Genomic DNA, 72,089 nt, shown 5'->3' with positions numbered 1-72,089 from the left:
ACGAGGACAGAAGGTCTGTGAGCTGGAAAAAAGAGCTGAGACCTGGGATATTATATTTCTAGGGCAAGCTGACTAATTTAGCTAATGACTTCTTTGGGGCAAAGTGCGTTGCCATAATGAAACTCCTCCTAATGATTTCCTGACCTCTAGCTAGGTGTCCCTGCAGAAGTCTCACATGCTAGTTATGGCATAGATGGTTAATTTTTTTTAAATATGAAGACTTCTGGATGAATGTTCCAGTTGTTTCCCCTTAAGTTCCTCTTGAACTAGTCTCATGGTGTACACTGCCTCTTAGACAGTTAACAGAAAAGTTCCATGCAGTCCCTGTCAGGTTCAGATAAGATGAGTAAGTCAGAGAGGCCACACAGGTCAGACATGCAAAGTATTTTGCAGCCTAGTGACAGCATGTCACATAGTAGTGTGATCCGTGTCAGCATGATTGCGCTTGAAAAGTCATCAGTCCAGAAATGTGACAGTAAAACATAGGTAAGTGTGGAGTGAACTGAAATCCTGTGATGGCACAAAAATAAGGACTGCTATCAATTTCTGAATGGGGCCCAATTAAAATGACCGTACATTTGCCTTCCCTTGCATAAGGTAAAATGCCTTTCCTCCATAACATTTTATAAAGTATTTGTTGCATGTCATTTTGGGGGGCTCACTTTTGAGCTTATTATTTTAATTGTTTGCTCGATCCCTCTTGTGTTGTTGTTATTCACACAGAAGAGGAATCTGGATTTGGTCCCCGTGAACTACTGGAGACTGTGTGCATCCTAGTTTGCCTGTGGGCTTCTGGTGGATCTGATTTTCACACAGATGTGCCTTACACCCTCAACAGATCAAGATGATGGTATCATCAACTGGAGATGTTTGCCACTCTTTGAAATATCATTTGCAATTCGCTTGAGAGTGGCTCAGCTGCCTGGCTTTCAGATTGTCAGTATGTTAGTGTGGAAAGAACATCTGCTGGACAGTGACCACCTGTGACAACAATATGTCCTAGGTTTTGGTCTATGAAAGCTAAAGCACTTCTATGTGGTTCAAACATGCCGGTGTTTCCCTTCTGTGAGTTGGGTTCCTTTCTGGTTCCCAGGCCATCTATAGCATTAAAGTACTTCTTCTAAAGCCATGTATGAGTGAGGCTTCAACGTGGCCATAGTTCTTTCTCGGCTTTCACCAATGACTTACACAGCTCATCCCAAACCATAGAGGTCACCCGCTCTATAAGTGATTCTCTGTGTGGCCGTGGATTGGAGCTGAGGGACACAAATAAGGGAAGGGTGTATGTGCCATTGTTTCACACATTTTTAATGAACTGCTGCTGGACCCATGCTCTATCAAGACTTGGTGTGTTTGGAAGGACCAAGCTCATGATGATTATTTCTGAGGGCCTGGTGTTCCATGTAGTGGTATTTGCTCCGCCCATGACCCTGGGCTATATGGCCCAAAAGGAGGTGGTGTTTCCTGCCATTGCAGTGACCTCTGATAAGGACCCAGACCCCTTCTCCCAGCTCTTGGCTGCAAGGTGTATTCGCTCCTGGCCAGATCAGAGGACAACTTCTACTCCGCTCTGTAATTGTGAGTGTATTTCCTCAGTTTATATCTTAATAAATTCTGTTAATAGATTCACATGGATTGATCATAATCATAGTCCTATGGTTAAATATTCCTTTTCTCCAGAACACCAAGATTAGTGCAACAGCTGCCTTTTTTTAAAAAATACTTTTTTGTTTATTCTTTGTGGTTTTCATGTCATGCATCTCGACCCCATTCATCTCCCTGTCCAATGGTACCTGCCCTCTGCCCTTGCAACCTCCCTTCCAAAATAAAATATAACTTAAGAGAAAAGAAAAAAAAAAGGAGACAAAATAAAAAGAAAAATATTGTCATGGAAGTTGTAGTGTGAGTCACACAGTTCATCCTTTAGTCCATGTATCTTTACTTGCAAGTGTTCATTGCAAAGAATCATTGGTCTGGTTGGAGACTTCTGGTTTCTGCTACACTATCTACACAGGGCTCTCACTAGGACTCCTTTTAGAGATTCTGTTGTTGCCCTGTGTCATAAAGATCCTGCAGTTTTGGACTGGCCCTTTTTCATGCTCCAGCAGATCATAGATGGGGTGGATGTTGGGATGGGCCAACTCATAGCCCTGGTTATCAGCCTGGGTGGTTGCAGGGTTGGTCAGTATGCCAGGGCTTCCCCGTCTTCATCACCAGGATGAGCTCTCCAGCATTGCCCTGGCTAGTCCTCTCTATGCAGCAAGAAGCAAAGGACAGGACCAATTCTCTTGCCCTCATGACTGCTGGGTGACTCACCCACACCTACACCTTCTGGGTCAGCTCTACTGTGTTGCTCAGGTGAGACACAGGGGCCACTCTCCCAAGTGCAGCTGGTGAGGGGCAGAACAGCTCTTCTGATCTTGACCTCAGGGCCAGCTCTCTTACCTGCCATAAGCGTGATGGGTGGAGGAGGGCATCTCTCCCTTGCCCATGCCATGGTGTGGCAGATGGGGCGGGGGCAGATCTCCCATGCTCACTTTTTCAGGTCAGCTCACCCACACACTCGTCAACAGGGTCAGCTGTACTGTCCTGTCCAGGTGAGGTGTACGGCCCACTTTCCTGAGCGCTGAGTTGGTAAGGGGGAGGGTCAACTTCCTTGCTTGCTGCAGATGGCCAGGGGTTAGGAGGGGAGGGCATCTTTCCCTGCCCTCACCACCACATGGCAGATGAGGGGGGCTGTGCCAGCTCTCCCACCCTCACACCCTCAGTGCCAGCTCACCCACGCCCTGCCAACAGGGTCAGCTCCACTGTGCTGCCCAGGCAAGGTGCAGGGCCTGCACTCCCGAATGCTGCAGCCAGTGAGGGGCAGGGCCAGCTCTTCCATTCTCATGACCAAGGGTCAGCTTTCTAGCCTGCTGCAGATGGCCAGGAATGGGGGACATCTCTCCTTTGCCCACAGCAGTAGCTGCTTTTTAAAATGAATATGGCATGACCCTGCTCCAGAACCCCACGCCCTCTATTGTCATCCTTTTTTGAGCTTACTACACCACATGGCATTTTTTTTTCCCTCGGTACCAGTATTTCTAATACTTAGAGTCTTCTTGTTCATAGGTCCCAAGGGTCAAGACTGCTTTCCTGCTGTGGTCGGGATGCTGAAGAGCTCGCGTTTGCTGGGCCCCATTTGAGTTTAGCAGCCTTTGTGGTGCTTGGGATAGGAGCTAGAGCAGCGTTTCCAGGTGTGAACTATGCTGTGTGCAGAAGCTGAACCCAAGTGTCTGACCACAGGCTCTGACATGGTCCCTCCTGGTCCCAGTGGTTTGGCTTTGTCCTATTAGAAGGTAATGAAGCCCAAGGGGTGGAGCTTGGGAGGAGAGCTTATGTCATTTGGCGCTCCATTGCTTTTCTATTGCTGCAGGAAAACACTGACTGAAAATAACTTGGGGAGGAAAGGGTTTATTTTGCCTCACAGGCCCATTATGAAGGGAAGTCAGGGTAGGCATTCAAGGCAGAAACTTAGAAGCAGGAACTAAAGCAGGAGTCCTGGAGGAGTTCTGCCCATTAGCTTGCTTTCTTATACAGCCTAGGACTATTGCCCAGGGGTAGCACTGCCCACAGTGGGTGGGCGCCCTCATGGCAACCATCAAGGAAGAAAATGCCTGAAGACTTGCGCTCGGGCCAATCTGATGGAGACATTTTCTCAGCCGAGGTTCCCTCTTCCTAGATGACTCTTGTTACATCAAGTCCACAAAACAAAACAACAACAACAAAAAGTAACAGGCCCGCTGGGGATTATGGGATGCTTGTCTCCTCCTGTCTCTTATTTCGTGGATGTCATGATGATCTGCCTTACCATAGGTCCAAAAGGAATGGAGCTAACTGTCATGGATTGAAACTTCTAAATTTATGAGCCCAAACAAATATTTTCTCTCTATAAATTATCTTAGGTGTTCATTACATCAATAAAAAGTTCACTGATACAAGGATAGAAGAAGAGAAGATGGCAGACTTTGTTTTATTCTTTGGAGAACATTTATTGGATTGCTCCTCACCTCCAGAGCCCCAAATTTCTGATATGGCCTTTAAAAGCTTTGTAAGGCTTAGCAGGGTCTCCAGCATGCAATGTTTTTCACTCATTCAGCCCAAGCAATGCAGTGTTACAGGATTAATGAATCAACGTGTCCTGTCCAACTTACGTGGCTGTGGGGTGAATTCTGCCACCAGACCAATGTAAATGCACACTGCTGTCTATTTCATGAGAATGCAAACAGTTTATGATCCTCTCTTCTGACTGGAATAAAAAAGATGATACTTGACAAATCTGTGGCTGTGTTCCACATGCCCGAGGCTGTGTGAATCTGTAGAGAAAAATGCCACATCTGGTATCACAGCTGAAATTGGGATTTCTATGGGGATGGTTCAATATTCTATTCTAGACTCGATTTGGTTTCTGCAGAGGCAAGCCTGGAGAATTAATAAAGACATGACAGAGACCATTACCCTTGAATCTTTTCCATTCTCAGAGTGCCATTGTTTCTGGCCACCCTTTGCTCAGGTATCAATACATTTGATGCTATTTTCTTCCTCTGGTTGGGACACAGCTCCAGAAGCTTCAGTTTGACTTGCTCCACCGTGATGGCACATCACGCAAGCCAAGGACCCAAAGCTGGTATTATATGTGCCAACACTGAAACTGACCTATAATACCAATTTCAATAAGGACTAGACCCATTTGGTGTGTTCAAAGACCCAATTGATTCTGTCTGATACTCTTCCCTTCTATTCCTCCAAGGTCAGACAGATACTTCCTATGTCTGAGAGACATGTCAGCTCTGATCTTGTGCCTGTGTGGAACAGAAAATATTTCACACAGAATTAAGCAAAACAAAACAGAAGAGAAAAATGAGTTTGTTGCCTGTAAGTATGTGTCACAAATACAGAGCATTATCACAGGAACGGTACTGGTGGCGTGGATACAGGGACCTGAAGGGAAGTGTTGGGATTCAAGTCTGTATTTGTTTCTTTTTTTTCATGACTGTGATACATTTGCTGATAGAGGCAGTTTAAACAAGGGAAGTCACTTTGGCTCATACTCTGAGGGGACAGCCTGTCTGTCAGGGCAAGGAGACCTTGAGGCGGCCGGTCCCATGGACTCCTCAGCCAGGAAGCAGGGAGGTAAGGCTGCTGCTCAGCTCCCTTCGCTTTTTTAGTCTCCCTTTGTTCAGCCTATGTGGAATCCCCCATATATACGGTGGGTCTTTCTGCCTCAGTTAACCTGATCTAGAAAATTCCTCACAGACATGCCCAGAGGTTCATTTCTTTAGTGATCCTGAGTCTTACTGGCAGCCAAGATTAACCACCACAAAGACTATTATTCTGAAATTTGTACAAACAGCACATTCCTGGATTCTTTGGGGGTTTAAATGAAAAAAAGAGATCCGGTGATAATCAATAGGAGTACACTGCCATTTTTATTTCAGAAACAAATAGCCTATCACCTCAAGAATTCTAGACATTTTTATTTAAAACAAAATGTCATAGCAAATTACTAGTTCTGAATTGACAGGCACATATCCCAGGGAAATATGGATATGAACAAATCACAAGAAGGAGTAAACTGTTGATTAATTTCATTTTTAAGTGCATAGTGCCCTTGACGGTTATAGTAAATATTTCCATCTAATATGAAGCTTTTTGCTGTCTGTCTCTTAAATTGATTTCCCCCAAATAGAATGCATACCAATGCTTAGTTCTCTAGTGTTTTCAACAAACTCGTATTACTATTAAGCAGTATGTTATTTTCTGTTCAATAGCTATAAATGCTGACATGTTTCTCAAAACAATCATTCATCATGTGTTGTTTTCTGAAAGCCTGAACAGTATATACTGTTGGAAAATAATATTTTAAAATCCTCATGTTCATAATCCTTGACTAATGCTTGCATGCGTATGTAATGTATATACACGTGTATTTATTTGTGCATACACATATTCAAAATTCTATATTCAGAATGAAACTGTCATGCATATTTTCGAAATTTTCAAGACTCCCAGCTCTGTGTCCTGCCGAAGCAAGAAGCAGGTAGCCAGCGGGTCTAGTCCTGGCTCGCTCACCCTTGCCTGTCTTTCACAGTAACTGGGGCCCTCTGCATTGAAAGGTTTGAGGTGTCTCTTAGAAACAGAACACTAGCAGAGCAAGCCCAAGAAAGCTCAGTTCAGGTCACAGCACCAAAGAAGGAGGGAGATGATCAGGAGGAGGCAAAGGAGGAGGAAAGAAGGGGATGCTAAAGATGGTCAGAGAATTGAAAATCTGAGATCAGGCTTATTAGATTCATACTGGGAAACTTAAAAAAAAAAAAAAAACAAAAAGCAACAAAAACCAAACAAAAAACAAATGCATACCTCTCAGGCCTTTGCTTAGTGTAGTAACTCAGAGTATCTGGAAGAAGGACTTATAAACAGCCAGATTTGGAATCACAGATTTGGTTCAACAACCTTCATAATTTCATGGCTTCAGTTATGATTGCCAGTCCTTTGTGGAGGTGCCTTCATGGACACACTAAATCCATGTTTTTAGTCTGGTGGGTATTATGTGGTACTATGTCCTGCTGTTCTCAATGTCCCTGCTCAGAAACCCTCGACATATCCTGCTTAGAGCAGGAGCAGAAGATGTTTTGGGTCAATGAATCAATAAATTTGGGTTTCAGACTTTGTTTTCAGACAAAGAGAGAAAACAGCATGTTATTCTGAAAATAAGGACCAAATCCTGTTTTTCTTCTTTTATCTAACACTGGCCACAGCCAGTGGTTGACCTAGATCATGTAGGGTATAATTGTACCAAGTGTACCCTATGATGTTCACACAATGACAAAATTGCCTAATGAAGCATTGCTCAGGACAGGTCCTCATCAGTGATACATGGCTGGATTATTAGTCCACTCTACAGATGAGGAAACTGAAAAAAAAAAAAAAACAGATTAAATGGCACCTAGATTCTACTCAGAAGGATTAAGTACAAGCCTTTCTGAAGGATTTGGAAGGCAAGGGGCCACAGAGCTAGGTGTCTGCCAACAAGGAGCAAGGGAGAAAAAGAGGGTGTCAACAAGGGGAAAGATGCTTATTCGCCACTTTGTTTTCTTCTTCTGCCTTTCCTTTTCTCCCTCCTCCTCATCTTCTCTCCCTTCAATCTTAAGGATCATTCTGTTAGAGGTGGAGAGAAAGACAACGGGGGCAGATGAACTGCAAATGTTGGCTGTGACTGGGAAGAAGGGGGTGGAGAAGAGGAGAGAAAATCACACCTCCTGAGTCAGGCATAGAAGGCAGCAAACAACTGTTTTCAGAAAAACAGCAAGGAAGCCCAGGGGGGCAGGGAAAGCCTTAGAGGAAAAGGAAAAGTCATGCTTTTTTTTTCCCAACTTGGCAAATATGTATTTAAAATATCCAACATATTATATGTTCACAAATATGAAATAGCACAAATTAATAACACCTATATTAAAATTTTTAATTAAATGCAATATACTTTCTTTTTTTCTTTCAAAGAGTACTTTATTTTTTATTTATTTTTTTGACAGAATCTCTAACTTTGAACTCCTTGTGTAGCCAAGGATGACCTTGAACTGGCCCTCAGGCTCTACCACCTGAGTTCTGAGATTATAGGCAAATGGCATGATCTATGGGCAGGCTTCTGGAAAGTCATGCTTTTTGAGTAAGACTTCAAAAGAGTTGGCGGCTTAGCTGTGGAGAGCAGCGAGCCACTGCCTCCCCACGTGTTTTGATCCATTCAGGTTCCCACTGTTACATGAGGGATGTAACGTGGGCCTCTGTCCTCAGAAGACTGTGTGCTCTGATCTATTCTACCCTGATTTGCTTTTAATTGAACAAGAAATTAGCAGGGTCACTAAAGAAACACCCATCTTACTCTGTTTTAAGAAGGATGGATCTTTTTGTAACTCCTACTCTATATGAGACTCTAGGACACAAAGCGAGTGAACGTGAGCTCAGACCTTGCAGTTTGCTGCAGGAATCTGGGGAGTGTTGTCTGCTCTCTTTGGGTTGGAGGCAGAAGGCACAGAGGCAGCTCTTCTTTCCTACCCCATAGCCGTAGAAAGACTGTCTTTAACTTGAGCCCTTGGCATGTGCATGTCTTTTCCGTACTTGATAGCCTTGCTCTGGGCCTGCACCAAACATTCCTACATGGGGCAGGTGTAGACATCTGTTGCTCCCATGCGAATCCTGTTCCCATGACACATACTTTGTCTTTCCATTCTCCTAGATCTTGTTTTGTTTTGTTATGTCACTGTTTTTTAGGTCTACCATTTTCTTGGCATCTGACCAAGTCTTTTCTATAACCTGACCTTAATGTGTATGTTACAGAATAAGAAGCCAAACAAAACAAAACAAAAACAAAAGGAAAGGCAAAAACCATTTGGAGAAGAAGGTTGGGACAAAAGAGGCTGAGGATAGAGACGAACAGAGAAAAGTTTTGGGGTTTGCTGTTAAGACCCAGATCAAGTGTCCTCTCGTTTTTTAATGCTGCCCCTCACAGCTCCACAGCCTTCGTTTCCACCTGAGCTGGGAGCGCTTGTCATCTTCTGGCTCAGTTCAGAGTTGGGTACAGATGGGAAGTCCCAGCTTATAGCTATCCTGGGTGAATTATCTGTTAAAATTCTAAGTTCTTCTTTATGTAAGATACAGAACAAAGCACAGCAATCATCTAATAGGAACATAGTAAATGCTTGTCAAACCGGCAAAAATAGGAAAGGTTGAGAATGTGTTCAGCTGAGGCTTGTGTAGCCAACAAATAAAGCCCAGTGTCAAGGGAAAGAGATGTGTGGACTGACTGCTCCGGATCTTCCTGGGAAAAGGGAGTTAAGCTTTGAATGTGCCAACCAAGTCTCCAGATACACTTAGAATGCAGAAGACATTTCAGAAATGAATAATGCATAAATTTAAAATGAATGCATATTACTCGATGCCCATTTATTTATTGCCAAATTGAAAATTGTGCAAGTCAAAACTTATGGCATAAGTTCAACAGAAGAGCCACATTTAATTAAAATGCAAAGACCCAACTGGCTATATTGAAATTCTGTAAATGACCGAGATTTATTCAATTTCTGAATAAATGTCAACAGTGGGAGCCAATTGTGTATACCCTCAGCTCCCTTGTTACAGCGCTGAACTGTCACCCTCAGCCCTCCCATATTAAACTCTATCATTGGCTATTCCAGTCAGTTATGTAGGCATGCCTGGTCTATGCCCTCTTTGGTGGGTGACACTCCTTGCATTGAAATTACAAAGGTGGTGGAAGGTCTAATTAGCCCCCGATGCCTTAAACACGGTGACTGTATTCTTTACTCTGTGTCTTTGTGATTGAAGTTGAATTAAAGAGCTGGACTTAGGAGTAGAAGAAACACCAGAGGCATTCGGTCCAGGAAAAAACACAAATGGAGTCCCTTTGAGAAGCCTTGCTTGCAACTTCCTTATTGTATAATTAAAACCTATTAGGAGCAACGCTGTTATTGACCGAGGCTTGGCTGGAGGCTGGGGAGGCCCTCTGTCTTCAAGTGCACTCAAGAGCGAGTTTGTACACTGCTCACTAGAGGGGGTTAGAAGCTAAAGAGCTGCTGCTTTTGACGTGGGCAGAGCTGCACAGGCTGCAGCAACTGGACCCAGGCTTTGGAAGGCTGGAAGACAGGCACCCTGTGGCTAAGCTATCTTTTTAGAAACATTACCGAAGGATTCCTTATTAGTATATGTAGCAGGTCAGAATAGCTTACATTTTTTATAATTTCAAAGAAAGTAGTCACTAAAGGAAAATAGGAAAGTATCCCTTAAACATAAAGAGTACCTTAACGTGCCAGTAATATCCACATGTAGAACCAAACGTGATTAATTTAGACAGATGAGAGCCGGTGTGTTCAGGGTGGTATGGCCACAGACAACCATGATTAATTTAGATTTAACCATATGAACTTGCTGAAAATTGAAAATTACTGAGGAAATGACAATATTTCCCTTGATTTCATAAGGATTAACAATATTTAAGCATCTAGACCATATGCTAATGGCGATTTTCCTTCTCACGTGATATTATGTAATAAAATAACTATGTATTAAGTATTTGTATGTATGTATTAAGTATGAATATGTTAAAATGGAGGGAAAAACAAACTTGCTTTTTGTTTTGGAACAAGTACCTCAGTATCTACCTGCTCTTGCTTTCTTGTCTTTAGTTGGTGGTAGATGAAGCCTCCACCAGTAAGGAGTGATGAAGCTTGATCCAGTCAACTGTCTTCATGCCTCAGCCCATAGCATCAGCAAATCCCATCCTCCAGGAGCTGAGGTTTGGTCCCCTCCCTAGATACCCTTGGCACTTTGCAAACAAACATTTTCTTTTTCTTTTTTTCTTATTTGTGGTTTCAGTGCTTGTCAGAATGTGTGACAGACAAATTGAGCCAGGTTTGGTAACTTAGTAGTTTATGTGTTGGTCAATATCTTCAGTCCCGATCTTATTTTAATTCACAATTTTCTTTACCTGTAATGTCATTTTCATCTGTTTAAGGCCAACAAAAAGGCAAGATGATGGGAGAAACCACTCATGTGTTAAGCGTTACTTGCAATGGAGAACTGAAAACAAAAACAAAAACAAAAAAAAACTGAGCTGATTTCAAGACATTTGTAATCCAGCTGGGGCAGTGAGACTACCAGTGTTGCTGCAATGAATGGCAGGAAAGCAAATGCTTGCCAGCATAAAGGGCAGCCAGCATACACTGTCCAGTTAGTGATCGATTCTCAGTGCTGTGAACTCAGAGAATAACAGAGTCGAGATTGGTGGAGAGACAACGAGGTTCCTGGAAGAAGCAGAATTTAGACAGTAGTTCCAAGGCTGCAGGAGCCCGGTCCAGCTGTCTCATTTTGACATCTCTTAAGCAAGGGCAAACCTGGGATAGAGCCAGATTTTTAAAAAAATGTCTTTTTTGATGAAACAATTGGTGAAAGAAATTTATCTTTATATTCCAAGTATCTTCTGCAATCATGTCACTTATGAAATAATTTTAAGCAAAACTATAAACTTTTTTTAAAATCTTGGTTTTGAAGTTATAATTAAAACATTCTCCTTTCTATTTCCTCCCCCACCAAATCTTCCTATATACCTCTCCCTGCTCTTCTTCAAATTCATGGCCTCTTTTTCTCACTAATTGTTATTTCATGTATATATGTATATGTGTATACATATATGTTTCTAAATATGACCTGCTTGGTTCAAATGTAACTTGTATGTATGTTTTCAGGGTTGACCTTTTGGAAATATAAACATTAACAATTTTATTATTTTGCACTTTTTTGGGGGGGGATTTAATTTATTTTCCAAATGGAACACTAACACCTTGCTATACAGGTCAGACTAGCCTTGAATTTGTAGCAATCTTCCTCCTGCCCGATTCCCATCCTCTGGTTTTCTGCTACCCAGGTGCTGAGATGGTAGATGTGTGTCACCATGTACAACTCATTTTGCACTTCCTTTTTTTAACAGTCAAATATAACAAGGTAAAATATAATGAGATAAAACAAAAACTATCACATCAGAGTTGAACGAGACAAACAAAGAGGAGGAAAGAGTCCACGAAAAGGCACAAGAATCAAAGACCTACTCAGGAATCCCATAAAAACATGAAACGGGAAGCCATGAGTTATATGCAGAGGACCTGTGTGCAGACCTGTGCAGGCCATGATTCTTACTTCAAATGAATGTTTAACTTCTGCTTCATACTTACGGAATGAGCTAATCTGCCATAGATAACATATAAAATGTGTGCAGCAGTAATGCATCATGTCCAGAATTGAGGATTAAATTATGTGAAATATTTAATATGAAATATGAAATAAATGCATATATGTACATGGGAAACGTAGAATAAAATAAAAAAGAGGCAAAAAACCTTTTAGTGAGTGGGAGGATGTATGGATATAGATTTCTTTTGCCCTATATTTCTTTTTTTTTTTAAGCTTAACACAAAATGCTGTTCTTAGTAAAATAGGGAAAATACACAAAAATTGCAGTGCCATGTCAGCCAAACATTAAAATGCTTTACAGATTTCATCTGTATTCTGGTTTTAATTTTTTCATGCCATACGATCAGCGCTGGCTCTAGGCCTTGCATCCTCTCAAGTTAGAAACCTCTTTCCAGGCAGATCTTTGCTGGGCTATTTGAGTCTCCAGTTTCCTCTGCACACAGCTCTCAGTCAGCTCATTTCCCATGAGCCCGAGGCTCAAGTAAAGAACTTACATTTTCCATGCACTTAGGTTTGCGACCAGCTAACCACAGTTACCAGTTTTATAGACTGTAGAAAATTTATAATCAGTCTAAGATGTAAAATGGCCACAGTTCCCTGCATTGTGCACAAAACACCAGAACAGGGAAATCATTTAACATCAGTGTTAGCAAAGACACTAAGACACTAAGTGTCATAAATATTTGTTAGTTATGGTGACGGGAGAAAATAGGAGCAGATAGGGTGCCCTGCTTTGGGAACTAGGTCCTTGTGATGCTGTGGTACTGATAAGTTCTAGGTCCTCTCTTGATTGGTTTCACATTTCCTGCTTCACTTTCCTTATGTATGAAATGGGTAGATTGGAAGCGATGATGTGAGATTCTTTCTCCTCCCAATACATGCTACATTTATGATAGCCTGTTCAATGTATTTTAAGTATATGACTTATTCTCAAAGTATATATGTAGATTTTCAAGGAAAATATTCATGATTTATATTTCACTGACATTTCTAACCCCAAATTGTGCCACTTAAAATCTATGGAAGGCAACCAATAGAATGAGAGAAAATATTTGTAAATAGTAGGTAAAAAAAAGCCTCACCTCACTAAACATAACAACCTTCCCCATATAGCCAATATCCCCCAACAAACCAACCATCTAACAACAACCAATCAACCAGCTAACCAACACCCCCTCCAACCCCACAACAACAAAACAATAACAAAACAGCCTTATTAAGGAATGGGCTATAGCGAGGTAGTACTGGCACCTGCCGTCAATCCCAGCACTCAGAAGGCAGAGGCAGGTAGATGGATCTCTTAGTGAGTTTGAGGCCAGCCTACTCTACAAAATGAGTTCCAGGACAGCCAAGTATACACAGAGAAATCCAAAATTCTGTCTTGAACCTCCCTCCTCCCATGAAAGAAGAAGAAGAAGGAAGAGGAGGAGGAAGAGGAGGAGAAGGAGGAGGAAGAGAAGAACATTTCTCAAAAGATGTACAAAGACTCATCAATTATATGAAATGTGGTCAATATCACTAATCATCATGGAAATTTAAATCAAACCTAAAGTTATATTTCACTTCAGTCCAATTAGGAAGATATTAAAAAGTCAAAACAAGTGTTAATGAGGATATAGCAAACAGTGAGCCCTTATACACTATTTTTGAGAAGGTCTCCAGCTCTAACATAAACATAAACAGCTCTAACAAAAGTGCTGTACTGTATATCTGAAAATTCTAAGAGTAGATTTTAAAAGTTTTCATTACACCCAAATGACAATTCTATGGGGTGGTGGATACATTAATTAGCTTGACTGGGATAATATTTTTATAATGTATTCATGTCTTATCTTGAACAATTATGCTGCCTCCCTTAAACATACACATGTTTATTTGCCAAGTCTACCTCAATAAAATCAGGTGAAAATTATTTAATTTTCTATCATTTTGTGCTTTTGATTTAAAGACCATTAACAATGTCCTGCTTTTCAGATGTGTTTAGGGACTATCCCCAAGAGGATGATGTGTTGATGTTCCCTGTATTGCAGGACAAACTACAGCTTGATGACTGGCAAAAGACTGGGAAAGAATTGATGAGGAGGCTGGGGTGAGTCATCTTAGATATGAGACGGTGGCGAAACATCCAGCTGAGATGTAGTGAAGATAATGAGAAATCCACAAAGAGGAATGAATAGTTTACATTTTATTCAGATTAGGGGTTTGAAATGGGATCCCCTCCACAGTCAACACATCATAATAGCTAGAAAATAAAATCTTATTGTCAAACCAAATTTCCTATGCATTCATTTTTCTTCTCTGCAAGCGCACCGCTTTTTCTTTTGTCTTAAGCAGGGGACAGCATGGAAAAATCCTGCATTTGATATGTGTTCACCAGGCTGATGCCACATTTCTCCGGCCCCAGATATTGCTAGTCTAAGTTTTCTTGATTCAAAAATCATAACATATAAGACATGTACATATGTGCATGAGAGCAAATCTAAATTCACACTTAAAGATGTCTGTAGACGTTCATTATCTCAGAAGCAAGTTCCATCTATTACTTCCCCCAAGCTGGTTCTCAGATTTTATTTTATTTTATTTTCTTGTCAAGGTGTATTTCCTTGGATTTTACCTGAGCAGAAAAGCATGAAATGAATGTCTCATTGCATCTGCCTAATGTCAGGAGTGCCTGCAGCTTGATATCACTGATTAGCAACAGTCCCCACTCCAGGGCCTAGCAGTGGATGCTCTGTATACCACCTGTGATCCTGTCACTCCACCTGCTGCCTCGAGTGTTGCACACTGATGCATCACTGCTGAGTCTGCCAGGCATCATTCTTGGCCCAGGTTCCATCACCTCCCATGGGTGGTCCGCGTCCAGCAGTAGGTCTTTGTTATAGAATAAAGGTCCCCTGTCACAAGTCCAAACAACTTGGAGGGGATTTCTCACTTCAGCGGGTCCCTCAGGCTTCACTAAAGTTTGGCTATGATCACGGTCAGAATAACATCAGCTTATTTCTTCTCACCCTGACTCCCTTCCGACCTCCTAGGTGCTACCTCTGCAGTGGCTTCCTATTGTCAGAGTCTGTCTCCCTGGAACAGAGAACATACAGGACAGTTTCCCACTTCATGCTATGAAGGTCTGCAGTGTCTACATGGGGTCACCAGTGAGGACAGAGAGAGGTGAAATGATGTCAAGGCAGAAGGAATGCGGGGGGGGGGGGGGGAGCCGGGGGAGGGGGGGATTACCAGGAGTTTTGGCAGAATTAGGAAGCAGAGGGCTCGGGATGAATATAGGGCTGGGCTGTAAGTCATAAGACCCGTCCCTTCAGTCCTGTGTCTGCTAGCTAGGCTCCTTGTCCAGAAACTTCTACAGTTTCCCCAGTGCTGCCATCTGGGAACCAGCTGTTCACACACACACACACACACACACACACACACACACACACACACACACACACACACACACACACAAGTCTGTGTGGACAGTTCATACACAAGCTGTGGCAGTCACGGAACACATCCAGATGGCAATTTTTTTTTGGTGATGAAATTAATTCCTCATTGATATGATTTATGTCACAACCATGAAAACAAAACAAAATAAAACTGAAACTATCAAAGCTTAGACCTCTTTAGTTAATCCCAACTTAGGCACTCATGCCCCACAGTTTATGGGGGAACGCCTATTGTTCTCTGACTAGTAGAGGACTTTTCTGTTTATCAGTGAACTTTTGTCCATTTTTAATCATGTTCAAAGAGGTATTTGATTGACATTGCTAATATTTCTTTTTAAAGATTTTTAGTACTAAGGTCTGTATGAGTTAGAAATTATTTTAGCAAACAAAGTAGATTTTTATGTTAAAGAGATACTCTGAAATTTTGACTGACACACATACACACACATGCACACACGCATATGATGCAATGTTGTTTATGTATGACACAACGTTGTTTTTATTTTTCTGTTAAGTATGGAATTCATGGCTGTGTGATATTTTTCTATGGAAAGAAATCATGGCTCAGCAGGACAGAAATCAATATGCACTTTAAAATTTGTTTTGACTGCTGCTTCCCGAATTTTATGCATCGAATGAAGCACTGGAAGTTTTTCGATTTGGCTTATTCCAAGTGTAAGGAGTTCAAAGCTCAGCAAGTTTGTTTTAATGGACCACTTAATTAAAAACAAGCCATCTGTATGAGTTGACGGTACAAGAGTTGGGGTACAGTTCACATTGGTCAAGGACACTAGCATTCACCTAAAACTGTCTATGCTGTTGTGGATGTAGTTGGAAGACACCATGGCCATAGTGTGGGAAATAGAGATCATGAGCAAACAGCGTGAGTTATGTGAATTATTTACAGAGTTCAGGAAGGACCTTGTAAATGCATTTTACTGGGATCTTAAAACTTTCCTTGGAAATGCGTTCATTCCTCGGTGTTCCTGCTTGGATGTCAGAGATAGGGACAGAATTTAGGATGTTCAGAAATCATTTCGTTGTTTATTCTCTCCTCTAGGTTGGCGAACTCTCTTCTCCTGGGTCGGTTCCAGCTGTTCCTGCTCTCCCCCATCTGATAGAGCCAACGGGGGAAATGTAAATATAAATCACACTAACACTGGTAAGAGTAAAATACCATTCGAAAGAGCTGAACGACAGTGCAATGAGTGTGGGGAATCAGGTGTCTGTCAGCTCCATGTGGCATTGTGGATTCAATGTTCTTATCTGGTCATTATGGGGAGTGTGGTCTGAATTGGTCTTCCTGAGGTCTGAGAGTTTTCTGAATTGAGTTGGTTATTACTGTTTCATAGTCTCATCTTCTTTTCTTTTCTTTCTTTCTTTCTTTCTTTCTTTCTTTCTTTCTTTCTTTCTTTCTTTCTTTCTTTCTTTCTTTCTTTCTTTCTTTCTTTCTTTTTTTCTTTAGAAAGTTTGTGGGTGCTGGGCGGTGGTGGCACACACCTTTAATCCCAGCACTTGGGAGGCAAAGGCAGGTGGATCTCTGTGAGTTCATGGCCAGCCTGGTCTACGGAGAGTGTTCCAGGACAGCTAGGGCTTCACAGGGAAACCTTATCTCAGGAAAAAAATTGTGGGCTACGAAAAGGGAATGAGAACTACAAATATAAAATTTAAACTTAACATAACTTAATACATAGACTATTAGATAAACTTGAAGGTTATAACATTATTTTGAGATCTTCTCAGATAAACTGCTTTACTTATTTAGAACATCTCTAGATTTTGTATATGAACATGTATTAGGAGTCTCCAGGAAGGGACACTAAGTGTAACACGGATTTAAATTATTCATCAGAGTCCTTTTTGCACACAAAAATTCACTAATATCTGTTAGAAAATGAGGCTTATAGGCCATAGTTGTGCTATGAAAGAAATGCTGACCTATAGTTTAGATTTTGTTCATATTTTTTCTTTATAATTTCATTTTTGAGAATTTCATATAGGACTATTCTATGTTCGCATCATATCCATATCCACGTTTTCCTCTTTCCAACTCCTTCTGTGTCTCTACCCTCTTGAATTCATGACCTGTTCTTCTATAATATCATTGTTTTACACACATGCACACACGTACACACAGACACAGACACAGACACACACACACACAGACAGACACACACACACACACACACACACACACACACACACACACACACACACACACACACACACCCTCCTGAGCCCAGTTAGCCTTGCCTGTGTGTACAGGTGTCCTAGGACTGTCCACATGGGATTGGGAAAACTCCTGGGAGTTTTATTCCAAGCTTATTCTTGGAGAAAAGAGACCCTCCCTCCCTCCACAGCTGGTTATAATATCTTGAAAAGATTTTATTTATTTTTGAGCTAAACACAAAACTACACCATCCATCACTGTGAAAGTTGCTACATCGTGGAGACAATCTGCACCTCTTACAAATTTCTTCTGTGGCAAGAAAAGCAAGGCAACCAAGCTTTCCTGTGTTTAAAGATCCATGACAATTAAATTCCCAGCCCCATAACTTTCTGAAGCAAAATAAAGTCTTTTCTTGCTTGGCTTCCTAATGAGGCAGCAGGTACTTTGGAACAAGTGTTTTCAGGTTTACAGCCCTGTTTGGGAATTTTTGGATTCTAGGATGGATGGAGGGGTAAACAAACCAGCCTCTAGGCTCTGCCCTTATTCTTCACGGGGACTTGTTCTCATTTGGTGGTCTCAGTAGCTCTTTGGGGAAAGAGCTGTGCTGAGTTGGAGAAGCCCTCCCTGTAAACCGCCCCCCCCCTCAGAGTGTACCATTTCCTTCTGTGCTGGGCATTAAGGCTAAGTACATGTCAGAACATAAGTGCTTGTGTGAAAAAGACACGGCACAAATTTATTTAAACCGTATTCACTTAACATTTCCTCTAGGTTTTCAGTTTAGAATTTTGTGTAGGACTTTGCTCCATCAAGCCACCCAGTATCTACAAAATGTTCTATTAGCTAATCTGGTTTTAAATTTCTCACTGTGCTGTGGTATCTACTCAAGGTTTTGATGGAGTAGGCCTGGCTGAGGTCTGAGATGATACGGTTATCAATCACTGTTTCTGTTTTTCCATTTGTTCTTGGTCACCTTTGAGAATTTGTATTTTGTAGAAAATTCATCATCTTTAAAACAGAAATCATGTCTGCTTTCCTCTCTAGTCACTGGTGCAGTGTGGTCCACTGGGGGGATGTGGCCAATGTGGTGCAGTGAGTTGGGTCTAAAAGCCATGTCGCTTGTAAAGCCTTGCCTTGTACAGATTGACAATACACACCAGTGGTTGGGTGCCAGGCATCCTTTTCACCAGCGCTTCCCATGCATTTGTCCCAACTTTTGTAATGGTATCTTAAGACTATTCTTGGAACCACTTAAGGAAGAGAAAATCAGGACTCAATCACTATCTCATCTCTAACTGGATTCTTATTCTTCTCTGACTCCGTTCTTTCTCTTCCTGTACTATGTGACTTTTGAATGTCTCTAGAACAACAGAAAAGATATTCTGGCAGATTTTATCAACAAATGCACACACACTGCTTTCTCTGGTGCCAGTATTCATCTGAATGCTGTTGTTGGAGAAGAAAGAATGAGAGCAACAATGTCAGAGCAAACATTTCCCCGGGCCTTATTTCATGACAGATCTGTTTTTAAGATGTTACTTACAATGCTAATGTCATCTTTGCAAAGTGGATATTTTTATTGTCTTTTTTTTTTAATAGAGCATGAGAATGTACACAGGATCATTGTGTGACTTGCTTAAGGCTACACAGCTAACGAGGCTTAGAGCCATTATCATAACCCAAGATGTCTGGTTCCAAATGTTAACAGACACAAACACATGCTCTTTATGTGGGTGAGCTTTCAGCCCACTTTAGATGCAAACTAAACACGCACAATAGTTTTATAAGTTTCTGAACACCCATACAAATTAGCAAGAATATGTTACTAGCATACCCATGAAAGGTATTCAAGGCAGGAGGGCACCTCTGTGTGGGGCATTTTTTTGAGGTACAATGTGATGTTCTACCTAATTAAGATATATTCAGTACCTTCAGGAAACCTCACATTTATGTCCAGAAAGATTTTATGTCATATTTTTAGTGAAAATCTTTAAATGAATCAAACTCCCACTAGACATGATTTTTGATATTACTAATCTCAAAAGGCCAAAGACTAAGATTATACATAAACTCTGAATAGAATATAATATCTCACGGAACACAATTGGCTAATTTGTCCTAATTCTTCTGTAAATGGTCTAGATGGCTGACTGGAACTTTTTGTAATACTAATGTTCTGGTGACAAATTTCCTAGTAATCATTTGCCCACGGAAGGCTACTGGATAGCATAACAGCACAGATTAAACTGGAATGTTGTTTAAATTAGAGATTTTTGAAACTTCCATCTCCCTAAGTAAATGGATTGGAGATATTTATGAGGCACCCTGCATTTTTATCACCTCTGCCATGAGGTGTACCATTTCTTTATAGCCACATTCTCCCCCGGTAACCTATAGGTACTGCTGATGAACTTCTTAGCATATTATAACCAACCCATTATCGAGAGGCACTTTGGCATTCAGGAAAGGAGGAAGAAAGAATTGGTTTTGAATCTGCTTTGAACAGTAGGCTGTCCATTGCTAAACTAAATCTATTCATTATTTTCAGAATAGTGTCAATATAGTTCGCTGGCAATGTGGTTGCCTACTGATTGAATTATCCACTGATGCTATTAGTATTTCTCTTTTTAGGAATTTATTTGAGCCTGAAAAACTCTGAATTTCAGGCATTTGAGATAAGCTGTAATATCACTTTTAAGTTAGCTGCCCTTACCACCACTGTTCGAAAATGAAGTGCATGGAAATTTCTGCTTTAGACTACTTATTTAAAGATACTAAAAGATGAAAATACTGGCCGGGCGGTGGTGGCGCACGCCTTTAATCCCAGCACTTGGGAGGCAGAGGCAGGCGGATCTCTGTGAGTTCGAGGCCAGCCTGGGCTACCAAGTGAGTTCCAGGAAAGGTGCAAAGCTACACAGAGAAACCCTGTCTTGAAAAACCAAAAAAAAAAAAAAAAAAAAAAAAAAAAAAAAAAAAAAAGATGAAAATACTAACATCATCTGGCTGGTTGCTGTTTTATGTCTCTTCATTATAAGAATGCTGTATACTATTTGATTTCATAAGCTATAATTTGATTTTATAAGAATAATGATTTCATTGTCTGTATAAAATGTGTGATTTTTATTTAAAATTCAAGAAATTAAAAATTCATAAAATACCTTAAAACTGAATTAAAAAAGAATCATGTTAATAAAAATATGTGATGAGTTTGAAAAATATGCAGTAATTTTTAAGCAATATAAACACCCGTGATTTAGAAGTGGTGCTTAAAAAGCTATTTATCCACCTGGAAATTTTAATTATGGTGAGCTAGGTCCCAAAACAATTTGTAGGAGGTTTCCTATTGAATGTTGATCTCAAATCCTTGTAATTCCTATTTTAGAGGAGCTTGTGCTTGATATTACTACACATTACTCTGTATTGATTGATATTGTCAATTATTAACTACTCACAAAAATATTTGGTTGGACACAGGAATATCTAGGACACAGGGGTAGTGACTTCATGATATTCAGAGAATACATTTGTAATTTTTGAAAACACTGCTAGACTCTTCTTGGCCTTTCTTGGCATTCAATACAGACCTCTGACTAGCTACAGCCAACAGGATATAGATGGAACTGATACCATTGCCAGGGCAAGCTCCAAACATCTGGAATAAATTTCTTTAAAGGTTTTTCTTTGTCTTCCTTAAAAATCTAGAAGAAGATTCAGAAGCCCCTGGGCTAATTAGGGCTCATGGGTGGATCAAACTCTGATTTCTGAATAGGTGTGAGCTGCACAAATGGTCATCAGCAACCCACAATGGATTATGTGTTGTTTTAAATCCTGAGATAGTAGCTCTTAAGAGAGGTTTTCTCAACCTCAGCATTGTTTGCATGTTGAACAAGATGAGCCTTTAAGGGGCTATCCTGTCCATTTAGAATTTCTAGAAGCAGCTGTGGTCATTCGTCAGGTTCCAGTGGCACCCTTTGCCCCGTCACCACAGTAAAACAAAGTCCAGATGTTCCAGATATCCTTTGAGGGGAAGTTTCTCTGGCTGAGGACCACTGGCTAAGGCAAGACTATTTCTTATTCTTGAAAGTTCTACACAGAGTCCCCTGTTTTATTTAAAGATACCAAAAGATTATACAATTTTTTTTATTTTTGTACAACATACATTAAGCTTTTGAAAGTTGAATATCTGAAAGCCGAAGACAACGTTTACATAAAAAGCTTTGCAGTACAAGAGAACTAAAAAGACTACAGATGTAAATTACCACCATCCTCAGTAGCAAAGGTTGAAGATGTTGCTATAGCAATTTTTATATGTTTATAAACTTTATATTTCTTCAAATTGGAACCCAGGCTTTTTGACTTGATCTGAAGGCATGCAGCATGATTTTGATCTCTGGAACATTTTAAAATGTCCATGCTTTTTGGATCAGACATATATCACAGTTTTCCATTTTATACTCACATTTTACAACTAGAAAAAACTCTTAGAGTAATTTGCATAATTAAACAAATACTTACTTGTGACCAGATAGTAATAGAATTACACGAAATGGAGGACACTTATTTTTAAAGGGTTTTATTATAAGAATAGTATGAATTACTCTTTGGGATGTGCAAAAGTCAGAATTTCCTTTGACATTTCCGAATCTTAACCCACTTTCTCTACATGTGCTTTCTCCCATGCTCCACCTACTCTCACCTTCCTCTCTTATCTGTGGCCAATACTTCAAGTTATTTGAACTTTTGTTTGTTTTTGTTTTCAAGACAGAGTTTCGCTGTGAAACAGTCCTGGTTGTCTTGGAACTCACTCTGTAGACCAGGCTGGACTTGAACTCACAGAGATCCACCTGCCTCTGCTTCCTGAGTGCTAGGATTAAAGGCGTACACCACCACCACCTGGCTTATTTGGACTTTTTATTTGGCTTCAACCTTAGCATTCAGCATTGCTCCTGGTGGCTGATCTTTCATGCAGGGCTAAGGCACTTCATACTGCTCTGTGGTCCAGGTAAATATTTGCCTGGAGACACCCTCCATTGGCTGCTGCTTCTTGGGAAACATTGCAGATTTGCAATATATATTATCTCCCTTTATCTTTATATTGCCATTTAGATTGGCAATATAAAGATAAAGGGAGATGGACCCTATAACGAAATTCTAAACAGTCTTAGTAAATAAGAAACACAGAGCCAAATATAGAGGTAAATAGCCAAAAAGATCAGACAGTCACAAATACCTTATCTTACCACCTCGCCACCATTGCTTCCCCAGAGAGTTTCTTCCCACCTGTTCTGCCTTCTCATTGGCTCTAAACCCAACCACATGACTTCCTCATCACTGCGAGTCTATACAGACCTCTGGGTCTCTCTGGTTGGTACTAGGATTAAAGGCTCATCTCACCACGCTTGGCTGTGTCCTTGACCACACAGAGACTCTGCCTGCCTTGTGATTGGATTAAGGGTGTGGGCTACCACCGCCTGACTGCTGTTCCTGGCTCTGATCTCTAGGCAAACTCTATTTATTAACATACAAATAAAATCACATTTCAGCACAATTAAAATATCACCACAGGACCCCTCCCCTAGCTGAAGAGATAGTGATAGTTGATGATTGGTAGAGGATAGTCAATATTGTTTTACCCTCTTTTTTCATGTATGCCGTGTGTGTGTGTGTGTGTGTGTGTGTGTGTGTCTGTGCATGTGCATTTGTATGCATATAAATGTTGAGGCTGGAGGTTGATATTAGGGGTCATCCTGGATTGCTCTTCTACTTTGTTCACTGAGGCAGGGTCTCCCACTCGAACCCAAAGCCCATTCATCCGGCTAGTTCCTCTAACCCGTTTGCTCTGGGAGTCACCTGTTTTTGCTCTCTGGAGCTGTGATGACAGGAGACACAGGAAGCACAGTCATCATTTATCATTTATATATGAGAACCCCAATTCCAGTCCTCATGCTTACAAGCACTTTAACCATCTCCTCAGCCCCCACAATCAGGTTTCTTTAGGGATATGACCCGAGCAGAGTAACCGCACTCCAGCACCCAGACATATGTGGGCAGCACTAGACTAGAGTCAGGAATTTGGAGAGGACTGTGGGAAGAGAGATCTAGGAAAAGTTGGAGTGAGAGTGAACATAATCAAAATACATTATACACGTGCATGAAATTCTCCAAGAATAAATAAAAATACATTTTAAGTAAAGGTAAGGGAGGAAGAAAGAGTCTTTGCTCTTTGGGGAATTTGCTGTCTGCTGGTAGAGGCAGAGGCTGTCCAGCTATTAGAAGTCTGTGAAAGGAAGAAGATGCTGGAACAAGGATCAGTTCAAAGCAAGGACAGTGCAGCAGCAGCAGCAGCAGCAGCAGCAGCAGCAGCAGCATATGAACCCAAGTGCATTCCAGCAGAGAGGCTTAGCAGAACATTCTGATCCGAGCCGACATGCTTATCTGATAGAAGATCCTCTTGTAAAATCCACCCACAGGCACACTCTCTCAATCATACCCGTGACTGGAGCGCAAGAGAAGGTTGTAATTAAAATTCATTTCTCTGAACTTGTAAGAATGGATAGTTTTGAAGATTAAGTAATTTAACAGTTCAGTTCTTAGTTAAATCATCTTTTGATAATAGACTGTTTGTGCTACTAATCAAAATTCAAAGACTTTGGGGTCAGTCTACCTCTTTTAGAATTTAAAATGTGCTACAAATCTTGAGAATGACCTTTAGACTAGCCTCCTTTACCTCAGTTTTCTTAGCATTTAAACTAGAATAGCACACCCCATTTGTCAGGATGTTGGACAAATTAATTGAGCTAATGCATGCTATCCCATGACAATCCTTAACAACAGTAATACTCTTGACATCCATGTTCTCTTAAATATATTTTCAACACCCACAGAATTTATTCTTTTAAGCAGTTTACTATGGGTTTTGATGATATTATATTTAATGTAACTCATTTTCATATTTCTTATGCTTTCTTTCATAATGTAACCAGTCTTAATAAATCTCTTCATTTTTTTGGTGTGTCATTATCATGTGATTAGATTTCTGTCATCATCACAGGATTTCTAATGAGGCCAATGGTTCAGAACTCATTTTAAATTTCAAAGAAGAAGAAATACTTTCTAAAAAATTTATTTATTTATTTATTTATTTATTTATTTATTTATTTATTTATTTATTTATTTATTTATTTATTTATTTATTATTCTCTCATACAATGCATCCCCACCACAGCCTCCCCTTCCTCTATCCCTCCCAGTCCCCCCATCTTCACTCTGCCTCTCCTCTCCCCATATCCACTGCTCTTCCATTTCCCTTCAGAAAAGAGCAGGCCTCCCAGGAATATCAACCAAACACTATATAACAGGATACAGTAAAACTAGGCACAAACCCTCATATCAAGTCTGGATGAAGTAACCAAGTAGGAGAAAAAGGGTCCCTGGAGCAGGAAAAAGGGTGAGAGACACCCCCACTTCCACTTGGAGTTAGGAGTACCACAAAAACCCCAAGCTCAACGACCACAACGTATATGCAAAGGACCTAGTACAGACCCATGTAGGCTCCAGGACTGCCGCTTCGGTGCTTTGGTGGAAACTTCTGGAACTTATAAGTGTGATCCTAGTGAACACTCCTAGTAATAGATGATACAGAGTCTGAACCAGCCACCTTCTGTAACCAGGCAAGGCTTCCAGTATGAAACTGGGACACCAGCCCAGCCACAAAACCTTCGACCCACAACCTGTCCTGTCTGCAAGATGTGCTGGGGCAATAGAGGCTCAGAGTTTGTGGGAGTGGACAACCAATGACTGGACTAACTTGAGGCCCAGACCACAAGAGGGAGCCCATGCCAACACTGCTTAAATGGCTAGGAACCAGACCTGAAGGGCCTAGAGACATAGGGTAGGGCCAAACACAACTGGAGGTGGGGCGGGGTAAATAAATAAATAAATAAATAAATAAATAAATAAATAAATAAATAAATAGGTAAGTGAGGGATTTAAAGTGCATGCGTGTGTGTGTGTGTGTGTGTGTGTGTGTATGTGTGTGTGTGTGTGTGTATGTGTGTGTGTGTGTGTGTGTGTGTGTGTGTGTGTGTGTATATCCCTGAAGGAGGTTAGAATAGGGCACTAGATCCCTTGGAGATGGAGATACAGGCGGTGGTAATTAATGTGGGAATTGGGAATTGAGCCTGTGTCCTTTGAAAGAACAGCAAGCATTCAGTTGCTGCGCAATTTCTTTACCCCCGCTAGGAAAAGCTTTTGATGAACTATCTTTATAAAAATATACATTGTCTTAGTACAGATCTTAGGGGTTCACTTTATGTCTTTCTATGCTATCCAATACATTTACTAAATTTTAGAATAAGAATAAATGTATTATGCACAAGATACTAAAAATCCTTCAAATTCTTTGTCTGTTCACATACTTTTCTCATATTTTCTTTGAAAATCATAAGTTTTCATATGATATGAAGAAAACAACAAGTTCAGCATCTTATTCTTCAGCCTAAAGATTCAGGAAGTGTGAATGATGTGTAGACACCATGAAGGGATCATCATCAGCTTCTGTTGTCTTGATGTACAGTACCTGCTTAAATAACAGTCAACACCTTTGGAAAGATGTGGGCAACATATACATTGCCTTTCTTTCTAGGAATAAAAGCAACCACATTTTCAGAAAACATTTATTATTATTATTATTATTATTATTATTATTATTATTATTATTTTGGTTTTTCGAGACAGGGTTTCTCTGTGTAGCTTTGCGCCTTTCCTGGGACTCACTTGGTAGCCCAGGCTGGCCTCAAACTCACAGAGATCCACCTGGCTCTGTCTCCCGAGTGCTGGGATTAAAGGCGTGCGCCACCACCGCCCGGCCTTCAGAAAACATTTAAAAAATAAAGGGGCTATGTTATTTAAGAATTATAGTTATTTATCCTAGAACTAATATTTACTATGGTAGAATTCAAGAATTTAATATATAAAAAGTAGGAACCAACTGCTCTCCATCTCCAAAGGGAGGGGGAGATTAAAACTCAGCATGAGGTGATTAGTTTTCAAATGCCAAGGAATTTCTCTGTGGTGAGGGTAGAACATTAGAAGGGACCACTTAGAGGAATACCTTAAAAGCCAAAGGAACCCCCAAAGCAGAGCGGTCATTTTCTTGGTACATTCTCTGTATCTGAAATCTGTAAATATTTGTATTTTTGTGAAATAGGAAATGACATGCCTACATTCCTTATTATGCATCTCAAACATCCAAAACTAATGTCTATTTTATGGGAATATATTTTATACATATTTTCTATGCATTGTATTGTCAGCTCTTGGTGTCTGATGTATTCAACCAACCGTGGATTGAAAACACCAAAAACATTCAGTCAATACTGCAAAGGCACAGATATTTTTTCTTGTTATTACCCAAGCAATACAGTATAACAACTATATACATTGTATTTATTTAATTGTAAGTAGTCTAGAGACTCTAAAGTATGCAGGAGGCTGGATGAGGATTGTATGTAAATATGATGTTTATACAAGTAGTTTGAGTATCTGTAGGTATGAGGGTTTATGGAACCAATCCCCTATGGTTCGGAAAGATGACTGCATTATAATAATGTGTACTTTCTTTTCTCTCAGGGTTTTAATGATGCCATCTGGGGAGGTAAAGGGAATGTAGCTTTGGAATAACACAAACCTGGGCAGATATCTTGAATTTATGATTTCAATCCTGATCTGATCTACTGTTTGCTTAATTTCTCTGAGACTTTAAGTTCTCTTATAAAGGAGGATATTTAAAAAAAGGAGTTGTCAAATGCTTGTATAATGACTACAGTGTTTGCACCTGGTAGTTAATACATATATGTGAATTTAAAATGTACTCTAATGAATAAAATTGCATACATTAAACAGGAATTTGTTGTAAAAGCTGCCCTGACATGGGAAAGAAAACCTCACCAACAGGAACATAGAATTTATTGCAAAGCTTGTTAAATGGAGGTAAGTATAATCGCATGAGTAATTGATGAGACTGAGGAAATAATCATTATATGAAAGGAATAGAAAATGGCTTTTATTCAACATAATATTGAGGTAAAAGAATAAATTTAGAAAAAGTTAAGTTGCTTAAACCACCTTCTTTTTCTATTTCTTTTCTTTCTTCTTTTCTTCTTCTTCTTCCTTCTTCTTTTTCTTCTTCTTCTTCTTCTTCTTCTTCTTCTTCTTCTTCTTCTTCTTCTTCTTCTTCTTCTTCTTCTTCTTCTTCTTCTTCTTTTCTGAGACAGGGTTTCTCTGTGTAACAGCACTGCCTGTCCTGGAACTCACTCTGTAGACAAGGCTGTCCTCAAGCTCATAGAGATCCACCTACCTCTGCCTCTCCAGTGCTGGGATTACAGGCGAGTATCACCACTGCCCAGCTAAACCACCTTCTTAAGAGAAAGGACATTTACTGTATTCAGAGACAACTGACTACAAAAAGAGATAGATAAAAGAATTACTGTTTTTCTAAGAAAAGGAAGTGCAAATACAAACAGTAGAAAATAAATTGGAAGTTATTGTTTGTAGCTAGTAACTGTGTATTAAAACCCCAAAGAACTGAAAATTTCCTAGTGACCATAGTAAATTATATATAAATGGGACAGGTTTATAGTACCAAGCATGACACCTTTCATTCCTCTGGAACAGGCCTGTAAAACTGCTCAAAAGCCCATGGCTGGGGAGGTCGAGGCCACAGGCCTTAGTGGGGCACCTGCTGCTGTTGTTCTGTTAAATGGTCATGTTGACATCTACCTTCTAAATATTTATGTTTATACTCATAGGATTTGTAATCCTCTCAACCTTGTCAGAGAAGCTTGCTTTTTCTTCTTTAGTTTTTATCTACAGTCATAAATGTAACCTTGCAATCCATCTTGACCTGGAGGAAAAGAAGAAAAATACAGAACCCCAAGACCTACAGTTAGGGTGCAAAGCAGGAGTGAGGTCTGCTCTCTTAGGTGTGCAAAGAGTGGTGTAGTGGGTAAGATGGGCACATGTCAATCAAAAGTGTTAGTGGTGTCCACAACCCAAAATGGATCTCTCACTGGCCTGCCATTTCTAGACCACAAGGCACTGATGGCTTCCACAATGCTTATGCTGGCTTTCACATCCCCAAAGACCACATGATTGCGATTCAAACCACTCAGTCTTCACAGTGCAGGTGAAAAACTAGGAATCGTTTGTGTTTCATCCACACTTGTTATGGACAAGATACCAGGACTATATGCTTCAGAATGTTCTCATTTTCAAATTTCTCCTTATAGATGGGCTTTTTTTTTCTTTTCTTTTTTTTTTTTTTTTTTGCATGTGAAGTTACTACCCTGACATGTGAATCTTGGAATAACTCTGTGAATGGAGAAACCCTAAAAACAAAACCTTCCGGTAACCAGAACACAAAAGTTTTCTGCTGTCTTTAGAAATTTGCTTACAAACAGCTCAAAGAACATGGAATCTAAGAGCTGATAGCCATTGACTGCAATGTTGATGGACACAGTGAGACCATGTGTTCTTGACTGACCATGGCTGATGGCAAGTGGGCACACTAGGCAGCAGCATCTGAAAGGGGGTATGAAGCTTCTTTTTGCACTGGCTTTTGGTTAATATAGAGATTCCTAAATGGTCAAAGTACTAGGAGTATACAAGCCTGGGTACTAAGTCATTGGCAGGCCATCAATATCAGCCTCCCACTACCTAAGGTTCAAGGAATATTGAGGAAAAAAGAGCAGGAAAAATATGGGAACTGGAGGATGTAGAGGAGAGCTAGGAAGGGCTGTCTTCTAGAGAAATTATAGCCATTGCATCTATGAACTCATAGCAGCAGTGTTTACCTGTACAAGACCTGTACCAGACCAAGTCAGTACAAATTCTAGCATGGATGGGAGGAGGACTCTTGGGGCCCTACTCCTAGCTGAGAAGCTATTGGCAGCTGATGGCTGCTGAAGAAAGGCGTGTGGCTGCTGGTAGATTATAGTCAATGGCCCTGCACCCAAGCACATATGTGCAGGAAGTTCATGGGCTATTAACAGAAAAAACCAAAAAACCAAAACCAAGAACAAAACAAAGAGAATATGAAGTCAGGAGGGAGACATGTTGGGAGGTCCTAAGGAGAGCTGCTGGAGTAATTGGGTTTGATATGATCAAAATTGTATTATATATACATATGAAAAATAAAAAAATATTTTATTTGGTATAAAACCAAACACAACAGAATGGGGAAAATAGATTTATAATAACAAAATATTTAAAAGGTAATAAGCTAAAGAAACATGCAAGAGCTTAAAGAGGGAAATTCTAATGTACAACTGAGGAATATGGAAGTTGTTTTGACTATAGTGAACTGTCTTGTGACATTTTACCCACTCCCAAATTCAAGAGGAAAGTTGAGTATGAATATGCTATAACATGCAAAAATAATTCTGAAAACATGAGAATGTAAATAAATAACATGCATAGATTTTAAAACATATCACTATCATGTGAATTAACAGATAATTTGAAGCTAAGAAATCAAACAAATCAATTATTTTTGTTAAGAGTTTGTGCTATGAAACTACATACATTTGCCAAAAACCAGTGACTTCATAGTTTAAATTTATGTGTTTCATTGTATATAGTTTATCTTGAAGAAAAACAATAGAATTTCTTTTGGGCTCTTGGCCAGTGGTATCTATACTAGAGTATTTGAAGAGAAATATGCTAAATAGCTACAATCAATTTTTAAATAAATTGTAAGATAAGATGGACTGATGATGGCTAGTAGGGTGTACAGATGAAAATTACTTAATCATGTAAAATTATTTTTCCATCTGCTTGAAATTTCCACAATAAAATGTTAGATAAAATTATTCAAATGCATAGGGAAAATTTTTATTCAATAATGATGAAATGGCAAATCTTTAAGTTATAACTTTAGTTACAGTAAGAAAGGATCCTCCCCCCTTGATATGTTCCAGGAACTGAAATGCCAGGATTGGGCATATGGGATAGGGTTAGCCCTAGAGTAAATGTCTCAGATATTGGATTGTCTCTGGGTGGTCTGAATGAAAAGGCTCAAGGAGACATGGGCATCCTTCCTGTGAAAGCTAATATTCTTCTAGGGGAGTGGTATCCTCCAGCAGGGGGAGGGTGGAGGTTGGGCCCTTGGGACGGTGTGCATATTCAAAGGACTGTGAGGAAAATCCACCAAAGCATCTGTTTTATGGCTCAAGAATGATTCCATTCTCCAAGCATAGTTAATATTCCCTTCTTGGGGTTTTCTACTTGGTTGCTCATATAGGTAACCATATTGGGAGTTATGATAGTTTATGTAGGAGCTCTGAGGAGTTCAAGTGCTATCATTTGACTGTCTTTGCTAGTTTTCTGTTAATCAGCCATATGTTTGTATTTCTCAAGAAACTCAGGGAATGGGAATAGGGATAGAGTGTAATTTTAATATTCTCTTCAAAGATTTGGGAGTTCAGGGTACTCACATGAGTTTCCTACCATAATATTTTTGCTATCATGTGGGGAGAATGAACCAGAATTATTCAGCTTCTCAGAAGGACTTAAACACTGATAGGTGAACTTTTTTTTAGGGTGTATATATTTTGTTAGCAAAATGGAAAGACTATAAATTTAAACGTATGAAAACTCTGGTTTTGAGAGTTCTCACAGAGACAAAGCAACACAGTAAAGAAAATAGTGTATAGAATGTTGATATTGCTTCAGCACATCTTTTATTGAAAATAGTACCTTTGGATGCAATTTGTGTGGAGGCCCCCTGCTAGTCTAGAGGCCATCCACCAGAGGGTCTCCCCTCCCTTGCCCTTAACCCCCCTTGTCTCCTTGTCACTGTGCTCCAGCCCTCAACTCAGGCTGAGACACCCTGCTCCATTGAAGGCCAGGCCAGCCACCAGAAGTGCAACCCCAACTTGGGTGGGGATCCCCTGCTCAATCACAGGCCACACAGACCAGAGATCAAACAGAAACCAAGGAAGAAAATACTCATTCAACAAAGACAAACTTAGAAATCAGCACCTAGACCTATAATCACCACAAACCCAGATGCCTACATGCCAGCATAAGAACAAAATTAACAATAGCCAAGAAACTATGACACCACCAGAACTCAGTAATCCTACTACAGCAAACCCTGAATATACCAACATAGCTGAAGCACAAGAAAAAGACCTTAAAACCAAATTTATGAAGATAATAGATGTGCTTAAAGAGGAAAGGAATATATCCCTTAAAGAAATTGAGGAAAAAACAAATAAAAAATTAGAAGAAATGAATGAATTGCTTAAAGAAAGAAAAGAAAATCAAGAAAAACAAACAATTGAAGGAAATGAATAAAATTATTCAAGACCTAAAAATGGAAGTAGAAGCAATAAAGAAAACACAAACTGAGGGAATCTTGGAGATGGAAAAGCTAGGTAAGTGAACAGGAACTACAGACAGGCATCACCAACAGAATACAAAAGATGGAAGAGAGAATCTTAGGCATTGAAGATATGATAGAAGAATAGATACATAGGTCAAAGAAAACATTAAATTAAAAAAAATTCCTAACAAAAACATCTAAGAAATCTGCGACACTATGAAAAGAACAAACCTAAGAATAGTAGGAATAGAAGAAGGAGAAGAATCCTAGCTCAAAAGCCCAGAAAATATTTTCAACAAAATCATATACAAAGATTTTCCTAACCTAAAGAAGGAGCTACCTATAAAGGTACAAAAAGCATACAGAACATCAAATAGATTGGACCAGAAAAGGAAGTCTCACTAGCACATAATAAACAAAACACTAAACATGCAGAATAAATAAAGGATATTGAAAGTTACAAGGAAAAATTCCAAGTAATGTGTAAAGGCAGACCTATTAGAATTATACCTAACTTCTCAATGGATACTCTAAAAACCAGAAGAGCCTGAGCAGATGTCCCAGAGACTCCAAGAGATCACAGATGCCAGCCCAGATTACTATACACAGCTAAATTTTCAATCATCATAGATGGAGAAAACAAGATATTCCATGATATTGTAAAATTTAAACAATATCCACAAATCCAGCACTACAGAAGGGACTAGAAGGAAAACTCCAACAGAAGGTACTTAGCTACATCCATGAAAACTCAGGAAATAATCTCACACCAGCAAAACCAAAAGATAGAAAGCACACACCACCACCACCACCAGCAGCAGCAGCACTTCTTAAAAACAAACAAACAAACAAACAAAACCCCCACCAAAATAAACCAAAACCAAAAACCAAAACCCAAACAAAACAGGATGTTGCTGGAGTTATCTCCAGTCCTGCCTGGCCCGCAGCCTCTCAGATCTAAATAAACACACAGACACTTACATTATTTAAACTGTTTGGCCTAATGGCTCAGGCTTTTTGCTATCTAGTTCTTATAACTTAAATTAACCCATTTCTATTAATATATTAGTTGCTACGTGGTGCGTGGCTTACCTGTACTTTACATCTTCTCATGACAGCGGTGGCTGGCAGTGTCTCCTGACTCAGCCTTCCACCTCCCAGAATTCTCCTCTCTCCTTATCCCACCTACACTATACTTCCTGCCTGGCTACTGGCCAAACAGTGTTTTATTTATACAGAGTGATATCCACAGCAACAGGAATCAACAGTCATTGGTCATTGCTATCTCTCAATATCAAATACTCAATTCCCCAATAAGAAGACAGACTAACAGAGTGGATGGGAAAACAGGATTCATCCTTGTGCTGCATACAAGAAACACACCTCAAAATCAAAGATAGACATCACCTCAGAGTAAAGGGTTGGGAAAAGATTTTCTAAGCAAATGGACCTAAGAAATAAACTGGTGTAGCCTTTCTAATATCTAACAAAATAGACCTTAAACCAAAATTAATCAAAAGAGATGGAGAAGAACATTTCATAATCATCAAAGGAAAAATCCACAAAGATGACATTTCAATTCTTAACACCTATGCCCTGAATGCAAGGGCACCCACATTTGTAAAAGAAACATTACTAAAGCTTAAATCACACATTGATCCTTACACATTGCTAATGGGAGACTTCAATATCCCAACTCACCAACAGATCATCCAGACAAAAACTAAAGAGAGAATGCTGAAAGTAACAGAAGTTATAAGCCAAATGGACCTAAGAGATATCTACAAAACATTTCACCCAAAATGAATACATTGTCTTCTCAGTAACTCATAGAACTTTCTCTAAAACTGATGACATATTATGTTACAAAGCAAGTCTCAAGATATATAAGAATATTGCATTAACCCTTTGCATCCTATCAGACCACCACAGATTAAAGTTGGATTTCAACAACAGAAACAACAAAAGCCCACAAATTCATGGAAACTGAACAGCTCTCTACTAAATGAAAACTGGGTCAAGACAGAAATAAAGAAAGAAATTAAGGACTTTCTAGAACTCACTGTAAATGAATACACACCATACCAAAACTTATGAGATATAATGAAAGCAATGCTGAGGAAAGTTCAGAGTACTAAGTGGTTACATAAAAAAAAATGGAGAGTTCTCATACTAGGAATTTAACAGCACATCTGAAAGCTCTAAAACAAAAAGAATCAAGCACACCCAAGAGGAGTAGACTGCAGGAAATAATCAAACTGAGGGCCAAAATGAATAAAATAAAAACAAATCGAACAATATAAAGAATCAATGAAACAAAGAGTTGGTTCTTAGAGAAAATCAACAAGATGGACAAAGCCTTATCCAAACTAACTAAAAGACATAGAAAGAATATACGAATTAATAAAACTAGAAATGAAAAAGAAACATAACAACAGACACCAAGGAAGTCCAAAGGATCATTAAGTCATGCTTTAAAAACTAGTACTCTACAAAAACTGGAAACTCTAAAAGAAATGGGTAACTTTCTTGATAAATCCCACTTACCAAGTTAAATCAACATCAGATAAATAATTTAAACAGACCTATAACTCCCAAGGAAATTACTTCTAAGCAGTAATTAAAAGTCCCTCCCCTCAAAAAGACCAGGAACAGACAATTTTAGCTCAGAATTCTACCAGATTTTCAAGGAAGAGCTAATGCTAATATTTCTCAAAATATTTCCACAAAATAGCAACAGAAGTAACATTGTGTATCTCATTTTTTTTTGTTTTTTTAAAACATTTTTATTTTATAATTAATTTAATTTTACATATCAGCCACGGATTCCCCTGTCCTCCCTCCTCCCACCCCCAGCCTTCCCTCCAAGTCTACCCCCCATTCCCACCTCCTCCAAGGCAAGGTCTCCCCTGGGGAGTCAGCCCAGCTGGGTAGATTCAGTTGAGGCAGGTCCAATCCCCTCCTCCCTACACCAAGGCTGAGCTAAGTGTCTCAGCATAGGCCCTAGGTTCCAAAAATCCAGCTCATGCACCAAGGACAGGTCCCAGTTCCACTGTGTGGGGACCTCCTAAACAGTTCAAGCTAATCAACTGTCTCACTTATCCAGATGGCCTGATCCAGTTCCATGGAGGCTCCTCAGCTATTGGTTTACAGTTCATGTGTTTTCATTAGTTTGGCTATTTGTCCCTGTGCTTTTTCTAATCATGGTCTCAATATCTCCTCCTCATATAATCCCTCCTCTCTCTGGTCAATTGGACTCCTGGAGTTCCACCTGGGGCTTGGCCATGGATCTCTGCATCTGCTTCCATCAGTCACTGGATGAGAGTTCTATCATGACCGTTAGGGTATTTGGCCATCCTATCACCAGAGCAGGTCAGCTCAGGCACTCTCAACCATTGCCAGTAGTCTATAGTGGAGGTTTCTTTGTGGATTTTTGGGGACCTCTCTAGCACTCTGCTTCTTCCTATTCCCATGGGGTCTTCATTTATCATGGTATCTCTTCCCTTGTTCTCCCACTCTGTTCCTGATCCACCTGGGACCTTCCAAGATCAAGGGGATACAAATTGGAAAGGAAGAAGTCAAGCTTTCACTATTTGCAGATGACATGATAGTATATATAAGTGACCCCAAAAATTCAACCAAGGAACTCATACAGCTTATAAACACCTTCAGCAATGTAGGAGCATACAAGATTAACTAAAAAAAAAAAAATCAGTAGCCCTCCTACTGACAAATAGGCTGAGAAAGAAATCAGAGATACAGCATCCTTTACAATAGCCACAAATGATATAAAATACGTTGGGGTAACACTAAACAAGCAAAGTACCTGTATGACAAGAACTTTAAGTCCCTGAAGAAAGAAATTGAAGAAGATGTCAGAAAATGGAAAGATCTCCCATGCTCATGGATAGTTAGGATTAACATAGTAAAAATGGCAATCTTACCAAAAGCAATCTACAGATTCAATGCAATTCCCATCAAAATCCCAAGACAATTCTTCACAGACCTAGAAAGAACAATACTCAACCTCATATAGAAAAACAAAAAACCCAGAATAGCCAAAAGAATCCTGTACAATAAAACAACCTCTGGAGGCATCACGATACCTGACCTTAAGCTCTACTATAGAGCTACAGTAATAAAAACAGCTTGGTATTGGCATAAAAACTGACAAGTGGACCAATGGAATCGGACTGAAGACCGTGACACTAATCTGCACACCTATGAACATATGACTTTCAACAAAGAAGCCAAAACTATACAATATAAAAAAGAAAGCATCTTCAACAAATGGTGCTGGTATAACTGGATGTCAATATGTAGAAGACTGCAAATAGATCCATATCTATCACCATGCACAAAACTAAGTCCAAATGGATCAAAGACCTCAACATAAATCCAGTTACTCTGAACCTGATAGAAGAGAAAGTAGGAAGTAGTCTTGAACTCATTGGCACTGAAGATCACTTCCTAAATATAACACTAGTAGTACAGACACTGAGAGAAACAATTAATAAATGGGACCTCTTGATACTGAGAAGCTTTTGTAGGGCAAAGGACACAGTCAACAAAACAAAACGACAGCACACAGATGGGAAAAGATCTTCACCAACCCCACATCTGACAGAGGGCTGATATCTAGAACATAGAAAGAACTCAAGAAATTAGACATCAAAATACTCAACAGTGTATCTCATTTTATGAGGCCAAAGCCATCTGATACTCAAACCACACAAATATTCAAGAAAGAAAGAGAATTATAGACCAATTTCCCTTATGAACATAGATGCAAAAATATTCAATAAAAATATTTGCAAACAGAATCCAAGAACACATCAAATAGATTATCCACGATGACCAAGTAGGCTTCATCTAAGAGATTCAAGGATGGCTCAACATAGGACAATCGGTCAATGTAATTCAGCATATCAACAAACTGAAAGAAAAAAGTCCACATGATCATCTCATTAGATGCTGAAAAAAAAAAGCCTTTGACAAAACATAACACTTCTTCATGATAAAAATCTTGGAGAGACTAGGGGTAAAAGGTTACCTCAACATAATAAAGGCAATATACTCCAAGCCTGCAGCCAATTACTAAAATAAATAAAATTAAATTAACAAGTCAAATTAAATGGAGAAGACTCAAGGCAATTTCACTAATATGAGGAACAAGACAAGGTTGTCTACTCTCTCCATATCTATTCAATACACTACTTGAAGTTCTAGCTAGAGCAATAAGAAGGATATCAAGGGGATACAAATTAGAAAGGAAGAAGTCTAAGTATTACTATTCCCAGATAATATGAGAATATATGTAAGTGAGCCTAAAAATTCTAACAGGGAACTCTGAGAGTTGATGAATACTTTCTGGGAAGTGGCTGGATACAATAGTAACTAAAAACAAAAAAATCTCCAGGTGGTGGTGGTGGTGGTGGTGGTGGTGGTGGTGGTGCACACCTTTAATCCCAACATTTGGGAGGCGGAGGCAGGTGGATCTCTGTGAGTTCCAGGCCGCCCTGATCTATAGATTGAGTTACAGGACAGTCAGTGCTATAACACAGAGAAACCCTGTCTCAATAAACAAACAAATAAACAAAAAATCAGTAGCCCTCCTCTGTACAAATTACAAACAGACTGACAAAGAAATCAGGGAAACAACACCATTCACAATAGCCCCAAATAATATAAAATATTTTGAGGTAAATCTTATTAAGCAAGTGAAAGACTTTTATGATAAAAACTTCATGTCTTTGAAGAAAGAAATGAAAAAGATATAAGAAGATGGAAAGATCTCCCATGCTCATGCATTAGTAAGATCAATATAGTCAAAATGGTGATCCTACCAAAAGCAATCTACAGATTCAATGAAATCCCTATAAAAATTCCAACACAATTTTTTTCATAAACCTTGAAAAGACAATACTCAACTTCACATGGAGAAACAAATAATCCAGGATAGCTAAAGCAATCCTGAACAATAAAAGAAATGTTGGTGCTATCACCATCTCTGATTTCAAGTTGTATTGAAAATCCATAGTAATAAAACCTCATGGTATTGGCATGAAAACAGACAGGATGGTCAATGGAATCAAACAGAAGACCCAGGCATAAATTCACATACCCATTGAACCTGCTTTTGGAAAAAAAGAAAGCATCTTTAACAAGTGGTACTAGTCTACCATGATGTCTGCATGTAGAAGCATGTGGCACAATGGACAACTTCCTGAACAGAACACAGATAGCACAGGCACTAGGATCAACAATTAATAAATTGGACCTCATGAAATGGAAAAGCTTCTGTAAGGTGAAGGATACTGTCAATAGAACAAAATGGCAGCCTACAGATTGGGAAAAGATTTTCACAAACTTCACATCTGATAGAGGGCTAATATCCAAAATACATAAAGAACTCAAGAAACTAGACATCAATAAACCAAATAATCCAGTTTAAAAATGAGGTACAAATTTAAACAGAGAATTCTCAATGGAAGAATCTCAAATGGCAGATAAACACTTAAAGAAATGTTCATCACCCTTAGCCATCAGGGAAATGTAAATCAAAACGGCTTTGAGATACCATCTTATACCTGTCGGAATGGCTAGTATCAATAACACAAGTGATAACTCATGCTGGTAAGGATGTGGAGCAAGAGGAACACTCCTCCATTACTGTGGGAAATCAAACTTGTACAATCACTATGCAAATCAATATGGCAATTCCTCAGAAAACTGGGAATCAATACATCTCAAGACTCAGCCATGCCACTCTTGGGCATTTATCCAGATGATGTTCCATCCTACCACAATAAAATTTATTTTACTTTGTTCATAGTGACTTTATTTATAATAGCCAGAAACTGGAAACAGTCTAGATGTCCCTCAACCAAAGAATGGATAAAGAAAATGTGGTACATTTGCACAATGGAGTATTACTCAGCTGTTAAAAAAATAATGTCATGAAATTTGTAGGCAAATGGATGGAACTAGAAAAAAAAATCATCCTGAGGGAGGTAACTCATACACAGAAAGACAAACGTGATATATACTCACTTATAAGTGAATATTAGCTGTTATGTAAATAATGATTATGCTACAATCAATAGACTTAGAAAGTCTAAGTAACAAAGATGGTTCTAAGGGAAATGCATGGATCTCCTTGGGAATGAGAAATAGAATAGATTTTGTGGGTGTACTTGGGGGCATGTGGGAATAGGAACAAAAGTGATCAGGTGTGAGGAAGAGGAATGGAGGGAGAGAGTATGGGGAGAGAAGACTGGTATTGGAGGGCGTTTGGGGGGCAATGTGGAAATTTATTGCAGTAGAGACTCCCAGGATTCTATTGAGGGTGGTTCTATTGAGGACTCCTCATAATGGGGAATATGGAGCCTGAACTGGCCATCTTCTGTAACCAGGAAACTTCCAGTGGTGGGAATAGTAAAGTAAATAGAGAAAAAAGTATATGTTTTGGTTGTCTGGAGGCAAGGTTTCTCTTTGTAGCCCTGGCTGTTTTGGAACTTGCTCTGTAGACCAGGCTGACCATGAACTCACAGAGATTTGTCTGCCTCTGCCTTTCGAGGGCTAGGATTGAAGGCCCTTGCCACCAGGCCCGGCAGGAAGAATTTATTTTAGGTTTCAATTTATTTAGTTGATAGTATTGGAGATGTTTAAAAGCCTACATCTGCTCCAGCCTACTGGAGACAAGCACTGGAAAGCTTCCAGTGATGAAGGTCACCTAGCTTGGCTTCTTACATGTAGTTCCCACTGCACATTATTTCCATGAGGTAGGAGGTATATAATTAGAATAGAGTCAGGTCAGGAAGGATTTTAAAGAATGTGATTGTAGCAGCAGAAAAGTCATTTCAGGCAAGTTTGCTGAGTCTATTATATACAAGTAAGTAGGAAGGAGCTGAAGCCTACAGTGGTGGACTGGTCAACCATACCCCTAGTCCCAAGTGTGAATGAAACACCTGCTTAGCTACACACTCACAGCCTATGGTTCTGTGTGAAGTGTTGACTTCTTGACTCTAAATCTTTACAACTCTTTACAGCTCAGCAAAGTATGTCTTTTAGTTTACAGTTTGCAGATAAAGGACCTTAGGCAAAGAGAGTTAAGGTATGCCAAAACATAATTTTGAAAATGAAAATATCATGACTGTCAGTAAAATATAAAATGGATACCTGTGAAGCATTTCACTGATTTCTTGACCTAATGAGATTAAGATAAATTCAAAGAGCATTTAAGAAGCAAGGATGGTTATTAGCAACTTATTACATATAAGACCAAGTTTATGCCAGGAAGCATTGGTTTTTGAGGTTGTTTTATTGGATGAAAGTTATTGACATTTCTGCTGGACAAAGTTCTAGAGGTCAACAAGAAAATTACCCCATGTACAATATGCCTGATGAACTCTGATGGACACTGCATTAACTTTTCTGTTCTGTTCTGATCCTTTATTTGTGTGTGTATGTGTGTGTGTGTGTGTGTGTGTGTGTGTGTGTGTGTGTGTGTGTACTTGTGTGTACACATACATGCATTTGCATATGTGTGAGCATGTGGAGGCTAGATGTTGACACTGAGTGTCTTCCTCTGTCACTCTCCACCTTACTTGTTTTTTTTGAGGCAATGTCTCTTTTATTTTATTTTACAATACAATTCAGTTCTACATATCAGCCATGGATTCCCTTGTTCTCCCTCCTCCCACCCACCTCCCCTTCCCCTCATCCCACCCCCCATTCCCACCTCCTCCAGGGCAAAGCCTCCCCCAGGACTGAGATCGACCTGGTAGACTCAGCCCAGGCAGGTCCAGTCCCCTCCTCCCAGGCTGAGCCTAGCGACCCTGCATAAGCCCCAGGTTTCAAACAGCCAACTCATGCAATGAGCACAGGATCCGGTCCCACTGAGGCAATGTCTCTTACTGAACCTGAAGTTTGCCAATTTAGCTAGAATGACTGGCCAGTGAGCTTCACGCATTTTCTGGTCTCTGCTCAGACTGAGATTGTAAGTGCACACTGCTCACCTGACTTTAAGATTATTATTATTTATATATATTTATGGATATTTGCCTCTATATATGTGTGCACCTGGTGCCCAGAGAGGCCAGAAGAGAAAGCCAAATCCCCTGTAACTTGAGTTACAGATTGTTGTGAGCTACCATATAGGTACTGGGAATCAAATACAGCTCCTTTGGAAGAACAACCAGTTAGTGCTCTTAATTGCTAAGCCATATCTCCAGCCTTTGTGGGTTTGGGGAACTGAACTCATGTCCTCATGTTGCAAGCATTTTACTGACTGAGCCAAATCCCACTCACCAACCCACATCAATTTTAAAAAATGTTGGAATCTATTAGGTTTTTGCAGACAGTTCTCTCTTCTGGCCAAGACATAGTTGAAGCACAGGATTCCCTGGATAGGAAACCAACCAACTCATTCAATAAGTGTCAATATGAGCAGTAATAACTTTGTTTTGCTTCATTGGAGTTGGGGAGGCTATTTGCTTGAAGAGCACAACACTGCATTAAGAGTGGTAATGAAGGGGTACAGTATAGTCTAACTTTTATTTCATCTATGTTAGAGCATCGAGGAACAGAAGGCTCAAGCTGAAATTGTGTTCTGTAAACTGCCTTCTAAGATAGGAATATTGATAGTGATGGTTTGAAGTTTAGGAAACATCACTTAGAAAAAGAAATAAGGAGATGTTTATATTTGGTCTTTTCTCTACTGTTATCTCTAATATTTTTATGCTCTAGAGTACAATAATAATGTTTCCAAACTGAGTTATATAAAAATGAATTGTTATGTAAAATTGGAACATATCATGGCATATGTTATATATAATTTTTAAGTATGTCATGTCACATAGTATGTAAAAACTCTAAACATATATTACCTCATGTATATTCAAAATTACAAGATGAATCGTGTCATGTATTACTGTGGTGGTCTGAATGAAAATGGCCCCCATAGGCCCATAGGGAGTGGCACTGTTAGGAGGTGAGACCTCGTTGGAGTAGCTGTGGCTTTGTTGGAGGAAGTGTGTCACTAGGGGTGGGCTTTGAGGTTTCAGAAGCTCAAGCCAGGCACAGTGTCACACTCTTCCTGCTTCCTTTGGATCTAGATGCAGAACTCTCAGCTACTTCTTCAGCACCCTGTCTGTGTGCATGCTGCCATGCTTCCCACCATGATGACAATGGACTAAACCTCTGAACTGTAAGCCAGTCCTGAATTAAATGTTTTCCTTCATAAGATTTGCTCTGGTCACTGTGTCTCTTCACAGCAATAGAAACCCTAACAAGACAATAACATAAAAACACAGAACACATAATGTTGATATTGATGATGATATAGAGAAGGTAGCATGATATTTGGAGGCTGGGAGTCATGAAACTGACCATGAAATTAGATAGGCTACCCCATGTTTTGTGCTTTATTTGATTGCTCTTCAGTGTATAGTTGGATTAGATGTTAAGCTTCCAAACTTCTCCTCTAGCAACCGAGCCCCAAATTTAAAGAAAATGAAAGGAGGATGCTGTGACTAAAGGGCTCTAAGGAGGAAGAGACATGGAGCGCTCAGCCTTCCTCTTCACTTCCTCTTCCTCCTTATGAAAGAAATCAGAGATGGCTGAAATGTGGAAAAAATGAACACTTGGCATGCTTTTCTAAAAAAAAAAAAGCAAGAAAATCACACTAAATATTCTAAAATATAAAACTTTTCCCTCTGGAACTATTTAATTACCTAACAAAACATTATTGTGATTCTGATGCCTGGCAGCAGTAGTTACTGTTTGGGTGACTTGTAAGGCAGGTGAGAGTCAGCCAAGTTCTCCAAACCTGAAAACAAGGTGAGTTGCAGGAAGTAATATTGTTGGTGTCATAATTTTATGTAGTTCATACATTAAAATGCTCAATAATATTATATATTGATTAACTATTGATTTTTGTGTTTTTGTATGTTTATATAGCAGATCATAAAATTTATATTTTTAGCAACTTTATTTCATTTATTATTTTTTTTGATGTTTCAGCTAGATGTACCAAGGAGGTTGTATGATATTTCCCATATAGTATTAATCAAACTCAATTACTCTTTTTCCACTTCTTTTCCTACACTCATTCCCATTTCTCATAGTCATTATCTTACTTTTAGATCAACATTTTTTAGCTTCTACATAGGAGAGAATATGCTGTACTTGTCTTTTTGTGTATCTGCTTATTCTGCTTAATATAATCACATCTATATCCATCAATCTTGTGGCAAGTGGCAGGATTTTATTCTTTCTTCTGGCTTAAAAATGTTGCACTATGTAATATGTACAGGATATCTATGTATATATCCTGTACACATGCATCACATTTTTTTTTTGAGGAGGACACAGGCAAATTCTGTAGGTTAGCTTTGGTGGTCCCTGCTGCAAATGACACAGCATTCAGACAGCTCTCTGTTTTTATTTCCTTTGGAAATGGGATAGCTGGATGTGGGATAGCTGGATGACACAGCAAATTTATTTTTAGTTCATCTGAGGAACTCAAATGCTGTACTACAAAAAGTTGTGTTAATTTACATCCCTACTAATAGTACATCGGAGTTCTTTTTTCTCTCTATCTCCACCAACATTGGAATAGCCATTGTTAATGGGATGGAATTTAATTTCATAGTGGATTTATTTACTTGTCCTTAGTGGCTAAAGATACAAAACAGTTATTAATATAGGTATTTTGCCTATTTTTAAATTGCAACACCTAGATTTTTAAAATATTCTAATTCTTTATATATCCTGGATAATAACTCTATGTCCAATCTTAGGCTGTTTTTTCTTTTTCACTTTGCTATTATTGTCTTTGCTGTGCAGATGTTTTTATATTGATATAATCTTATTTGCCTTTTTTTTTGCATTTTTCTCATGAATTGGGCAGTTATTCATAACATCACTGTGTTTAACAATGTCTTGAAGGAGCAGCTCCATTTTTAATTTGTACAATGAAAGTAGCATCAACTGCGGATGCAAGATCACAAACCATTTTCGCTAATGTTATTTAGGATCTTTCTTGCTAGATGTAGTACTATAGGTATTTTTCCTAGTCCCAGTTCTTAGAAGGTAGAGGCATAAGGATCACAAATTCCAGGAGAGTCTGGGGATAGAGCAAGTCTTACTGGGAACAACGAAGAACTGAGTGTTTTATAGTATGTGATACTATTGAGGTAAATACGTGATAAATTTTGGAAAAAGTATAATTTTTAACACACCTGCATCTGATTGCTCATAGATTTTTCTAGAAAACTATTTAATTCTCCAAATAAATTAGTTTTTTGAAGTTAGACTTTATAAATTTATGCAATACTATTTCACTGTTTTATCTGATTTGTATTTACTGAAAAAAAATTGTTATGCATTCTTTTACTGCCTTTGATTACAATGAAAAATTAAGTTTAAAATTTTCTAATTCACTAATGCTTGGTTTATTCAAAGCACTGAATGATAATAGAATTGTTTTTCATCAAATGTGGCAATTGTCAAAAATTTATTTTAAGCTTATAGAAACTGGATATCGAGCTTGTAAGACTGAGTAGTTTTGCTTTAACTGTTAAATTATACTTTACTTATTTGTGCACATGAGTACACATGAATGTGTCATGCCGTGTGTGTGTGTGTGTGTGTGTGTGTGTGTAGGTCAGAAGACAACTTGTAATAGTGGGCCCTCTCCTTCTACTGAGTGGGTCTTGGGCATCATATTCAGGTCATCAAGCTCTGAGGCAGGTGCCCTAACCTGTTCTGTCATATTCCCTGCCCCTGATGAACAGTCTTAACAACTGGACATTCTTTAATGTACTGTTGAGTTTACACCTAAGTAGCAGCACCTGTTGGGTTGCTACTGCCACCAGGACTGCTGACGTCACTACCACCATTTTGTGCCTAAGCCTCCAGCCACACTACTCTCCTGCTCCCCTCTTTGAACTCTCCTAACACAGGTATGTCTGCAGGACCAGCTGTTCTCTGTGTGCTGTTTGCCTGAGGCTATAGATTGCTGCTGGTCCACTTCAGCACATCCTATCCATCAGGGTATCACCTCTGCTTGTGTGTATGCCCTATTGTACCACTGAATCCAATTTAACAGAACTCAAGTTCAAACAACAAAAGGATAAAAATTCAAGGATATTTTCACCAGATCATTAAAGAAAACTTGACACACAGTTAATAGATCTATGAAGATGGTCTGAGTGAGGGCGCGTGATTAAATCATGTCCCTAATCAGTTTTCTCTTGTCTTTATCTTCTGTTGATGTGAAAACTCTGTTCTGGTTCATTTATTGAAGAGCTACTATTTAGAACCTGGGTAAATGAGGATAAATCAAGATGAAGAAAAAACAGTAAAAACACAAGTTAGGAGACTCTCACGGTGCAGAAGCCAAGGGAGAAGAAGCTTTCAAAAAGGAAAGAGTAACCAATGGATAAAGCAATGGGAAGGGTTCAAGTTATAGCAGGGCAGAAAACTCCATATTGACTTCAGCAACAGAGAAAAGAGACCTTGGATTTTAGTGATCTTAGAAATGAGTTCTTCCTATGAAGAACTGTAGGCTGAGCAGAAATGGGTGGTTGGATGAAGAACTCATACAGTATCCTTTGTCCTTGATTGAGGGTCACTAGACACCATCTGTGATGATTTTGTTAATATGGCACAAACTAGAGTTACCTGGGACTAGTGAACCCCTGGTAAAGAATTGCCTCCATCAGATTGGCCTGTGGGCATGTCTGTGGGGCCATTTCTTAACTAGTGGGTTGAGGAAGATCCATTCCACCATGGGCGGTGCCATCCTTAGGCAGATAGGTCCAGGCTGTATAAGAAAAGTAACTGAGCTTGCCAGAGGAAGCAAGCTAGTAAGCAGCTTTTCTCTATGGTTCCTGCTTCAGTTGCTACTTGAGCTCTGGCCTGACTTCCCTCAATGATTGACTGTAATCATGATGGGTAAGCCAAATAAATCCTTTCCTCTCCACCTTGATTTTTTAAATTTTATTTTCTGAGCATTTCATGCACAAACACTGTATTAATATAATTTCCACCCTCCAACTCCTTCAGTGCCTATCTACCTGCCTCTTCTTTTTAAATTTTTATTGACACATTGTATAGACAGATAATGTAAATACAATCTGCTGAGACCATTTAGTGTCGGGCACATACATATGTTTTTAGGACTGACCACTTGAAACTGGACAACTTAGTAGGAGGCTTGTCCCTGGAGAAGACTGAACCTCCACCAGCAGTCACTGATTGCCTGTATCTTTTCATCTTGTGGTAGAGCATTGTGATGGTTCCCCATTCATGTTGCCATGTCAGCTGGTGTTGTCATTCTGCAGGCCTTCTTTGGTAGCCATATTGTTGATTTTAATAAATTAAAAATCAAGGATGCAGGTTCCCTGTCATAGCTTGAAGACACTATCTCCCAGCAGACAGATAGGTCTTCTGGCTCTTGTAGTCTTTCTGCTACCCTTTCTGTAATGTTTCCAGAACCTTATGTGTTGTGATTATGTTATAGATGTATTAATTGTGGTTGGACACCCCAGAGTCAACTGTTCTCTGCATTTGGCCAGTTGTGGATCTCTGTAGTAACCATCATCTATTGCAGAAAGAGCTTCTTCAATGAGAAGTGAGAGCTACAATTCTCTGTGGATAGAACAAGTACTTAGAATGCAGTTAGAAATAACACTGGCATTACAAAGTGGCAGTAGTTCACCTCTAGGGTTCCTTATCTCACCAGCTAGAGGATTCTGCTCTTCTTCCTGCTTGCTTCTGCTTATCCATGGTGTCTTAGTTAAGGTTTCTTGCTGTGAAGAGACACCAACACCATAACAACTATTAGAAAAGAACACATTTAATTGGCATTGGCTTATAGGTTCAGAGGTTTAGTCCATTATCACCATGGTAGGAAGCATGGCAGCACGCAGGCAGACATGGTGCTGGGAAAGGAACTGAGAGTTCTATATCTGGATAGCTGGCAGCAGGAAGAAAGAGACACTGGGCCTGGATTGAGCATTTGAAATCTCAAAGCCTACCCCCAGTGACACACTTCCTCCAACAAGGCCACACATCCTAATAGTGTCACTCCCTGGTGATCAAGTATTCAAATCTATGAGCCTAATGGGGGACATTCCTATTCAAACCATCACACATGGCTTCCTGATACTTACTGATAACATCTCCCCCTAGGAATCTATTATGTTGGAGGCTGGTGCTGAGTAGGTGATATGATTATGAATTCCTCTCATTTTCTGGAGAAATGACGAAAAAGACATGGAGAGCCTGTGTGGCTTGTTCAAACTTGAACCTGACCTGTTCTTCCTCTACCATTGCGAGGCTACCCTCTTCCTTGAAACACTTGTTCCCCTCTGTGCCACGAAAGCAGAGTCACCAGGAAAACTCAGTCTGCAGTGTGTAGCTGCCTCTCTGTTCAACAGTCTCAGCTGTCCTCAGTAGGGACACTTCAGATAGGATACACCTCTAGTGTAATTTGCTAAACTCCCACTGACTTTGAACGCAAATTTTTCTGTGCACTTTTCTCAACAAGAGTTTAAGATATGGAAAAGGTCCACTCAATTTTCAAAGCTAGGTTAGTCAGACCATCATAAAAGTCCTGCCTCTTTTGGTCTCAGGGATAGTTTCCCTGTTAATGGTAATGAAGCACCACCCCCGTCTAAATTCCTGGCATCTTCCTGAAACTATTACAAGAGTCTTCAAACAGGTTTCTGTTTCTCTCTTTGCTGCTAGCCACAGGCACTGGGTGGCACTTTAAAAATGTAAGTCAAATCTTAAAAACCCAAGTGTGAAAACAGAGAAAATACATAACTTGCAAAAAAACCCCATGAATTAAAAGCTCCCACCCCAAGTAAGCCAGATCGTATTACTTCTCACCCGGATTTACTCAGAAGAAACAGAATCTCCATGATGCCTGTTAAGCTGAGCTTACTTCCTTTAGTGTTCCTGTCTCCTCTTCCCTTAGTGCTCTCTGTGCACAGTGCCTACTTCTCCCTGTTCTTCAGTCCTTCCAGGAACAGTAAGACTTATCATTAACTTCCCTCCATCTTTAGTTGGCCCTGCTTACTCTATTTTCATGACTCAGATCCATCATCTATCTCCTTCAGTGTAGAGAGCTGCATTCGTCAATGCATCTCAAGTCTATTGTATGGTGTCTAGCACACACCAGGTGCTCAATAAATATTTTTTATAAAAGAAATTTTCCTAGGCACTTCTAGTTTTGTTCAGCGCCATTCCATTTTATTGTCTAAATCATTAGGAGCCTTTGGCTAGAACTTTCTACAAGAGTTATTTAAACTTCAATATTTTTTTTATATAACTTATACATCATACTATTCGCTGCATCCTAGTATATGATTCTGTTATTTGTGTAGTCATTACCAACTGCAGAATATTTTCATCACTCTCTAAGGAAGCCCTTAGCAGTTACTCCCTGTTTCCATCTTCCTCGAGCTCTGAACAACTATTGTTTGCTTTCTACTTCTATGGATTTGACTGTTCTCAGCACTTTAGACAAATAAATTATTCAGTGCAATAGGACTCCTCAGCATATTTTCAAAGCAGCATGCTTGTAGTATATAGCTAATTCATTCTTTTTCATGACTGGGTTAACATATATTATGTAGCTATCCCACAGTCTGGTTATCCCTTCATTAATTTGTAGACATTCTGTTTGTTTTGTGCATTTTTGTTTGCTGTTATGAATCAGTCATTGAATCATGTTGTTATGATCAGTTTTTCTTTGTCTGTTCAGTTCTTTTAAGATCCAGGAATGGGCTTATTTAGTCATGAGGTAATTCAGTTAACTCTTGTCAGTCTTATGAATTTTCTCAGAAATAGTTGTGGATGGTTCTCAATTTATGATTTTAAAAATTTCACAATGATACAAAAGTGATGCATTAAGTAGAAATTGTGCTTTAAATTTTGATCTTTTCCTGGATTAGCAAATCTGCTGTACAATGTTACCTTATGCTGTTGGGCAGCCACAGTGCTCAGTTAACCAAGCAAGCATGACTGAGAACAACCCACACTCTATAATATTGCTAGTGCTTGGAGATATTGTGTGCTGTACCTTCACATCCCATCATGTACATCCGTGTTTCTTACTTTGAGTGGGAAGGAAAAGAGGGAGGCAATTACTCTTGAGATGAAACTCAAGATAATTGCCCACCATGAAGGCATCAAGCCAAGAGCAGCCATCATATGCTAGTTAGCATTTTAAAGCTCACAGTCTTCAGCAACCTAAAGTAAGCCTTCTTAAACTCTTACCTTTGATGACCCACTTCCTGCTTAAGAAAGTTTTATGTGACACCAGGAATATAAAGTAGGTATGTCAATCAAGCATTTACTGATGATAAATGATAAATTCATTTAAACCAATTATTTGGTGCACATATATTTTTGCCTTTTACTAAAGATGAAAGGAAATTTGTGTACTGATAGGATGGATGTGTTAGTTTAGTTTTACAAAAAGAAATAAACCTTGGATAAATATTCAATACTGTAGGACACAAGGCACACTCAACATTTTCCAGAGTTGACTGATACTTTGATTTTCTAACCATCATTACTGAGAACACTGCTTTGCATACATTGCACTTAGTGAAAAATGGCAGAAGCATGTTTATGACCATTTAAAATATGGTTGTATGTTCTGTCTAATCTGAAGCCATACTTCACTGAAAGATTTTTGATCAAACTCAAGTGAGCAACTTGAGCAGCATTTTTCTTTGTACAAAGTTATTCATAATTATTAATGCAAAGAAGCAATTGAGCTACTCTTCAACAGAGGAATGAATAAGCAAATAGTCATGGGTCTATACAAAGGAGATCATTGCTTAAGAAGGAAAACCAGAAGGCTACCAAGTATGGAAAGATATGTAAGAACCACACTACATATCACCATGCAGGCGGCAGCAAGTCAGTGAAGGCCAGACTTTGTACAACTACAACTCTGGAATGGTCAGGAAATGGCACAATTATGAAAATAGTAAAAACATCAAGTAGTATTTGCTGGTGGCTGGGCCTGCGGGGAGTGACGGATGGAGTGAAAAAAGGATGAGTTTTCTGGAACTTGAGATTTCGAGCAGTGAAACTACCTGATATTATATTATAATGATGGATATATGCCACCATGTGTTTGTCAAGATCTATAAAATATACAAAAGAGTGAATTCCACAACATCCTATGGAATTTAGTTAATAACAATAAATCAATGATGGTTCATCAATTCTAAAAATAACACGGCAGTAATTCAAGATGTTAACAAGGACTGTGGAGGAGTAGAGTGGGCAGTGAGACATACTAGAGGAAACTCTGTGGTTTTCTTCTCAATTTCTCAAACAGTGATGTTTTTACATAATACATCTGAATATAAACATTTTAACATAATACAATCTGAATATAAACTGGTTTGATATACACCAAAGAATGATGGTGGGATAATATCAAGTTTTTGTTTTCTGTAATTTTACTGTTATTTTCTATAAGAGCAGAAAACTTGCTACGAATTGTAAAATCATTCATGACACACAATCATTTAGAATCTGGACTGTGCTGTTTTAGGCAGCATGCTGGTTTTCATAGTGTGAGGACATGATACATGAATAGTGTGCATGCTCTGTACACAGAACTGTGGCTACAGCGAAGTCTGGGATATGACCTGGGTGAAAGCTGCTGGAAATAGTGTGAGATTCATCACACTTATGCATACAATTTTGAATTGTTATAATTGTGGCTAATTTTTGTGACCCCTCTCCATTCAGCCATGTTTGTAACTGCACATGAATCCATATGGGGTTACAACCCATAATATAGGAAGCTTTGCTGAAAGGATGAGAAGTGAATCAGTGATGCAGTGACATCATCTGTGCCAGTTAATTCTACTGTTGTCATAGAGAAAAGAGTTGGACCAATTGATGATGAGAAAAAAAATCCCTTTTCATGTGAATGGAAGGCCAGAGAGATAATGAATATTAATTATATGTGTAATAACCCAGGCTAGTGCAACCTTCGAATGCACTAGAAGGACATACTGATTATCTTACAGGAATACTAATATTGATAGTTTCATAGATGATTTCAATGCTTTAAATGGCAGCACACTTTCCATAATAAAGAGTTGTTGGTGAGGGAACAGGAGCTGTCATTGAAGGTGCTGAAGCTTTTAAGAAGGAGTTCGTTCATAGGATAACTGGTGATGAGAAATACCTGAGAGAAGAAACAACTAATATTGAGGAAAGAACCTTTTTCTTGGGCCATATGCTACAGCATTCTGATTTTAAATATGAAGGCATTCAAAGACTATGTCATGCTGCTTTGGGGTCAAAATGTTACAAGGTTCAAATGAAAGCTTTTAATAATTTAGCACTTGGAGAGAACCAGACCTTTCAAGAAATGTGACATTTACCTGTTCCTACTTTATTATTTCCATAACATGAAAGCTTAGATGATATCTAAATTCTTTGAAGACTGGCTTTGAATTGTTTCCTTCCACAAGCAAAAGAATGTTGTAGGCAAAATGAAACTTTGAGATTCTTCTGATTTTAGACAAAGATTCAGGGCTTCTACAGCATGTCAATCACCTGTGTACTTATATTAAGATGTGTATTTGTTTCTGGAAACAACCACATTCAATCAATCAATGTTTCAAGGCCGAAAAGTGTCAGTTTATTATCCAAAACATGCTGTGTAGGCCAAGTGTTTTGTGGGTTATTGAAATGGTCTGAGAGCTTTGGACAGGTTTATTCTAAATCCCACCCAAAAATGTTACTGCAGAGTTGGAAGAAACCACACAGAATTCACACATGAATACCACTTTAGAGAAAGTTTTGAAGACATGTTCAGATGCTTTACCCAAGAGTTTTAGAGCTGATAAAATAGTAAAACAATACTGATGAAGAAACAACTTGAGTTGGGGATTGATGAAGAAGGTAGTCATGTATTGTCCTTCACAGTGGCTGAAGATCTTTCCAATGAGGAGATTATCAAACTCAGTGAAGAAAGAGGTAAAGAAGTGAGGCAAAGGATTGACAATATGTATCTGAGGCATTGAGGAAGTTCAATGGAATGAAAGTGGTGGAGGCATCTCCCAATATCAACAGTGGGGTATGGTTGCTAAAAGAAATGGATGCCAGTGATAGAGATTGTCGAGAGCTGACAGGCAGGTACAGGATGTACTTGTTCATTGTAAAGAAACAAAATAAAAAGAAGACTATGCAGTCAAAACCTGATACCTTCCCGAAGAACACTATGCCTACTAGACCTTTGTTAAGTGTCCGTGTCCCAGTTCCTATTACTAGATAATCTCATCTCGTCAGAAGTGGGAGAAGATGATTTTATCATAGTAGTATAGTCATAGGCTTTCAGTACAGCATTCCATAGATGTAATAATGCTTTCTTGTAATACAGGCTTTAATCTATATGTCTTTGACCAACTGTAGGCTATTATTAAGTGTTCTGAGTATGTTTAAGGTAAGTCATGATGTTCACCTACAATGGTTTAGTTGACTTAATTACATTTTTTGACATATTTTCCACTTTTAGTGGGATTTAGGATGTGACCCCATTGAAAATTGAGGAGTGCCATACTGCTGATTGCTTCTTACTCTGGGCCTGGGTCAAAAGGTTTTGTTCCTTTACATGTCTCATAACTTTTTCTTAAAAGAAAAACAGCAAAAAAAAAAAAAAAAAAAACAACCCAAAAAACAAAACCGTGGGTATTTTGAATAATTTAATTTGGCCACTCTTAATCAGATTCTTCAATCTTCCAAGAGTTTGCTGTCGCTGTTACTGTTGTTTGCTTAGTAACACTCTGAACTTGTTTTGTACCATCTGTATTCTGTTGTATGTGGTCACAGAAGTTTCTGCTCACCTGATTTAATTGCCAGCTAATGATTGAACAGAGGTTAAATGCCTGGAACCAGTTAGACCCAAACTCTGACAATGGGCTCTGTGATCGTGATAGTCTTTTTTTTTTTTTTTTTTTTTTTTTTTTTTGACGAACTCTTTTCCTTTTTACTTTTCACGCCACTTTAAAATATAATGCTCAAATAGCATTGTGTTAACAAATAGTAAATGTGATTACTGAATGCTAAAAATATACATTATCCATATCATAGATCATCTTTGTGTAGTCTTGATTAAAATAGCAAAGTACTTTCTTTTTTTTTTTTTTTTTTTTTTTTATTATTATTATTATTATTATTATTTTATAACACCATTCAGTTCAACATAATAGCCACAGAATCCCCTGTTCTCCCCCTCTCGCCCACCCCTCCCCCCAGCCCACCCCCCATTCCCACCTCCTCCAGATCAAGGTCTCCCCCGAGGACCGGGGTTGACCTGGTAGACTCAGTCCAGGCAGGTCCATTCCCCCCTCCCAGACCGAGCCAAGTGTCCCTGCATAAGTCCCAGGATTCAAACAGCCAACTCATGCAACGCGCCCAGGACCTGGCACCAATGCACAGCTGCCTCCCAAACAGATCAAGCCAAATGACTGTCTCAAAAGAAAGCATCTTCAACAAATGGTGCTGGCATAACTGGATCGTGATAGTCTTTAATGCTGTGCCATTTCCTTTCTTCCTTGAGCTCTGAGGTGGGCCACAGGGCAGAGCTTGTAGTCTTCCTCAGGTCTTTTCTCTGCACACTCACATCTGTGGCTATGGAAATTAAGAACATACATGCAGCCTCCTAGATTACCAGGGGTATGTGTAGCTTTTCAAAGCCTCCAGGGATATCATATTCCTCACTTGCTAGCCTGTTGTTTGCTGTGATGTCAAATGATTGCTTTAACAAGGTGAACAACAGCAATAAAACTACCACACACAAAAAATAAAAATAAAAACAAAAGATAGCTTCTCAGAATACACGACTCTCACCTCAAAAGGGATAAGAATTTGTTCATCTTGGAGCTGAATATGAGTAACCATGGCATGTGAACATGGATTTAAGTTATCCTAAATTCTGTGTTCCAATGCAGCATTAATGTTATAAAGTTTTAACAGTAACAGAACAAAGAGAGTCATAAATAAAACCCCTTTTAAAATACATTGGTGTGAACATTAAGAGGGGAGGTTATATTGATTTGGGAAAACCTTGGCTACAAACTTCATATGCTATTTAATGACCTCAGATTTTGGCTTGGTGGAAGATAGTAGTCTCTTTAGTTGATGTATCTCTAAATGTTTCATGCAATAGTCTCAAGGATGTTAGGTCAGACACAGAAGTGAGCAGTGAATGGATATGAAGGTGCTAGATAGTCCAAGAATCTGAGTCTGGATCTGCAACAAAATTACTCTACAGTTGCTGAAATTCTCATCAGCCCTCAGCCTATTGGGTTCAGTTTCTTCCTGGGAACTTCAGTTTACAGCCTCTAATGTGTTTTTGTCAAATGCTCTGTGCAGGGTAAGTTTCATACTGGTCAAATAATGACAACCTTGCAAGTGGGTCTTTTGGGCAATCACTAGATGGGTTGAATGATGGTGGTTTTCTGGGAATAAAACTTAGAAGGAGCCCACTCAGTGCCCAGTGACGGGTGCTAGGCTGCTGGCTTCACAGTTCTGTGGGATGTTGATTTCCATTTTCAAGTTAACTTGAAGAGCTTGAGATGGGCAGATAGGAGTAGACCAAATGAAATGACCATGAGTCTGACTATTCATATGGAGATTCAGGCAGTTTTCTTAAAGAATTATTTTCTCAACTTGCAGTGAAACTTTCTCCAGTTTCTAGAATTCTATAAAAGCATGGCACTTAAATTTTAGCAAGTTTTCTTTATGGAGAAGAGAATACTTTAGAAAGCAATTTCTTTGCTAATTTCAGTCTTTCTTTTGATCACACCTTGAGCTATGGATTTTTCTAACGCTGCCATTAATTAAGTAGATGGTAAAGTACTGTTTATATGAGCATATATAATGTGGCCATCATTGCTCAGATTGCCCTATTTCTTCAGACATTGTCATAAATAAATCTTTTAGTAGGGAGTAAGATAAGCTACCTTATTCTATTTTTGTTTGCCACCTATGCACACATGCACCCATTCACCTGTGTATTCATGCACCCATATACCCATGCACCTGTGTACTCATACACCGGTGCATCCATGCATCCGTGCACCCCTATCCAGCCAATCAGCCAGTCACCAAGTCAAGATTTTTTTGGTATCTGCTACATCCAGATTTATCTAATAAAATTGAACACATTGGTAGTTAAAATATTTGAAAATAAGGACTTATGATTTATCTTGACTAAGGAATGAAATAAAAAACCTTAAGTTTTTTAGCTTACATATCTTAGAAAAATCTAATGTCACCTTGAGAATAAAGGTATTAACAGTTGAAGATTTAATAGAGTATGTGAAGTTGAAACAGAAAATGTTTTGAAATAGCATGTCCTAAGAGAAAGCTTAGTAAATGATCAAATATAGGTCCTTCAATTTATGAACTCAAAATGAAACCAGTCTGTTGATGAATAAAATATTTTTTTCTGGGTATAGAAAAGATATTACATATGAGATTCCAAGGAAATGAGATTTTAGACTGAGCTCTTTCCAAAGTCTGGGCAATTTACTTTTATTGTATTATCTCACCTCCATGCTTTGTTTATATAGCAAAGTAAGAAAAATAATAAGTTATAAAAGAATCCCTCCCAAACTGCCAAGGGATAGCACTAATATTAATAAGAGTATATTTTTGTATTTATTGATTTTAAAGTCAGCATACAAAGCAATAGGTATCAATATGTTATTTTTATACATTTATCTCTTAATACTTTGTTCTTATTTAGTCCCCTCCCCCATGGCCATCCCCACTGCTCTGTACCCATCTGCTGACCCTCTAGGTAGTAACCACCTTCTGCTTTCATGTCACATATATTCAACTGCTTCTTTCCTTTCTTCACATGCATCCTTTAAGATCTTCCCATTTCATGGTCTCCTTTCTTAGCTTATTATACATTCAAACTCACATATATAGTCAAAGACACACAGACATAGACACACAGATGAATACACACACACACACACACACACACACACACACACACACACACACACACACACACTAAATTCCACATAGGAAAGAAAATGTATTTCTCTGAATGTGGCTTATTTTCCTTAACATAATGTTCTCCAGTTTTATCCATGTCTGATTTAATTTTTCCTTATAGCTAAAAATTATATTTGTTTATCTACTCATCTGTAGGTAGATGTCAAGGCTGACTCCTTTTCTTGGCTATTGTGAACATAGCATCAACAAGTATGGATGTGTATGCATCAATGTAGTACAGTAATATATACCCAGGAATGGTCTAACTGGGTCACGTGGGAGTTCTATTTTCCTTTTTCGAGGAACCTTCACATAGAATTCTATAATGGCCAAACCAATTCACATTTCCATCAACAATATGTAAAGATACATCTTTCCTGTCATCGTTGCCAGAATTAGTTGTCATTTGTTGTCTTGGTCACAGCTGTCCTGACTGGTGAAGTGGAATGTCGTAGCAGTTTTCACTTACATTTGCTGATGAATGAGGAAGAATGTTGAACACATTTTTGGTAATCTATTGGTCACTTGTTTGTTTTCTTTGGAGAACTGTCTATTCAATTCATTAGGCCATTTACTGATTGGATAACTCAGGACAGTTTTAGTGTTTAATTTTGTGGTGCTCCAACATTCAACACATCTATGTTTATAATTACTGTGTCTTGCTGATAATTTTTTCCATTCATTAATAAGCAGTGGCATTCTTTATCCCTGTTGACTAATTTTGGTTTTTAGTTTACTTTACCAGATATCACAGAATCTATGCCAGTTGGCTTTTCTCTTCCATTTCCTTCATAGATTGACTTTCATCTTTGGATCCTTTGTCCATGGACGTTTTTGCCAGTGAGGTGTGTTTCCTGGAGACTCCAAACATTTGGATTTTGTATTTTAGTCCAGTTAGTTGCTGCATCCAAAGACATGCAGATGACTCATGAATTTGGGCCATTTACATTTAAGGTGATTATTGAGAGTATGTATAAATTCTTGTGGTTTTTGAGGATTTTTTTTTAAATTATTGTTTGATCTTTACTTTCTCTCCAATTCTTACTGGTTTATTGTGTTACAAACATGGAAGATCCCTTCCAGTTCTCACTTGCTCATTTATTTCTCTCATAAATTTGTTCTTTCCTGTGCAGGAGTGATTGAAATTCTTTCCCTCTGCTCTACATTTTATTCCTGAGAGAATCTGCAGGGCTGACTGGGTTGAATGTGCTTATCTTGAAATATGTTTATTTTCTGTCAACTTAAAAAAGATTTATTTTTATTATTTTAAAGTTGTTTGTGTGTGTGTGTGTGTGTGTGTGTGTGTGTGTGTGTGTGTGTGTGTGTTCAGGTGCCTGTAGGAGGCAGAAGTGATGTATCCTCCCAGAGGTGGAGCTACATGGATTTGTGAGCTGCTTGATGTGGGTGCTAGGAACCAAACTCTGGTCTTTTGCAAGAGCAGTGTATACTTTTGACTGCTAAGTCATCTCTGCAGCCCTTCTCTATCAGTTTTAAAAGACAGATTTGCTTGACATAGCAATGTCAGTTAGCTAGTGTTTTCCTGAAGGACTTGCTATTTGCCTTCCATGGCTTTTTTGGAGTTTAGGGTTGCTGACAAGAAATCTTATATTATTTTTATGCACTTGCATTTATAGATATGTAGGTCTTTTACCTCATAGATTTTAATAGAGTTTATTTGCTTGGTGGTTTTGTCATCTTGATCATATAGTGTGCCACAGAGAGGTTCTCTGGTCATACTTTTGTGTCCTAAATGCCTCTTGTGTTCAGAGGCCCATTTCTTTTTCTAGCTTTGAGGATTTTCTGCTATAATTTTGTTGAATGGATTTTCTATACATTTAGTTCATGTAATTATATGGTCTGCTTCTGGAATTTATGAATCATCCTGCACAGTGCACATGCTAGTCTTCAGTATGTTTTTCCAATTTTAATAAGCTGCCAAAGTGAACACAATAGCAGCATATCTTATACCAAAAGAAAGCATAAGATAATTAAAATGGAAATTAGTATTTAAAATGTAGACACTTTCACAATACTCTTTTATCTAGCTAAAACAAATTACTTTATCCTTGCATATGTGTTTATCTCTGTCCTTTGGGTAGGGGTAACTTAATTATTTCTTTTGAATGTTATGTTTTATTTTATATAAAAGTTTTCACCTGAAATTATAAATATTTACAATTATAGATAATCTGAATATTCTGGATGGATTAATGCACAGTATCTTAACATACCTGAACATCATAGTCTACCTTTGAAAGATCTATAGTTATTTTATTCATTAAAATGAATAAATGAATAATATTTATAGGAGCTCAATGATCATTCTTCAGTCTTTTTTTTTCTGTCTTTTAACCATGACTTCACTTTTAATGTATTGGGAAACAATTTCCAAGGTTACTTGATTAGAATATACTTTTGTTACATATTATCTGATATAGGCACATACTTTCTTCAGTGCTAAATTTTAGACATAGAGATGTGACAATTTGGCTTAAATGGCATAAACATGCTTGTGGTCCCATATTCTTTATATTGCTTAAAGTAGAGAATCAAACATTCTCATTACCTGTGTGTGGGGTATATTTTGTTTTATTATGTTACTGGGTTACTAAGAATTCAACTCAGGGCCTTATCTATGTTAGGGAACTGCTCCACCACTGATTAACATCTCTAATCCCTTTATGGTTTTATTTTGAAATGAGGCATTGCAGCATAGTCCAGGCTTGCCTTGAACTTACACTTTTCCTATCTGAACTTCCTGAGTCCTGGCAGGGTGGGAAAATTCTGGATTTACATAGCATCAAGGAGTGAAGTGTGACAGAGGCCTTACTGGAAATCTGAGGGTAGAGGGATTCTCTGATGTGTACACAGAGAACTTGGGGTCATCTTCTCTAACAAATGGGGAACCACTAAGCACTTCCAGGAGTGTTTGCACCAGTCATTTACAAGGAAACATGGTCCTTAAAGCTCTGTGGAAATGGATTTGGTCAAGCAAGACCTGTCTTTTAAAGGAAAACTTTCCTAATTTCATACTGGAGATTGGAGAAATTAGCCACAGGGTTACTTTGCCAAAACTTTCCACCCGGAATCCAAAATTAAAGCTATTCTGATGAGAATCTCAAGGATAGTCTGGGTCATATTATATAAGCCAGGTTGGATTTCAGAAAATGAAATGCCCCATTTTTATACATTGCTAATAAAATCAAGCTTATGACTTCTCTCTGAAAATTTTAGGCACCACCACTACCACCACATTGTTGTAGCTTCTAATGCATTTAGATGAACACTTACTGGTTTTAGAGGGGTTCAAAGAAAAAGAGAATCACTTTATTCATCTTTTGCATTGGTAATAAAGTGATGTTTATATTTCACAGTATATTTATTTCACTTTCATGCAATTTTTCTTGGTGAGTGTCTTAGTTAGAGTTCTGCCATGATGCACCATGACCAAAAGGCAAGTTGGAGAGGAAAGGGCTTATTTGGCTTATACTTCCATATCACTATTTATCACTGAAGGAAGTCAGAATAGGAGCTTAAACATAGCAGAAACCTGGAGGCAGGAGCTGATGCAGAGGCCACGGAGGAGTACTGTTTGCTAGCTTGCTCAGTCCACAAGGCTGGATGTCTGAGCTGGTCTTCAGTATATGCTAGAATTTTGAAGAAGTAGGCTCTAATGCCAGTGAAGGAATGAACTTGCTAGCAAGGTGAGAGCAAACAGGCAAAGAGCAAAAGCTTCCTCCTTCTGTCCTTATATAGGCTTCCAGCAGGAGGTGTGGCCAAGATTAGAGGCAAGTTTTCCCTCAACATATGATCTAGATAAAGGTGTGTCTTCCCAACTCAAGATCTGGATTAGAAATGGATCTTCCTATTTTAAGGTAAGCAAAAAATCCCTCCCTCATACATATGCTCCTCTGTTTTTGGGTTTTAGTTAATTCCAGATGTATTCAAGTTGACAAATAAGAATAGCCATTACCTATCCTTAGCTCATGAGCAGACTTTTTGGTGCCCACTACCTATGATGGGACACCTTGCACAGCATTGAGGCAGGAGGAAGAGCTTGGACCTGCCTCTATTAAATGTACCTCCCCATGGGAGGCCTTACCTTCTTGTAGAAGGGAATGGGAGGTGAGTTGGAGGGGGAGGCTGGAGGGGCTGGAGGAGAGAAGAGGGAGATCTTTGATTGGTATGTAAAATGAATAAAAAAATTTCTTCATTAAAAAAAGTCAACTTGACATGCAATAATTAATTATGTCATAATTAATTTCCAAATTAAAACAATAACAAGGTCATAATAATGCCAAAACATTATATAACTATCCCATGTACAATAATTCTTAACAAAGTATGACAGAAACACTCATGTCATTTATAAGCCTCATTTCTGTAACTGATCACATGACCTTAGTTGGTATTTATAACTACCTTTCTCTACCACCTATTTTTATCTGTATTGACCCTACCCCTAGCAAGTACCTCAGTGGGTCTTGGCTCTTTACCTGGAGGAGTGACCCGCACCTTCCTTCCTGAAGGGCCCGTGCCCTTTGCCATCCTGGATCAGGCTGTTGTAGTTTTCCATTGACCTTAATCACAGGGCATGGTAGCACCAAGAGATGCCCTAAAGGGTCTCCTGCACTCCAGACATTATCCTTCTTACCTCCATTGTGGAGAAGCAATCCAATCTCCCCATGGTAACCTGGATCAATCGCCCCTCCTAATAGTATTATTCCTTTTTTATCCTGTTGCTTTAAAGGCATCAGAAGCCCAAAGTGACCAGGGGAAAGTCTGAGCTTCCAGTTCAATGGAATGTTTGTTGTGGCTTCTGCCTGAAGTGCTCCCATATCTGGAAACAAAACTTCTAGGCTAGCAGAACTTAAGGTAGTGGGGACAGGAAGCAAATATTTTCCTACTGGGTTCCTAGGGGTGATAGTGAGGGCCAATATTCCCCTTTTCACTCCTTGATTACTGGACGCATGGATTCTGGCTGTTCGAGAAACTGGACCGTATATAGGAGAATGACTCAAAGCCTGTACTACCTTCTAGAGAACCCTGTCCCACTCCCCCAGGCTACTGCCATCTAATTGACACTGTAAATGTGTCTTCAAAAAGACAATTCCATCTTTCTCTCCAGCCAGCTATTTCAAGATGGTGAAGAACAAGGTAAGACCAGTGGATTCCATGATCATGGGCGCAATCTCACACTTTTCTAGCTGTGAAGTGAGTTTGTTGGTTATAAGCAATACGGTGTGAAATACCACAATATTGGATAAGGCATTCTGTAAGCCTATGGATGCTGATTTCAGGAGAAGCATTAGGTGCAGGAAAGGCAAACCCATAACCAGAATAAGTATCTACTCCATTAAGGACAAAGCATTGTCCATGGACACTTTCCATGGAGGAAGTGGTCCAATGTAGTCAACCTGCCATCAGGTGGCTGGCTGGTCACCTTTGGGGAATGATGCCATATCTAGGGTTTAGAGTTGGTATCTGTTATTGACAGATCTGGCACTCAGCAGCCCTGTAGCCAGGTCAGCCGTGGTGAGTTGAAGTCCATGTTGTTGAGCCCATGCATAAGCCTCATCTCTGCCACCATGCCTGCTTTGTTATGTACCCATAGGGCAATGACAGAAATGGCTGAGGAAAGAGGCTGACAGTCCATAGAACAGGTCATTCTATCTACTTGGTTTTTGAATTCCTCCTTAGCTGAAGTCACCTTTCAATGAGCATTTACATGGGACACAAGTATCTTTGCATCCTTTGCCCATTTGGAGAGAAGAGACCTATCCACATTCTTCTTCCCCAGATGTCCTTCTCACCAATTTTTAAATCATGCTTGTTCCAAGGACCTGACCATTGGCTACAATCTATGTGTCAGTGAACAATCATACATCTGGCCATTTTTCCTTCCAAACAAATAGTAATAATAATAAATACCTCAAGGTGTACTGCCAAAGTTCTGCCCAATGTGAAGAGTTCCCTTCACTAGTATCTTTCAGGGTTGTCCCAGAAAGGGGTGATAATGCTGCAGCCCTTATTAAAGGGGTAATGCTGATGTATCCATTTCTGGATGGTGCCCTTATTACATACAGAACCATCAATAAATCAGTCTCTAGTCTTTTCTTCTCAGTCAATCCACCATAGGGAACACACCATGAGTCCATGGGTATATACTTGGCAGCAGACAGCATTGTAATGAGAGTAGAAGCAATATGTATTTAGGCAACTTCTTCATGTAACTTGCTTGTGTGACAACCAAGAATAGCCATTACAGTAAATATTGTTATTGCTACCGAAATCAAGCCAGTTAAGGAGCCTGGACTTCATTACAGAAGTCGAAGGGGTGTAATTTTAACCCAAGTGCCTCCAACTGTAAAGTCTTTTCTTACTAATATTTCATCCTCCTTCCTTCCTTAATAGAACTTACACCCTCACTTTCACTTTTAATTTGCATATCCTTTTTACTTAGCATTCTGTTCTTGTCTGAAACAGTAAGTGAATAAACAATCCGCACACCCGTGCACTGGGAAAGCTCAGTTTACTTACTTGTTTAGGACACATACATACATAGCCTCTTGTTCCTCCACAGTAAAGGTTAGATGGGAGACAGAGGAGTTCTGCTTTCCAATGACTCCTGTCACCCTGTAGACAATTGGCAGCAGGGGAGCAGCAGCTGCCACACTCTTCAGATATCTCTCTATTTAAAGTTCAGAGGCACAGGATAACAATAAGGAAGAAAGACATAGCCCAGACTAAGCCACTCAACAATAGAAATAATGGCTGAAAAAGGTAAGCTGTAAGGCATGGGGGTTTCTTGACATAAACAACTTCCCGGCTTTTACTTCATTTCTTAGCATTTTGATCCTAGGAAGGTAAGCTCTCTGCTAAAGAACCATTAGTTTACATGTTTTAGTGTGGCTGCAAAAAGCTATTAAATATGCAGTCTCTGGACCATGCCTGTATGATGAATAGTTTTGAAATAATTAGTGAAACAGAATAATTTTATACCTGCTTTTTTGGAAAGGTGAATTATAAACTAATTGTTTCTCAGTATTGAACTATATTTGAAATCTTGGGGATTGTTGAACCAGAAGTAAGAGCAGTTGAGTTCTTTGTCAGGTCTGCAGGATGGCTGTGTGAATTTGGAGAAGTCTTCCCACTTCTTTGAGTCTATATTATGACTTTCAAATGAGAATACTGAACTTAAACATCTCTGATATGCTCCAAATCTGAATTATTTTCTCTAATTCTCAAACCCTATTTCATATTTATATGCTTCTATAAAATAATTGATTCCAATATGACTAAATAGACAGGCTGAATACATCTTTGTCTGAGAAGCTGTTTTTAAATACATACACGGTCATCTTTGCTTTCAATCCCGACAACAATCAACATTGTGAGACATGCATATATTATCACCCCCATTTTCCACTTAAGGAAATGGAGACATAATGAAGTTTAGTATGTGTCCATGGTCACTAGGATGTAGAGGTACCAGGCATTGGACCCAGACAGTGTTGCTCCACAGTGGAGTGCCCTAAAGAATGCTTCCACTGGTAGCTACTTTGGTAAGCTTGGAACTGGACAAACAAGTAAGCATTTTGAAAAGGCTCTTGCATTTAAAGAGAAGTTTTATTTGTGCCATCTAGGAAGAACATTGGGTTTCATGTATTACCATTTCCAAATGATGCATCAGATTATGGTAGAACTGAAAATATTGGTGTTAAAAGATGACCAGTGCAGTTATACTTGGTTAAAATGCACAGACACTTGAATTGTTCTTACAATGCGTAGCTTATAAAGGGGTAATTTTTTTAGAGCTTGATATGCAAATTTTTCTAAAACAGGTGTTATAAAATTTTATTAAAACACATTTGTATTTTAAACATTTATACTCAATTGGAATAGCTATTAATTTTCAAGTCCTTTGAAGTTAATTGAAGTACTGTATCACTTACATGAATAATTAAAAAAAATACTGTCATGTACTTTCACTCTAATGGTATCTTAATTCACAGAAAAAAATCTTTCTTCCAAATGAGACCAAAGTATGTCTCATAATCTTTGCTTTACCCTTAAAGCAACGGCACATGGCAGGTAAGGAGGAGGTTTCTCCCTTATGTGCATTATACCTGTTTAAGGTCACACAATTAAGAGAAGCAAGAAAAGCCCATTTTGTGTGATCAGAAAGACTTCAACATTTTATGAAAAACATTGAAACTATTAAATTCATTTAAGCTTCAGAAAGTTGGCTATTATGAAAGTATCTTCTAATTTTAGAAGTTCCTCATCTCCTGATGACTTTATTTTGATAGCATTAACCACCCTTCACTTTTGAAGTGACGGAAATTGTAATGGGACTGCAGTTGCTAAGAACATCCATCTCTCTCTTAGCTAATGGCGTATGATCTCATTGTGCTCTTCAATTAAGACTATGTCGTCTTAGTCCTCAACACAGGGACATGAATTCTATAAGATGTTCTTCTGTGCTGCTTTTCAGTCTTTTGTGTCGGTTATATGTGTGTGTTTACTGAATGAATAAGACTGAAATACAGTGAGCAATAGAGAAAACTATGTATATAAATTGCTTTTTTATAGACCAGGTACAAGCAGGAGATGAATCATTATACAAGCATCTTTCATGTGTGTTGGATTATTATTGCCTATAGTGAAGCTCAGTGCTGGTGGTGATAGTGAATGACTTTAAAGAAATAAATTCTTTTTTTCTGATGATGATTATGTAAGGTATGATGTTTTCCTTTTCCGGTGAAATTTAAGATTAAAGTCAGTTCTTGAGACCAAGAGCAATTCTCAAGAGTCCAATCTTGCATATTATGAGTAATTCAGGTCAGTAGGAATTACCTCACAGTTATATTGGATTGTTGTTATATAAACAGCGGCTAGACCCATCACTGAACAAACTCCTGAGTATGTTTTGTGTCCACTAAACACAGGCAAGGTGGTTCAAGTTTACAAAGCTTTGCACATGTTGCATCATTTGACTGAGGAAGCAGCCAGGAGGTAGACACTGCAAGTTCCACTACCCAGCAGGAAACTTCAAGTTCAAAACTGCACAAGGTCATGGAACTGTAAAAAGGTGACCTGTGGTTTGAACCCAAGACTTCTATTTCAAATATCCAGGGTTTATAAACTCAGTTGCAGAGTGTCTTCCCAAGAAAACAAGATAAAACCATTCTTGTATGAGCCTGATCAGAGTGCGCTTTTTTTCTTAGCTCCCCCAGAGATCTCTCATTGTTTTTCTTTATAAAGTTTAATGCCAAGTGGGTCTATTTAATTTGTTTTCATTGCTTTTATGCAGAGTCAACATCACCACAGCTCATGGTTCCCGTTCTTCTCCTGGTTGGATGGATTGTAGGCTGCATCATAGTGGTTTACATTGTCTTCTCCTAGAAAAGTAAGAGTTTTAATAATGAATGTTTATTCACCGCATAATTGTTCTAGAATTGATCTTTTCTGTTTTACTAATGAAATGTTTTGTCTTTCAGACAAGAAGACTTCAGGCTGATACCATTTAGAAGAACTAAAGAAAACATGGACATGGCTGATCATTAAAGGTGTCTCATGTAAATAGCTGCTGTGTTTCGTATCCTTTAAAGCTAGAATTTGTTCTCATAAAAATATCTTAGGAACTTGCTGGAAATTACAGATAAAAAAAATATAAGAAAATTCAGGTGAACTTTTCTGTGTCAAGAAAGTTGAAGATAAATGCTTAATTATGGCTAAAGACACATTAAGCAATAGGATTGAGTATGATGATTCAATTAGATTAGAAAATGTTTTGTATCCTTCTTCCCAAATGGATAAATGGATTAAAGAACAGACAATAAACAGAAGATAGAGGACAACTGAAAAACTTGGATCTTACCACTGGCTCATAATGAGAAATGTAATTTAAACCATACTGAAAGACCATTGCTTACAGATGTGTAACAAATAAAAACGTTGGACATCATTGCTGTTGGTAAGGCTGTGGGAGATAAGCACTTTCATACACTGTCTTTGCAAATTCAAAATGGAACATTTTATTGTTGTTTGCCTTTTGGAGAACATCCTGGTGTTGTCCAAGTTGGATTCAAAAGATCCTTCTGCCTCAGGTTTCTTGAGTAGCTGGGAATGTGGGTGTGTACTATTTCCCCCAACTAGGTATAACATCCTGGGGGTATAGTTGGAAGTTCGTATCTTCCAAAACTTGTTTGTTTATTTTGAACCAGTTGTTTGTTTTCAAAGAATATGTTAATTTTCACAAGGATAGCAGCAAAATACAAAATGGCTTATCATGTGGGGGGCAGAATCAACTGTGATGCGCACATGATATAAGAGAGATGCAACTTTAGAAAGGAATGAAAAAGGTCTTTAAATACTTATGTGATGTAATCTCCACAACAAAAACATGTTAATTGGAAAAAAAATTAAGTAGGCTGGAGAGATGGCTCAGCAACTTAGAGCACTGGCTGGCCTTACAGAGAACCCACGTTCAATTCCCAACACCCACATATCTGTAACTCCAATATCTGTAACTTCAGTTCCAGGGAATTCAACACCCTCTTCTAGCTTCTTGGGTGCCAGGCAAGCAAATAATACACAGATGTATATGCAGTCAAAGTACTCATACATATAAAATAAAATAAAATAAAATAAAATAAAAATAATGAAACACTTAAAAAGTCAGGTATATCTACTACCATTTGTGTAAGAAAAGGAGGAGTTTAACCAATATGCATGTAACTAATTTACCACAGAGCCAAACAGTGGAGGTTAGATACTTCTGCACGTACTTTGTTTTATAGTGTTTCATTTTTAGGATACTATGAATATTTTATAAATTAGAAAAATCAATTATATCCCAAATTGAAAACAAGCTAAAAGCAATCTAATAACATGTAAGTTTGGTGATTGTCTTAGTCAGTGTTACATTACTGTGAAGAGACACCATGACCAACGCAACTCTTATAAAAGAAGGCATTTAATTGGGTATTGCTAGCATTCTCATTATGGTAGGGAGCATGGCAGCATGCAGGCAGGTATGGTGATGGAGAAGTAGCTGAGAATTCTACTTTTGGATCTGCAGGCATCAGGAAGAGAAAGACACTGGGTCTAGCTTGGGCTTTTGAGAACCTCAAAGCCCACCCTTAGTGACATACTTCTTCCTATAAGGTCACAACTCCCAATCTTTTCAAATAATGCCACTCCATGCTGACCAAGCATTCAAATATATGAGCCTATAGGGGTCATTCTTATTCCAACCACCCCAGTAATATAACCTAAAAGAGAAAGTCAATCTTTCATGTGATTTAAAACACAGTATATGTTCTCTACTATATGTATCTTATGGGCTAGATAACTTAAAAACCACATTCAGCTGGGTGAGGTGCAAGCACCTTTAATCTCAGCACTTAGTAGGCAAAGGCAGGCAGACCTTAGTGAGTCTAGACCAGCCAGAGATAAACAGCAAGATCCTGTCTCACAAAACCAAACCAAACCAAACCAAACCAAACCAAACCAAACCAAACCAAAAACAAAGCAGCCACCCCCAAATAAACAACAAGAACAAAAAGCTCAACCCCAAACAAAACCTGAGCAAAAAACCAACCAACCAAACAAAAATAACCACATGCAGTGATCTTTTTCAAGTAGTGATATTTATATTGTTTGTTTGAAAGCCAGACGATCACTATACATGCCAAATAAACGTACTTTGTAATATTAACATTGCATATGGAATATTAGCACGAATCCACTATTTGTTTTCTTTCTTCTGAAAAGTAAATAACTACTCTAGCTTTGCTCTCTGGAAAACCTGCTGGGGGGAACTCCTGCACTTCCCTGTGTCTGACAGTACTGCCTCCTTCAAAGGAGTCAGGAACCCCCAGCCTAGTTTGGGGTGGGAAATACGCAAAGTGACTTGTCTGATGATATCAGTATCCACAGACCAGTTTAACCACACTGAAAGTGTTCCAGCAAAATGTGTGTGCCTCCTGATTGGGTGCAGTGAAAATACACAAGGACATCCAGGAAGCATTTCTGCCAAAACTTAAGCAAACAAACTTTCAATCCAACTACAAGTGTTCAAAAGAGAACCAGGAGGATCAGCCAAGTGTGGAGTATGGAAAACCATACAGAACACACAGCCTGCTTTTCCAGCAAATGACCAACGCTGCAGCTCTGTTCATGGCAGCCAAATTACAGAAGCGGCCTATGTGTGTTCACATATAAATGTATCACACACACACACACACACACACACACACACACACACACACACACACTGCAGTATATTCAGCCATAAAGAGGGTCTCACTTATGCCATTTGGAGGAAAATAGATAGAATTGGAGATCATGTGTGAGACAAAATCGAGATTCAGAAAGACATATCACATGTTTTCTCTCATGTATGGAATCAATGTAGATTAAAAAATAAGGCATAGTACCAATGAAATGGCTCAACAGATAACTCATTGGCAAGTCTAATGACCCTTTGATTCTGGGACTCACATGTAGAAGGAAAGAACTGACTCTCAACTTGTTCTCTGACCTCCACATTGTGCCATGACAGGTACCCACACACATGCAATACACAGAGTAAATAAATAAATAAATAAATAAATAAATATTATGCACATACTTTAGTATATTCATATATACACCTACTTTAAAATATTTCATTTACTTTTTACTCATTTTTTATACAACATATTTTGATCACATTTTTCCCCTTTCCCCAACTCCTCTCAGATCCTCCACCTTTCCCTATGCACCCAACTTTATATTTTTTCTCTCCCTTCCTCTTTCTTTTTTAAACTTTCTTTTTATTTATTCTTTGTGTCTTTCACATCATGCATCTTGATCCCATTCATTTCCCAATCCCTTTGTATCTGCCCTCTGCCCTTGCAACCTCCTCCCACAAAATAAAATAAAATTTAAGAAAAAAAAAAAAAAAGGAAAAATCAATCGCATCATGGAAGCTGTAGTGTGACCCAGTGAGTCACGCAGTAAACACTTTTTTCCATGTATCTTTACTTGCAAGTGTTCATTGCAAAGAATCATTGGTCTGGTTCCAGACCTCTACTACACTAACGATGCTGGGCCCTCACTGGGACTCCTCGTGGATATTCTATTGTTACCCTGTGTTGTGGAAATCCTGCAGCTTTTGGGGCTGCAGATGCCTTCACATACTCCAGCAGATCATAGATGGGGTGGAGCTTGGGGTAGGCCAATTTATAACCCTGGATCCGGGCCTGGGTAGTTGCAGGGTTGGTCAGCCTGCTAGCGCTCCCCCATCCTCACCACCAGGGTGAGCTTTCTAGCATTGCCCTGACTAGTTCACCTCTTGCCATGATGAGCAAGGGGTGGGGCCAGTTCTCCTCTTTTCACATCCCCAGGGTTGGCTCTCCCACACCTAAACCTTCAGGGCCTGCTCTACTGTGTTGCCCAGGTGAGGTGTAAGAGCCACTCTCCTGAGTGCTGCAGCTGGTGAGGGGCAGGGACAGCTCTCCTGCTCTTATTCTTATGATCTCAGGGCCAGCTCTCTTATTCACTTCAGGCATGGAGAGGCTGGAGGGGAAGAAGTTGAGGGGAGGGGGACATACACAAACTTTTAAAATAATAGAAAGGACTCCCCTTTCCTCTGCCACTGCACACCACACTTCTGACTGGGCTTCTTGCCATGTCTTCTCACAAGACTTTCAGAATTAAACAATACCTGCCAAGAAACAGAAGCAAGATAGTCCTATTCACCAATGGATTTGGATGAAAATTTGTAACAAAATTAGGCATAAATCTGAGAGAAGACACTGGAGGAGAAAGAAAGATTCTTCATCTGTAGTCTGCAGGATTCACGTACTATGGCCAGACTGAGAGTTTCTGCTGAATCATGGTCAGTGATCCTACCAGATGGAGCTCAACATTTTTAAACTCTGGAGACTCAGTCATGTTTGAATTCGGAGATTGATTTGTTATTATCAGTTCTACACGTGTTAATTGGTTTGTTCAGTAATAAAATGTATAGAAAGTTTAAAAAAAAGACATGAGAGGTGAAAAGGACTGTTTGAGTGGAGGAAGCAGCAGGTGGAGGGAGGATGGGGACAAGAGAAGGTAACAGGGGATTGGATATGAGCTAAGCACATCATATACTTTTATAAACATGCCTTGATGAAACACATTATTTTCAACAATAATATATATTAATAATTTTTCCAGAGACAAAAAGTAAAAAAGCCCAGATTCCTCCCCCCAACAAAAAAAAAAAAGGAAGAAAAAAGGAGAGTCGGAATAAGAAATGATTCCAGAATATAAGGTTATCAGGTGAAGAGGGACCAAATCAACAAACACATTTTATATTTCTGTGATAAAGACATTAGGTAATTATTAGTAATTTTGTTCACGATAATAGCAGTTGGCAACAAGAAAACAATCTGGTAGAGATTTACATGAATGACTTGCTGGGGAGGTGCTAGTATTACCTGAATTTATTCCCACAGAAAATTAACAAAAGAAGAAAGTGCTGTGTGAGTAAGACAGGCAAACTGTTGATCTTCGTTGAAGCCAAGTGATGCATTTCTGAAGATTTATTATACACTTTGACCTAATCTTTGGGTAGAACTTTTTGTGCTTGTTTCTTTTTTCTTCTCACTGTCACTGTTATGAGCTACAATTTATGCAAATAATAAAGTAGAATAAAATAACACAAAGTTACACATGGCTGTATTCCTGAATCCTACATCCCAAAGATTCTAACTGGACAATTGCATAATTGGGCCAGGAGTCTACATTTTTTAAATAATTGTCCCAAGGATTCTTGAGCAGGTGAGTATTTGAAAACTTGGTTTCGAGAAAAGGTCCTCAGACCTCAGGGCTCCTCACTGCCCCATAGTCCTGTGGAGAATTTAAAGCATGGAGAGCATGGTAGTATTCTCAGAGTTCCTGACGCAGAAGAGCAGGGTGGCGCTCTGAGAACTGAGTTTCTAACAAGGTTTAGCTGATAGGCAGCTACTGGCCTGGTCAGAGCCACTGCTGAGAGAAAGCCTGGCTTCTTGGTCAGCTGCAACTCTCTCTTCCACCACTGAATTCCTCGCTCCACAGACACCAGCTTTTCTCTTCAAAACTCCAGAGAACACATTTGCTTTATGATTCTTTTCAATTTGATTTAGTACTTCAGGATGCCGTCCTCCAAATAATAGTCCACTGAAAGTCATACTTGGAAAACTGACACAGGAAATGCACATCAAATTAGATAGAAGTATTTTTTTTTAATGGCTTGACCTGATTTTCATTTTCTTCAGAATCAGAGGTTTGCTGGGGCTACCTCTTCTGGACTTGTGAAAGTTACTTGCTAACTGTGTGAGACAGTCGTTATCTCGTGGTGAGCTGGAATGTTGTCACTGTGGAGTATGTGCATCTGGGAGATAACTCCCCTGCACTGGACCTTGTGTGCACTAAAGATTTACCAGTCCACCATGGCTTGCATCAATTTGAGTTGTCTGTTGTACATTTAGGCATGTCAGGGCTTCAAGATGACATGTTTTTATTAGCAATCTACTGAGTTAATTAAAATAATAGTTCTCTATTTTCTTGAACTTTTTGGTGTTATAGAGCTTTTAATTTTAATTGTTTTTTTTTGAGACATTGTCATGTAATCCAGGTTGGTTTCAAACTTACTATGTAGCCAAGGATGACCTTGCACTTGTAATCCTTCTGCTTCCTTTCCAAGTGCTAGGATTAAGTCATGAGTTATGTAGTTCTGTGAATCAAGTCCAGGTTGAATTGTAGGTGCAATTTCAACGTGCTCACAGACCTTCTGGAACCCCCTGAAGACACCTCAATTTACACAATGCACCTCCTCTTGAAGGCTTTAGCTTCACATTGTGGCTTTAGTTTCACATTGGTTAGCTGTTTTCCTAGATAGAGATCAGAGGACAATGTGTGGGAGCTGGTCTTTCCTTCTACCATATAGGTCCTGAGGTTTGAATTCAGGTTATCAGGCCTGACAACTGTTGTCTTTACTCACTGAGTCCTCTTGCTTAGTCCTTTATATTTTCCTTTATTAGAGGATATTTTCAAAAATTATTATTATTTGGGAGCTGGAGAAATGGCTCAGCAATTAAGAGCACTGGTTGCTCTTCCAGACTGTTCAATTTCCAGCAGACATATGGTGTCTCAAAATGTCTGTAACTCCAATTCCAGGAGAGCCTATGGACTCTTTTGGTCTCTGCAGGCA

General features: G+C 39.0%; 1 protein-coding gene and 1 non-coding gene across 3 annotated transcripts; one reads left to right on the top strand and one right to left on the bottom strand.

Annotated features, from left to right (window-relative positions):
* Positions 1 to 57,704: 57,704 nt before the first annotated feature.
* On the bottom strand, positions 57,705 to 57,813 carry LOC121830611 (U6 spliceosomal RNA). Its single transcript, XR_006073823.1, has one exon. It is a non-coding gene; the product is annotated as a U6 spliceosomal RNA (small nuclear RNA).
* Positions 57,814 to 62,485: 4,672 nt separating this feature from the next.
* On the top strand, positions 62,486 to 65,534 carry Strit1 (small transmembrane regulator of ion transport 1). 2 transcript variants are annotated; one of them, XM_042279095.2, is made up of 3 exons: positions 62,486 to 62,641; positions 65,175 to 65,270; positions 65,362 to 65,534. In XM_042279095.2, exons 1-2 carry the CDS (start codon positions 62,629 to 62,631, stop codon positions 65,264 to 65,266), a joined length of 105 nt encoding a protein of 34 aa, XP_042135029.1. In that variant the 5' UTR covers positions 62,486 to 62,628; the 3' UTR covers positions 65,267 to 65,270; positions 65,362 to 65,534. The 2 variants fall into 2 exon arrangements, with proteins under 2 accessions (XP_042135029.1, XP_042135028.1); XM_042279094.2 differs by having other exon boundaries at positions 62,493 to 62,641; positions 65,172 to 65,270.
* The last annotated feature ends 6,555 nt before the right edge of the window (positions 65,535 to 72,089 follow it).

Source organism: Peromyscus maniculatus, chromosome 6 (assembly GCF_049852395.1).
Source record: "Peromyscus maniculatus bairdii isolate BWxNUB_F1_BW_parent chromosome 6, HU_Pman_BW_mat_3.1, whole genome shotgun sequence".
Lineage (NCBI taxonomy): Eukaryota > Metazoa > Chordata > Mammalia > Rodentia > Cricetidae > Peromyscus > Peromyscus maniculatus.
Note: the sequence above shows the minus strand (reverse complement) of the source record. Positions and strands in the feature narration are given on the sequence as shown.